Source organism: Bidens hawaiensis, unplaced genomic scaffold (assembly GCF_021521415.1).
Source record: "Bidens hawaiensis isolate Kalapana, Puna unplaced genomic scaffold, B.hawaiensis_p1.1 tig00007719_1, whole genome shotgun sequence".
Lineage (NCBI taxonomy): Eukaryota > Viridiplantae > Streptophyta > Magnoliopsida > Asterales > Asteraceae > Bidens > Bidens hawaiensis.
Window position 1 is genome coordinate 47,734 of NW_027491535.1, and position 71,259 is coordinate 118,992.

The following is a 71,259-nucleotide window of genomic DNA, read 5'->3' on the forward strand; positions in this document are numbered from 1 at the left end:
CATTTTGGTGTGAATGAAGTAGAAGTAGTGGGTTTGGGCTTATTTTATAGGGATTGGGGTTTACAACACATGTTGTATTGTAGCAACCCGTGATGGTGCATTTTATTTTAGCGTAAAGACAATGGATGGAGGGTATCAAGTGGGAAGCCTTATTTGCAAGAAACTGACACACAGCCCGTGAAAGATTTTGTGTTTGTGTTGGAAGGAGTTAAAACAATGGTCCCTTGACTATTCATTCTTTAATAACTTGCAAGCTTCGTTCTTTAACCATGTTGAATCAATTAATATTTAATATAGACTAAAAGTATCTATATTTAGCTAACCCGACCTAACAATCAATGGATAGGTTTGTTTTCTTTGAAAACTAAAAATTGCTGTTTGGTTTTTGTTATGCCTCACTCCAAAATCGAGTTGGACTATGAAACTGAACTACATAGAGCTGGTTTGAATGCTTGTTATTAGATTTATGACCCAAATTATCAATTTTCGACCAAAGTTTCATTGTTTTAGGCTAATTTTATTCGGTCTCATACATCCATAAACCAGTTGTGATACTGAAAACCAACCCATAAATGGAATGAAAAACTGAAATAAATGGCTTTAAACTCCGGTTTGAGCTTAAAACCAATGTATACACGCACACACCCTAATATACGTGTATTATGCTATTTAATAAAAGTGATTGTGTTACAAAACAACGCATTGGGTAAAACCAAGAATTTTTCTTCAAAATAGGAAATTAAAGAAGGGTGAAATGGTTTTTAGGAGAGAGAAATGGTTGTAATGGTTTATAGGAGATTCATCATTTGAAATTGCGGATCTCAGATTATATATAGGTCATGTCAGTTTGTGTCGGGTGAGATGGATAACTATTGGGTGTTCTGCCATTTGAAATGGCGGATGTGGTACTTTTATTGTGTGTTCTGCCATTCCAAATGGCGGATGTCACTTTTCTGATCCGCCACTTTGACTGACGATTCACGTTTCCCAAAATAGCTTGCCCCTATGTGTAAAAAAGACATTTGCCATTTGAAATGGCAAGTGTCGTCTTGACATCCGCCATTTCAAATGTCAAGTGTGAACAGTACATGTACTAACAGATTTGACCATTAATTGACAAGCACAATGCCCCATTTTTCTTTTTATATTTATTAATATATGTTTGTTACTTTTATTTTAGTTTTAAAAAGACATTATTTATAAATAATATAATTAATTATTAAAAAATAATTTGTATGTTAAAAGGACTAATCTGTTTTTACTTTAATATTTAATTGTTAATAATTAATTAGCATTATTAAAAAGCTAATAATTAGTATTATTAAGTAAAATTAGAAAACTAATAAATATAAAAATTGAGTTAATACCATAAAGCAATGGCTCGTACGGTTCGACTACAAAACAATTGAACATTTGAAACAGTCCTCTACTTACTCAAATCAAAAGTTCATATAATTTAATAAACCAAACATGTAACTCATGAATCTTTTTTTAAAATAGGAAATCAATAATACCAATTAATTTTAAAAATTAATAATACTATTAATTTTAATAATAGTGAGAGGTAGGAGGTTCAAAGCTCGCTATCACCAATTTATATGGGAGATATAAGGGATGACCATGGCTTGCCAGGGTTCGAGTCCTGATCTCACCCGGTTTTACTGGCTCTTCGCTGTCGTGCCGTTTGGTGGGCATGAGGGTCGGGTTTTATCCGGGGAATCCCTCAATAGGTGGACCGCTAGGGGCTCCGTCCGCCCGGACTCGTGGCCGGCTCGGGCTACCTTTAGCCATTGGGGGCCGCGTACAGAGTACCTGGCGTTACTTAGTTGGTCGTTTCAAAAAAAAACGAAACCAAACATTTGAAATAGTTCTCTAATTACTTTTATTTAAATTTATTAGCTTTTTAATGTTAATTAATAATACTAATTGTTAGTTTTTTAATAATACTAATTAATTATTAATAATTAAAAAAATAAAAGTAAAAAAAAATAAAAATAAAAACAGACTAGTCCTTTTAGTAATACAAATTATTTTTTTAATAATTAATATTTTTAAATTTTCCATGGCCAATCAACACTTTTTAATGAAGAATTATTTCCAATTTCAAATCAATTGATTTTTTGATTTATTTAGTCTTACTTAAATTTGTTTGTTTAATTCATTCAATAGCATCAAGAATTCGACTCCATTACTGTTGGTGCATCCGTTGACACATTTAGTGTAAAGGTATGTCACTTTTCATTTTAAGTTATTTTCCTTTATCATACAACAACAATAAATTATTAAATAACATTTGCTATTTGCCGCTTCCTTTTTAAAATAGTAGTTGACACATTTGTTACTAGAGGTACACAAACCAGTTTTCGGTTTAAACCCGAACAGTTCATTGAACGTCCGACTCTTTACACTTTAAAGGCCAATATTTTATAAAGAAGTTTTGACATATTGTACATATTATCATCTTTTTTTATAACCTTGAGAAACTGTCAACCAAGCATTACTAAGAATTTTTTACTTACCATATGCTACCAATAGATTTGGGTCTTCACGTACGCCAACCAACACTTACGTCAATTGATATTATCCGATTAGTGTTAGTATTGATACTGCCATTACGGCTGTAACTAATTATCATATATTGATTTCCAATTGATATTTTCTATTTTTCTTTACAATAAATTGATTTCCAAATTTTAACCGGGCATTACATGGAATGGTTAATGAGCTATAAATGGATATGATATGTGAGCTATAAATTAATTTTGAAGCTGACGAATAAAGACAGACGGGTTTTAAACCGGGTTAAACCTGTTTTTGACTAACCGGTTCCAGAATATCTTTCTTATTGTAGCATAAGCAATTGTTAATATTATTATTATAATTACAATCATATTTTCCTTTACAATAAATTATTTTTCAATGGGGCGTTACATGGAATGGTCAATGAGTTATAAATGGATATGATATGTGAGCTATAAGTTAGTTTTGAGCTACAAACGGGTTTTAAACCGGATGAAACTTGTTTTTTCTAACCGGTTCTAAAATATCGGGTTCAAACCGGTTTTAGCTAAAAAAAACTCCAAACCGGTCCTAACCCGATGGTTTATAATTACAAACCGGTTTTTGTAATATCGGGTTCAAACCGGTGTTCCTGTTATGCTCCTTAGAAATCTTAACCAGAAAGAAGGCTTATGTAACGGTACTCGACTACAAATTATATCTTTAGGTACTCGTGTTATTGAAGCTGGAACTAACATTGGACATAGAGTTTTGATCCATAGATCACCACTGACTCCAACAAACAACAAAATAGCATATAAGTTTCAAAGACGACAGTTTCCCCTTGCAGTATGTTTTGCGATGACCATAAACAAAAGCCAAGGTCAATCATTATCTAGGGTTGGTTTGCACTTGAAAGAACCTGTGTTCTCACATGGATAGCTATATGTCGCATTGTCAAGAATTACAAGTAGGCGTGGGCTAAAGGCCTTGTCAAGAATTACAAACATGTGTGGGCTAAAGATTCTGATTCTTGATAAACAATGTAATATGACCAATACAACCACTAATGTAGTGTGCAAGGAAATTTTTTCTTATTTGTAAAATAGTTGCGTAATGTTTGTTTTGTAATTCCTGTAATTTTAATGTAAGTTGTAATTGTATTAACAATATATGATAATTGTGTTGTGTGTTATTGATTGTATTTTGCTTAATGTTTAAATATTATAATTTTTATTAATTCCCCGTGTAATACACGGGTCTCAAACTAGTAATAATAATTAGCAACATATCATAAAATATAGGATATGATATTCGTACACCCTCTCAAAAGTCACACACACCCTACATACGATCGTATAGGGGTTATACGATCTTATGGAACACAACGTGAAAGAATGTGTGGATAACCGGAGCCTAAAATATTTGTATTTCGGTAATTCGTTCCCTTCTTTCTCTCTCTCTCTCTTATGAAGCTTTATATCTTAAAGTTTATAAGAGCTTAATTTAAATTGGTTAAAATATATCAACATTATCTATAAACCAATCTTTAGACTTCATGTGACAACTAGTTGGAAAATCTCTAGTGCCATCAATTGTTTTGAATACATACCGGCTACTAGTTATTGGGACTATAGGAGATTTCATTGAGTACTGAGGTTATCAAGTGAAACCGATTTAGTGAAATTGGTCTCAATCCAATCTAAATCACTTGTTTGAAGTCGGTTCAAAATATATTCATTGAAAGCATTTATTTATAAACCAGTTTGAGCCAGTCCGGTTTTGTCTTTTTTTGTTCGGTCAACACCGGTCTTAACTTATCCAACTTGAAACCGATTTTGTGCACCTCTATGGCTCTATTGTCGAGCATGCTAACCTAGGTCATGGAGTGTGACTACGTGGAATGAGCCGTGAGCTCACGTGCCACAATGCCATGCCAATTGCCATGTAAAAAGGCTATGGAGTTCTTCAATGCATGGGGTGTCCACAATTATTTTAATTAATTCTTTTATCCTTTTAATTAATTAAGTACATCAATTTATCTTTTTTTGTTGTTGTTAAAATAAAAAAACATCAACTATTTTTCAAGCATAACTTACAACTTTTTTAAAGAAATTCATTGCTGTTTATGCTTTTATTTTTTATATTTTAAAAACATTTTGATATAAATTTAATTAAAAACCACACCCATACGAGTTATGGGATGTGAAATTGTATGGAAATGACGTGACATGACGTTTATGCATCACTTTTCACACCCTTTATTCACATGACCACGCCTCATGGTCTTAGGGAGGTTTGACCAGGCCAGCTCTAAGGAAAGCAAATTCAAGCTAAGGATTTAAGCCCCCTACTTGGATAGGTCCTCTATTTTAGACCAAAGTTAGATAAAAAAACATATTAAATGATAAAAATAACTCCTAAATTATTTAAAAAAACAAACGTATTTGTGGCTAGTTATTTTGCTTTGTAACAATAAAATTTGAAAAAAAGCCTCAAATTCTCGTTTAGGTTTAAACCTTCAAAAAGATTGGACTGGCCCTGAGTTTGACCACATGATTTGATTGTCTGTATTGGCGTATTACATTAATTTGTGATGATCAGTTATGCTATATGTGATACACCTGAAATATAATACATCCCTCGAATTTGAAATACGAATATAGTGTTTAAAATATCTTTTTACCGACAGGAACACTCTTTTTTTGTGTATAGGCGCAGTTTTGATCTTTCAAAAATATATATAACAACAAAACATCAATGGAATTCAAAAATATTAAAAGCATCCTAAGAGAAGAATAATAAGATTAGAAAATAAAGTTTTAGTCGGTGTCATGATTGGAAGTAAACAATAAGGATGGGAAATACGTGGGGGATAAGGACTTGATTAACGCTGAAGAAACGTTGCATGATTGGAATTAGATTAAATTGGTCCATTTTGTCATCTTTATCTTTGCTCAATATTCTGATTCTTTTCTAAGTCCTCTATCGGTTGTTCAAAAATAAATAATTTAAGTTCTTTTTAACAGCATATATCATTTCATTCAAAATTGGAGTAGCAAAACTAGACTAATTTGCATCTAAAATTCCTTTAAGAGCATTCATAATTCATTCTTTAAACTATGTGAGGGGGTTCTCCACTTTCTAGAGATGTTAAAAGTGGTTGTAAAAAGAGTAAGAGAGAAAATATTACTGTTTATGGTTAAATTTGGAGAAACACATTGTTCAATAATTTTTAATGTGTTTTGAAAGTGGTTGTGATAAAAGTTATAAAAAAAGTATTATTTAATTCAGGGCCGGCTCCGAGAAAGCAACAAAACTTTTGGGCCGAAGGCAAAAAAAATTTTCGGCCTTAAGTAAAAGAAGTATTTTGTTGGGTTTAAATAGTCTAATTTTTATATGGACTTACTTGGTTATAATTGGGTTGTGTAAAAATTTTTTGTATAAAAAAAGGATTAAACATGTCTCAAGTGAGAGTAGAGCCCACAACTTCTTGATTGTGAATACTACTCATTTGCCACTAGACCAAGCAAGTGGTTATATAATTGTGTTTAAACATCAAATATACATATTGTTTTTAATAAAAATACATATAATTTTTTTCAAAAAAAGAATTTTCGGGCCTAGCGGGGTGTCGGGCCTGTGGCCGGTCGACCACCTAGCCACACCCATGGGCCGGCCCTGATTTAATTGAAAATGAGAGAGAAAAGATAGTGTTTTAGTGTAATTATAGAGATGGAGATGGAGAATGAATTGAGAATGCTCTAACATTCTTTATGTTTATGGCATTAGAGAGGACGGGGCACCCATATGTAGGGTGCAAACGAGCCGAGCTGAGCCAGAGCTCGACTAGGCTCGAGCTCGGCTCGTTTAACTTACACAGAGCTCAAGCTCGGCTTGTTTCGAGCTATATTTTCAAAGCTCGAGCTCGGCTCGTGAGTAGATTTCCAAGCTCGAGCTCGGCTCGGGCTCGGCTCGTTTACTATTTATCAATTATTTTTTATATAGTTATAATTATTTTTATATATTTTTTTCTATTATAATTTTATGTATAAAATAATATATATTATTAAGTTACTTTTATTTATTTTTTCATAAGATTATATATATTAATTAATAATTATTAAATATATATTTTAAAAAATTATATAAATGGCAAGCTCGTTTAGGCTTGCGAGTTGGCTCGAGCTCGATAAGTGAAGCTCGGGCTCGAATAAGCTCGGCTCGATCGAGCTTTTTAACGAGCCGATCTCAAGTAGCTCGGCTTATTTACACCCCTACCCATATGGGTAGGGTGTATGGCTTCCAAACCACATGGTAACACCACCCCATCCTATGTGGGTAAGGTGTATGGCTTCATTCCATATAACAAAATTTGTCACACAAAATTAATTCATTATTGACCATTGAAGAATTAAATGAATTAATAAAGTTCTAGGGTACTTGTGAATATGTGCTGCTAGTAATTTTATGATTTGTGGGTAATTAAGGATAGAAATGAGGTGGTAGCAGAGGATTGACCGATGCATGGGTAATACTTATGAGTGTCCCTTCCCACCTTAGTAAACCAAAAAGGCGAATTATCATTAAATATAAAGGTTTTAGAATTAAATATTCTCAATTTTTACCCTTTGGCTGGAAACACTCTCAAGTAAAGAAATGCCACATAAGCATGTCACATAAGTAAAAAAATGTCATGTCGGCAAAAAATAAAATAAAATAAAACTAACGGAGTTGGCAGTTGAGAATGCTAACTCCCGTTAGTTTGAGATGAAAGTTGTGAATGATGGATTGGTAGGTAGCATTTAGTAGTTGAGAATGTTCCCTGCTAAAGGGTGAAAGTTAGGAATTTTTAAATTCATTGTTTGCTTGTCCTTTATTTTAATATAAATTAAATTGATGTAGTGTTTGTTTTTTTTTTTGTAAATTATTAATATTTTAGTTTTTCATTTGCTTCGTATATTGTTGATTGGTTTTAGCGTAAAACACTACTTTAGATTATGTTTAACCCGAGTTAAAAAATATCATATCAAGGTATCATACGAGGTATCATACGGTTTTAAAAGCTACAACTTTTCCTTGTTGTAATGTCTACAAAGTACATTGATTTGCCAACGATTATGGTACGTAGTTGGCATGTCCAAGTAATGAAATGACGGGTAGGATAACTAGGGTTATCGTTGAAAGGGAGATATGATGATCAGTGATTTAAGGAGATATTAATAGATGTAAACTAGTTTAGGGTGTGCCAATTATTCATGTTTTGTCCTACACACACCCATAATAAAGGGTGCATTTAACAACATTGGTATTAAATAGAATCATTTAACGTACATTAAAATAAAATAAATGGAAAATGAAATAAACATAAGAGAACATCATCAATGATCAATTGCTATATATGCATAAATACCATGAAACCATCAACTAACTGGCAATGTCTTGATCGTCATTTCACATCCAATGTATGTCACATAAATAAAAGAGAAAAAATGTTTCAGTCAAATCATTATGGTAAATTATACGTCGCAAACAATATTTTTAAGGAAACTATGGTCGGTTAGTTCTTTTAATCATTTATGTATACATACGTAGTGCGAGTGTGTGTGTATATATTGATTTGATGCATCATCATCAACTAACTAATTAATAATTAAGAAATAAAATCGATATCAAATAAACATGATGATCTTAATTTTGTTGGGTTGTCAATATCATGATGTTATACTATTTGGAATAATTTCCTCAAACCATAGAAAACGTGAAGATTCATCAACAAAAGTACCGAAACAAAAGGCCGAATTATATATGTATTCTCTACACACCCACTCAAAAGCATGCCCTAATCCCTATGACACAAAGTATTTGCTTCCATTGTCGGTGCGACGGGACCTCCAATTTAGACCAAAGTTAGCCGAAAACATATTAAATGATGAAAACTAGATCAAAGTTAGACAAAAAAACATACTATGTGATGAAAATGACTCTTAAGCTATTTGAAAAAACAAAAATATCTGTGGTTAGCTATTTAGTTTTGTAACAATAAAATTTGAAAATGGTCTTGAATTCTCGTTTCATTTTAGCCTTTCAAAAGGGTTAGGCTGGCCCTGCCCATTGTGTGGCATGAGTTTTGTGATTGTGCAAACGTTTCTTTATCGATTTACAAAAGGTGGAACATATGAGGTATGTGGAGTGTGATGTTCTCTTTTGCGAGTGCTAAAGTTAGCTACATTGCACAACATATGAGCTATGTTTGAGACTCTTTACTTGTCCAATACCATGTTGGGATTGAAAAGATATTAAGTTGTTAATCGAAAACTTTTATGTATTTCTAAAATAAACAAAATTAAACATAATTAAAAACTAAGTAATCGATCAGTTAAAAAACAATGCTAAAGTGCTAGAACTGCTATTTTAAACTTTTAGGAATATTTTTTTCTTAAATCTCTGCATAATATCTTATACATCTAATAATTAGTCGTAGTATTATGTAATTTTAATGTTTTTAAATTTGTACCTTGTGAAAATATAAATTAAATAAAATGTGATTTTTGTAGGTTTGGAGGTGGTTGTAATTGATTTTGTCTATTTGCGCGTTAGTGAAGAAACAGCTACCATCATTAGGTATTGAAATTGTATCGGCTAACTTGTCATGAAAGCAACCCTTTTATCCCAAACTTTGCATGCTGCTAAATGCTAATAGCCCACCATGGCCCTAGCTGTCTTCACAACTTGGGAGTTGGAATTATAATTAGAGCACCTTTAATTATTTAACACCTGGTTTTAGAACAGAATTTATTACTAATGTGGAGCTAGCTCATTTGATAGAAGTTGTTACATTTAGTAAGAGGTTATGAGTTCTAACCCAAGTAAAGGTTGTATTAGGAGTATCGTAACTTACGGTAAAAAAAACAAATTTATTTAGATGCAATTTACATTGGCCTTCTTAAATCTTCAAACGCATTCATAAATTGCACTCTCCTTCCTTCCATTCACATAAATATGCTTGTGCACATTTTTTTTTAAAAATTGATTCTCTCCTCTCTGCATCATAATCTTTCTTCTTACCGGTTATGAATTTGCATTTTAGACTCTTAACAATTAACTAATTTGCATTTAATTGTAAACTTTTTTTTCATTTCATAAAAATAATAATCTTTCATCTCTCACTATCATAAATTAGTTGTTACATTTCATCGCTAATGTAATATGAGTATTTTCTTTTCCAAAAATTAAGCAGGTTGAATGTTTTGGTGTATTAGAAAGTGATACTTTTATTTATTAAAAGTAATAACGGATGTTTGTAAACCCGACGCATGGCAAGGTTCAGTTTAACTATGCGTAGTGGCGTCACGTCAGTAGCGGACAATTTTCATTTTAAGGGTGTCATAGGGTTGTAGCCCCCGTTTTATTTTTTATTATTATTTCCAACAAACACACACATACACACAGACGACATGGATTTGTCGCCCCCCCCCCCCTTTGTCGCCCCACATATCGCCGGAGGGGGGGGGGTTGCTGCTGCCGAGCATCGCCCAAACAACTACATTTTATTGCCCCATTACACCCTGTCTAATTAGCCTTAATTTTTGGCTTGACTTATTAGGTCAAGTTTGATACATTTTTTGACTTTTGACCAAAGTAGAAGGATTTTAATATTTAATAAACTTAATACATATACGTGGATTAATATATATATAAAAATTTTGGATTCCCTTCCTCAACATTACTAATCCTAAGTACAATAAGTTACCCAATTTGATTATCTAAAAATTTATTAGTTTTGTTTTGTAAACGTATGAATCAATATACCGTGTCGAAATCAGTAATTTTCACCAGTGAAGTTCAAAAACCGGGTTTATACACTTTTGTGTGAGATTCAACTCCAATAAAAAAATGTATGAACCTTTTAAAACCCTTATGTAATATATAATTTAACTTTAATATTAAAAATAAACACTTGAACTATTTGGGGGTGTGCCGTTTTCTTTAATATTTAGTACTAAAATGATTGGTGTGGTAGTGGATATTATCCAATATCCGTGGCATACCCGGAAAAGAGAGAAGAAAGTGAAAAGCATGATTTGTTGATGGGAAAATTTATTTATTAATTTTGTTGACAGGACCACCATCAACTTCACGACTTTTAATTTTATCTATTATTAATTTTCATCTTCCGATAAGAACATAATTGAGTCAGGCTACTTGATCATAATTCAAATATATGGTGGTATAAAAACACATTCTTTGACAATATCCAATTCTAAACAGAAATATTATAAGAATCGTATCAATACTTATAACATACATATTGTTTTAAATGTGGCATATGATTATCTATAATGCATTACACACAAGTGCTTAATCGGTTCTTATAGTTTCCTGTTCAGAATTGACTTTGTAGAATGCGCTATATGGCTATATGTATTTAAATAAAGTATCAAAATGTGAATTCTAAAAGGGAAAACATTGAGTTTTTGACTAACATTAAAAGCAAATAGTTATAATTATATACGGGTTATAAAAATGATATTTGCGCATGCGTTCTCCTATATGAGATCTTCGTAAGATACTAAAATGTGTGCAAAAAGAAGCTAAGATAAATGAAATATCGGTTCTCAAAGTTGCGTGTTTGAAATTTTCAAAGCTACGGAAGTGTAAATGAAATGAGTGAGAACTTGAAATTAAAATAGTATATAAGTTGAGCATTCTAGTTATAATTCTAACTAATAGTGAGCCAATCGATGACTTCTTCATATGAGAAGGCTGTAAAGCTCTAAAGCAAGCTCATGGCCCTTTTCACAAACCGAGTTGCATATATCAGCCAACATATTGCTCTGGTTGAGAAGATCTATGATAGGCTTCAAAGAGTCTTGAAGACCATCTTGTGGACATGGACACCAAGCGCAATGCATGTGACGCGGCTTATGTTCCTAGTTGTTTCTATTTTTGGAATTTTTGCGTTAATGATTTTCTAAGTTTATTTAGGTTATGTTGCTCGTGTTTGTCAAAAATTGATGGTTGTAATGGTGGTGGCATTGTACTTTGAAACGTTGATGTTATTGTACAAATAGATTATTTTGGTGATCCCCGTCCATTTCTAGGCGTTAATGATGATAGTGATAGTGATGATAAAAATAATTATGAAAAGTTAATAAAAAAAGTAAATAAATTGAAGAACAAATATATTAGAATCAAAGTGCTAAAAAAAGTAAAAGTTCTTACATGTAAATAAATGAGAACGATAATGAATAATGTGATGAAATATATGTATTTGGTGGTGGTGCAATGCCTGTGATAGTGTGATGCATGTAGGAGTCTAGGCCTAGGAGGGCCTTTAGACTTTAGTCCATCACCATCTCGTTGACAAACTAGCATAGTAGCATGTGCCATACGGCCCAAAGGTTCAAGTTCAACACTTCAACTAAACAAATTAAAAAAGAGAAGCTGTATTTGCATAAAAAAGAGAAGTTATTTAGAGGGCCGGTCCTAAGGATTTAAAATTTAAATACCCCGACCAAGCCAAATTAAAAAGACCTATAGGCCCTAAAAAGTTATTTGCTTTTAATTCTTTTTTTCGTTTGGGACAAATAGCTTAAATAGATTACGAATAAAAGAAAATTTTGGATCATGAGATCCATACCAATTTAAGAAAACAAATTAAAATACAAATATAAAAAAAATTTACCCTTCGAAAATTACGGTCCTTGGTCCGTTAACTGGCTCGCACTACCCTAGGGCCGACCATGGACTTATTTGACCTAGAGGCCAGAGGTGTACATTATGGTTTTTTCTTTCCAAACCTGTTCGAGTTCACACCGTTTTCAGTTTGAGTCAACAAAAGTTAGGCTTTATTTTTTGGAGGAACTGACTTTTTACAGGGAAAATGATCGGCTGGTTCTAGTTTGGGTTCCAAATCAGTTCGGGCTTCATTGTTCCAATTTAAGCAGTTTCAGTAAGATAGATTCCTAATCTGATTACAACCCAACGGTATATCTAGGTGTGCCAGGCCTCTATAAACAAAATGGACTTCAAGAACTTCGGTACTAGATTCAAGTTTCACGGGGAAGCGCAGCCAAAAAGGAAAGTGGATTTACAAGGTGCCATATAATAATAAAGACCAACGCATGCCAGAGAAATCGAGATTACGCAGGAGCAATTCAATTGCAATTAATAACGGCGTCTCACAGAGAGAAGGTAGAGAGGTGAAAGGGTGCCTATCTTTATTATTATAATGTAAAATATAGATATATACAAATAACATTTAACTATAAATATATGATATATAATTCAAGACATAGCAGTAATGCAACAATAACATGTACATTTCATTAATCCACCATTTCTAAATTTGAAAAGATCCTACCTTGCATGGACATAAAAGGCATATGATATGATTTTATGTTACAAGCTCTTCCCTTGGACCAACTAATCAACTTCCTTTTGTTGTAATATTCATCATCTTATTTAGACTACACATACACACAAAAATAAAGAAACAATTTAAACCCAAGTGAAAGTGATGTCATATCATACACATCTCATGTTTAAATCCATATATCTATTCCAAATTCCTATTTAGATATGGGTGTAAAAGCTGTGTGCTCTTCATACTTTTCATTAATGGATAACACGAGAAGTTAAATACAAAAAACTAACTAAAAATGATGTAAACATCGCTACCGTTCAGTTTTGTGTTCACTTTTAATCTTCTCAATTATAAAGTTTTTAATTAAATGACTAACTTTTAAAATCAAGATTCAAGACAAGTATGAACATAACTAATAGATAGTAATTAACGTATTTTAATTAACATATTTGACACATTTACTCATTTATAAAAGAAAAACACTGGACAAAAGTGTTTGGGCCAACCGACCCGACCTGTACCAAAAACGCATCTTGACCAGTACCAATATTGACCAGCAAAATGGATAAACTGGTAAGAAAGAGAGAGCAGAGGATGTACCTTAACTGTATTTGTAACATAGAAAAAGCAGTTGGCATTATAATGCAAGAAGGTTGGATGTGCTTTCAACCAAAGAGACAATCACCGTCAAATTGTTGGGCTAGCCTCCAGCATATCCAGTGTATCCGGCAGCCTGAGCAGCATCTGAGAATGGACTTCTTACAAATGCAGACTTCCCAACTTCTTGTGCTCTTGTTGCCAATATCCTAGCAATTTCCTAAATGTAAAGGAATATTGAAAACTATTGACGCTTAGTCTCATTAATTAATACGTTTTCAAATATTTGATGCTATTTCTTAAATGCTTACCTGAGGTTTCATCCCAGCTTGCAATGACTTGGAGACAATCATGTATCTCTATCATATATATAGTCAAAAAGTCCATCTGTAACAGATACAACTATGTCACCCGCCTCTACATGAAGAGCCTATCATGAATTTAAATTTATAATTCAACCCGGTACTTGCTATTGAAACTCTATTTGGATGAAAATCCTAGAAGTAAACCACAAGTTAGCGATTTTTTTGAAATTTGGACAATTATACTAAAGATGCCAAAACACTTATATTTGTAGACTCAAAGTGTGAATTCTTTATGTTCCAACAGTACACATAATTTCAAATACGCATGAAATTATTATTATTTATTATAACAGTGCACTTAATTTCAAATATGCATGAAATTAGTATTATTATTATTATTATAACCGAAAACCTGACCATTGAAGGTGGCAATCAACACAATGGAGGAACCTGACATGTTGGTTTTATTGTTTTTTTAACTTTATTGCTTCATGTTGGTCCAATGCTTACAGGATCAACAGTTCATTTTAAGTTGGTGAATGCAATACTAATGTACATTTGTTTCATCTATTTAGATGTCTTCGAGATCTAAATCAACAAACTTTTGCCCAAAAACGAAGAGCATTACACATGCACTTATTCAAATATCCAGCCAAGTTTTACATATCAAACAGCTCTAGTTATTCAAATCAAACAATAAGAAACCAGCAACTAAAATGTAAGTTTTCATAAAAGAATGTTATGCACTGCAACATATCATCTGAATATGACAATTTCTTTCATTATCTTGAAAACATTTATAAGAAAAGGGCAAACAAGCAAGGAGATTTGATGACCATGAAAAAGAAGGATGGCAAATTCAGCAGGTTGATACATGCATCGACATAAACCATTGAACTATCAAGAATAAGTCAATTTAATCTAATGACATGATTGCTACATGTGATTTCCTAAATCATTAGAAGTGAAATTAATATCAAGAAAACCATCCTAAATGTGGAGGTATATATAATTATACTTTTAAACAACATAAATCAGTCAACAAATTATCATAATCATGTACTATGCAACTTAAACAGACAAGAAAGCGAACACCTAAATTGGAAGTTCAGGAAACAGACCGAGATGTTTAATTAGGTATTGACTATTGAGTCATCTTTTCTTTCTACACTTGTTAGCTTTTGAAGGATAGTTCGCATATGGGAATCTTTTCCTGTGTCTGGGATCCCGAGTAGTATTTTCTCAAAAGTAGCATGATCAGGCATAAAACCTCGATTAATCATTTCTTCCAGAAAATTCTCTGCCTCTTGACACTCGTTTTTCTTCAACAGTTCTTGAACAATGACACTGTACATGATGCGATTTGGCAAACAACAATTCTCTTCTATCTTTCTTAGCATTTCTTTACCTTTAACCAGCAATCCTTCTTGGCAAAACATGCTTATCATCATTGTATATGTCCTAACAGTTGGTTTCAATCCTTTTAATAAAAGTTAATCAAACAGATCCATAGCCAAGTTAGTCTTCCCACATTTGCTACAACCATCAATCAATATATCATACAAGATTACATCTTTCGTCAATTCTTTGCTTTCCAGCGACCAGAAGAGAGTCAACGCATCAGCACACTGAGAGTTTTTGCACATTCCATGCAACAAGATACGATAGGTGCCTATATCGGGAGCCTGACCCTTTGCATGCATCTTGTAAAACAGTTCTCTAGCCTCTGTATGATTCCCGGATTTAAACAAACCTTGTAACATCGTATTGTAAGTAATAACATCCAGAATCAAACCCTTGTTTTGGATTTCTCGAAAAAGATTCATAGCCCTGTTGAATCTCTTCTTCTTACAGTATCCATTTATCAGGCTGCTATTTGTGATCATGTCGGGCACAATACTCCTCTCCATCATGCGACCAAGAACTTTCTCCGCTTCCTTTAATTCACCACAAAAACAATATCCATCGATTAGTGCATTATAAGTTATTACATCTGGATGCAGTCCTCTTCGTACCATTGCTTGTACAGCAAGCTCTGCGTCTTTTACAGATCCTTGCTTGCAAAAGGAGTTCACCAAGATAGTAAAGGTAACCACTCCTGGAGATACTCCTTCCTCCTCCATATCCATCAGCATTTTTGCAGCTTCCGTCTCTCGACCAAAGTTACATAAACCCTGAAGCAAAGAGTTGTAAGTGAATGCATCTGCACGTACACCCTTCTTGGTCATTTTGACAGATAGTTCTAACGCACGATCAACCATTTTGTCTTTGCAAAGGCTGTCAATGATCGTGTTGTAATGAGTTACACGTGGTTTACAAGAGCCCGACTCCATGAACCTCAGCAATTCAAGCGCTTTGCTAGTGTGACCTCCTTTACAGAGCCCATTAATAATGATTCCATACATAATCTGATTTGGCTCACAAAGTTTATGTCTAATAAGTTTCTTGAATGACCCAACAGCCTCAGACACCCGATCAGCGAGAGCAAGCCCATTTATGAGAGTATTATAGGTGGCCACAGCAGGTGGATGACCCTGCTTGAAGATGGTGGCCAAGAAGGCGAAACCGTAAGCAACCCGATTCAGGCGGCAAAGGCAGTTGATAGCGATGCTGATTGTATAGATATTAGCAGGAATGCCCATTAACTGCATTTGCTTAAAGAGTGTAAGTGCAGTGAAATATTGTTTCATACTTACAATAATAATAACAATCAGTTTATTAAATTGGATGATGGGAGGTGGAGGTTTTCTTTGAAGCATTTCGGCGAACAGTTGGTGGGCTTCATCAACTTTAGTCGCTCCAGAAGTGTTTTTAAGATGCTGAATTCTTTGAGTGAAATTGTGGGCTGAAGCTGAGGCGGTAGAGTAATAATGGGGTCTGATTCTTGTGCGCTTCATCCTGCAATCGGCCTTACTTGGTATCTTATGGGGTCTGAACTCAATTTTATTTGCTTGAGCAACAACTTTTTTTTAATTAAGGAATAATTTATTTCTTTTAACAACATATAAGCTCACGTGTAAGGTGGGGTCCAAGGTCGACTTCTCAACTGCAATGAGACTATACCTCTGATGTGCGGGAACCGGATGAAATTCGTAAACCCGCGTCAAATATTTCACCAATCTTTTAAAATATATTTGTTTAATGTACATTTCAATAAATTTGAGATTTGTTTTTCCATCTATATAGATATCTTATTTAAAAAAAGTACAATACATTTTATATTAATTCTCTCATAAAATAATTATTCTTTTTATTAAAGTAGTAACTATTACTTAAAAAATATATATATATTTTGCTTATTAAAAATTAGTTTTAAGTTATTTTGAAAAAAAAACAATAAGTTTTTTACATAACAAGGCTGGGATTTTTTATTTAAATGATTAGGAATTCAACAATGCCGGAAAATGAGATTCTATTTTAATCTTATTAAAATCCCCACACCAAATACTAAATATTGGAAATTTATTTACCTTTTTATTTTTTAATATGAACATATTACCAAATTTAAATTTAGCAAATTCTGATAAAAATAACATTTAGGAGTATGTTATTAGTCTTGGAATTCTTACTTTTCGACAATTTATATTAAAAAAAGAAATTAACAATGTGTTAGAAAGTCAAAACGATTACAACTAAATAGAAACAAGGTTGAGGGAGCACCACTTGGCCCGCTCCAAGTTACAAAGATGAGCTCCATATCATCTAAGATTTTGTGAATTGTGATTGGTTTGTTATTAGAAAACGTTATCATTTCTTGCATGCAATATACACCAACATGAGATCACAAAGGAAGCGACAACGGTGATCAGTAATCAGGTTGAACAAGATCATAAGAACAATAACCGTGAACAAAACCTGTGAATAAAAGCGAATGGGAAAAATACATAGATATATAACAATAGAGGGTACTTGATAGTTGATATATACATAAAGAAAACATAGGATAGGAAAGCCTATATCGGGGCCATAAAATTATAAAGTAAGACTAATTTACATATTACAATATATACACAAATAACATTTAAATCTAAATATGTAATACAAGACATAGTTACAAAGCAATAATGCAACAATAACATGTACATTTCATAAATCTACCATTTCTAAATTTGAAAAGATCCTACCTTGCATGGGCATAAAGGCATATGATATGATTTTATGTCACAAGCTCTTCCCTTGGACCAAATAATCAACTTCCTTTTGTTGTGGTATTCACCTCCATGTATTCATCATCTTATTTAGATTACGCAAACATACACACACAAGTGAAAGTGAGTGTAAAACTGTAAATTGGTAAGAAAGAGAGTTAGAGAGAGCGCAGCATGTACCTAACTGTAGTTGTAAAGTAGGCATCTGATGTAAGAAAGCCGTTAGCATTACAATGCAGGAAGGCTGGATTTGTTTTCAACCAAAGAAACAATAACCGCCACATTATCAGGCTTGCCGCCAGCATATCCGGTGTATCCGGCAGCCTGAGCAGCATCTGAGAATGGACTTCTTACAAAAGCAGACCTCCCAACTTCTTGTGCTCTTGTTGCCAATATGTTAGCAACTTCCTACATGTGAAAGGATTATAAACCTGATTATTTCGTGTCTAAAAGCATGTGCCTAATTTTTGTATATTGTGATAAAGGAAATAAATGTTGACCTGAGGTTTCATTCCAGCTTGCAATGATTTAGAGACAATCATGGTTATCTCTCTATCATATAGATTGTCAAAAAGTCCATCTGTAGCGGATATAACTATGTCACCAGCCTCTAGTTCAATCAAGTATTCCTGAGATCAGTTGTTAAAGTTGATGATTTATTATAGATTTTCAAAAAGAATCTTTGAATCTATTACTGATGAATATGTTAGTTAGCATACATACCTTCACAAGTTGCAGTGGGTCGTCAGAGTCGTCAACTTGCAATGCAAAATGGAACTCGTGAAGCAATGGAGATGACTTCTTATAAACAGCGCCATGTCTTATTATCAAAAATCCCGTGTCTCCAATATTGGCTACATGAAGAGCCTGTTGGAAATTCATTAATATAAATTTATGATTCAGCAAGACATGCGCTAATTGAAATATATTTGGATAAGGATCCTAGAAGTAAATAAACAACAAGTTAGATAATATTTTGGAATTTAAACAGCAAGAAGTATCCTAAAGCGTGAATACTTCATGTTTTAACACTACACATGATTAATATATAATACGCATGAAATTATTATTTGTTATTATTATGAACACAAACCTGGCCATTGAAGTTGGCAATCAACACATTGGAGGAACCTGACATATTGGTTTCTTTAACGCCTCTACAAAGAAGTTCAACAGGGTTGGTCAATGGACCATTGCTGGTATCCCACACAATCTCTTCACAAGTCCTCATGAGCTCTTGAGCATAAACTCCTGGACTGGCCTGCATTTCAAAAGAGAATAATAATAATAATAATAATAACAATAGTAATAACAATAACGGAGTTTGGTATTCATATTAAACCAATAATTAATCTTAATTTTAGTGTTATCCTTTTCACCTTCAAATGACCACTGGCTAACTCCATTAGCGACCCCTAGCCATTTGCTGCCAGCAACAAAATAGGCATCATCTCCACCTGTCAACGCCTGGAATTATTATTTCTATTACTAATCCAAACGTTTGTACCAATAGTCCATAAGTAACAACGGTATTTAGAATTTCAGTTAGATAAACAATATATTGGCATTCGTTATGCAATTTCATTCCTTTTAAGTAAAATGATAGACAGACAATTTGAATAAGTAAACTTCTCAGTCTAATGATTGCCTGAAAACAAGGTAATGAAATAATGCATCTTAGAAATATTACCTTAAATGGATGCTCCAACAAAGCTGCACCAGATGATAGGAAATCGTCTGTGACATAAATCTCCTCCCTGCTAAGTTATGCAAATTAAGAAAAGAACTAGCTGATCCAATATTCCACCCTTAAGCATATTTCTTTTCTTGTAAAAAATAAAATTTCAGCAAGTATGTAAAAGTAAAATGATGTGTTTGGTACCTTTCTACTTCAGCTTCAGATGCTAACAGTAAAGCAGTAACTTCTGATGCTTCAGCAAGTTCACTGCTACCTGCCACGCCCTCAGTTGCTTCTGCTTCCAGTAGTTGATCATGGGCTCTTTGTTTTAGCTAAAAATCACAATAAAAATGAAATAAGTTGTTAAGAACTGAAAATCGGGTGACTTCAATTCAATAAAAACAATACGATAGATAATAGGCCCTATTCTAGAGGGGCTACTCTCCAATCAAAACGATAATAGAAATAAATCAAGGCAAAGAAAAATATGCTACCCTAGGCCTATTTATTCTAAATAGTGCTGGCACGCCCACATTATTTTAGCCCTTAACTTTGACCCTCCACTAATTAAGCCCTGGTTGCGTTGGCCTGACCCGCTGGAGACTTATCAATACTTCCCTCCCGAAAAACGCTTGTCATCAAGTCGAAAAGAAGGCAATGGCGGTGTTATCCTGCTCGAAAATTTCCAGATGGGCTCAATGGTGAGATGCTGAAATGTTGCAGAATTTTGAGTTCCCAGTTGCAAGCATTGCAGCTTGTAGTCATGACCCACAATAGCTTGAACGGTATTTGAGAGTGGTCAACCACTGAAATCCTAGAACCACATCAGCCCCTCCTAGTGAGAATGGATAGAAATCTTGGCTGATTTGAAAAGCCCCAATTTTCAAAGCATCCTCCTTGCAAATTCGGTTACAGCTAATAATGTCCCCGTTGCAAATCCGTGCACCAAAAGGTGGCACTGTTTGTGTGAGCAGATTCACCTTTCGAACCAAAGAAACCGCAAGTCCGCAACAAAGGTGTGATTGACACACCGTCAATCAAAATCAACTATCTGGAAAATTTAAAGGGCCCGTGAAGTGTCATGGCGGGGGTATGTGACTTACCAAGATAGCATGGAGGCTAATCTCAGCCATGTCATTGTTTTGCTCCCCTGGATTGTTCCTTTCATTAACTAGCTGTTCCTCCAGTTCATCCTCCACTTCAAACATCTTGAAGGTGCCCATTTTACACCGGTGTCTAGGCCTGTACTTATCCCCGCAACGAAAGCACTCACCCTTCTGAAAACGTCCTTGTTTCTCTGCATCTGTAATGCGGGGAAGCGGCTTCTGTTGGCTTGTAAAAGAGGATGCAGCAGGGATAGTCACTTTGCTATCCAGAGACGCAGGTTAGGTGTTTCTGGCCAAGCAAACAGAACCTGTACCTATTCGCGTTCCCAGCTTCATATCGTACTCCATAGCCAAGCTCATAGCTTTGTAAACCGTACGGGGCTTATGAATAAGTACGTCGGCCTTTAAGTCATCGTTGAGCCCATTCAGAAGCACACCCAATAGACAGTGGTCTGGCAAGTTAGAGACCTTGGCCAATCGCTTTGCGAACACCTGATGGTACCCTTGTACAGTATCCATTTCACGAATGCCACAAGGGTATTCATCGAGGTTTTGGAACTTTTCCAGACCAAAGTTCTTCTGTAAAGCATGTACAAGTTCCTCCCAATAAGGCATCTCTTAATCTGTAGAGAACCAAGAATACAAATCAAGAGTGTCTCCTTCGAGGTGCATAGCAACTACATTAACCTTTATTTTCGTCTGAAACATTGTCGTATTAGAAGTACTTATCGGCCTTAAGGATCCAAACCCTTGGATCATCACCGGAAAGCGGGTAGGATGATCTATGTAGAAGGCAAGTACTGATAATTCTGCCGAGAAGACTCACCGTCATCATACTTCCCTGACCCGCTGCTAATTCCGCCGAGAAGGCCAGTACTGATAATTCGTTGTGAAACAAGGGCAGCAACGTCATCTTTTAGGGACTCAACCGGGTGGCTATTTCAGCTAATTGGGCAGCGATTGGGTCAGTCTGACCATCGTTCCCGGCAATGGAAACAATGTTAAGAACTGAAAGTCGAGTGACTTGAATTCAATATAAACACTACAATAAATAGGCCCTATTTGAGAGGGGCTACTCTCCAAATACAATGATAATAAAAATAATTCATGATAAAGACAGCCCTAGGCCTATTTATTCTAGATAACTGCTGGAAACTTCCCCCATTATTTCCTTAACTCTGACTCCTTGACTTTGGACTCTCCACTAATTAGCCATAGTTGACTGGTTATGTGGATAAAAGATGGGTTGACCAGCCCGACCCGCTGGATACTTATCTTAAGCAATTAGTTTCAAAATTACAAGCAAACAATTTTAGTTCATAGAGGTCTTTAGAGGCGAGGCATAGCATAAAACTTTTAATGTTATGATCAATAAAACTTTTAATGTTGTAATTTACCCCCTCGTCTTGAACAGGTTGAGATTCTAACTGATGGGAAGATTCCTCTGCATCCTCAATGTAACTGTCACCTGCATGCTCACAGATGGCCTGTAAAATCTCATCATCTAGATTCTGATCTGTAGCATCCAGAACTTTGATATCTGAAACATCCACGGTAGCCTTGAGTTCAGCAGGTGTTAAATGGGGCGGGCTTAACTCTTCTTTCTCAATTGGTTTTGAAAGCATCAAATCTGCATTTGAATTATCGTCCATGTTATCATTGCTCACTAGTTGCAACTCAGCTTCAACAGCCAGATCCTTAACATCCAAGGCTTCAGTATCTGAAACTTCTAAAGTTGGTACAACTCCTAATGAATCAGATGTTGGCACCTTATTAGTTAAAGTACCCTCACTATCATTCATATCTTGCAACCTTTCATCCATTTCAACATCCTTAGCATCCATGTCTTTAGTAGCTGAAACTTCTAAAGTTGGTTCAGCTGGATCAGATGTTGGCATCTCGCTAATGGAAGTACCATCACTAATTTTAATATCTTGCAAACTTTCATCCATGTCAACATCCTTAACATCCATTTTTTTAGTAGTTGAAGCTTCTAAAGTTGGCTCAGCTCCCAGCAGATCAAATGTTGGCTTCTCATCTATTAAAGTATCCTCACTAGTATTCATATTTTGCAAGCTTTCATCTATATCAACATCCTTAGCATCCATGTCTTTAGTGGTTGAAACTTCTGAAGTTGATTCAGCTCTTAATGGATCAGATGTTGGTCTCTTATCTATCAAAGTAACCTCACTAATGTTCATCTCTTGCGACCTTTCATCTGAAACAGCATCCTTAACGTCCATGTCTTCATTAACTGAAACTTCTAAAGAGGACTCAGCTCCTAATATATCAGATATTGGCATCCCCTCTATGAAAGTACCCTCACTAAGGTTCAAATCTTGCAACCTTTCATCCATATCAACATCCTTTATATCCACGCCTTTAGTGGTTGAAACTTCTAAAGTCGGTTCAGATCCTAATGTATCTGATGTTGGCATCTCATCTACAAAAGTGCCCTCACTAACACTCACATCTTGCAACCTTTCACTTGTATCAACATCTTCAACATCCGTGTCTTCGGTAGTTGAAACTTCTAAGGTTAGCTCAGATCCTAACAGATCAGATGTTGGCATCTCATCTGTTAATGTATCCTCACTAATGTTCAAATCTTGCAACCTTTCATCTGTATCAACATCCTTAACAACCATGTATTTAGCAGTAGAAACTTCTAGAGTTGAGTCAGCTCCTAACGGATCTGATGTTGACATCTCATCTGTGAAAATACCCTCACTAATGTTCATGTCTTGCAACTTTTCATCTGTAACAGCATCCTTAACACCCATGCCTTTAGTAGTTGAAAGTTCTAAACTTGAATCAGATCCTAATGTATAAGATGTTGGCATCTTATCCATGAATGTACCCTCACTAATGTTATTATCTTGCAACCTTTCATTTGTGTCAACATCTGAAACATCCATGGCTCCAGGAGGCAGCAAGTCTTCTGTATCACGCTCACTAGTATCTTTGCTTTCCGCCATTTGTGACTCATCCTTGGCGTATGGTCGTGTAATATCCATCACTTCATTATCTGAAACTTGAATAGCCTCAACTGATAGATCCTTAATTTCATTGTTGACTTGCAAAGTTCCATTATCCAGATTCTGACCCATACTATCCAGAAGGTCAATATCTAGAACTTGACCAGTAGGCTTGAGCTCAAGAGAGGTTGATTCAGGTTGGCTTACTTCCTCTTCTAAAACTGTTCCTACCTCTTCTATACAGGTAACAGGCATCACAAAAGCAATATCATTTCCCCCCCTGTTTTTGGTGCTCACTTGTTCCAACTCATCTAAAGTTGGTTGTTCAACTGCTAATTGATCAGATGATGGCATCTCATCTATTATAGTAGCCTCATTAATGTTCATCTCCTGCGATTCTTCTTCCTCATCCTCGTTTACAGCATTCATCAATTGAGCGTCTAATGGATTGGATGGTGGCAGCTCATCTATAAGAGTACCCTCATTGACAATCATATCATTTAACTCTTCCTCCACATCCTCATTTGCAGCATCTGTTGATTCAATATCTGAAATATGGATGGTTACAGGCGATGCAGAAGGCACTATATTTTCTGTATCACTTTTTCTAGTATCTTCCGTTTCCACCTTGTCCAAATCATCTATGACTTCAGTTTGTAAACCTTGTGTACTTTCAAGCTCAACAGAAGCATCTTCTGTGCCACTTTTTCTAGTATCTTCAATTCCCACCTTCTCCAAATCATCGATGACTTCTCACTGCCTTTTAAAAGTGTTCCTTCAGGATCTTCGCTCTTGTCTATGTTTGGACTGTCATCAAGAAGATCGATAGTTGGGTCTGAACTCTCTTCCTTATCGAGCTGAACACTAAATGCGGTTTCATCAAGTGTGCTCTCTGCAACTATAAGAGAATCGTTCATTTTAGCATCGAATTCTGATAAAAGAACTTTTTCAGAAATATCTGACAAAATCTCACTAGATTCTGCAAAATTATCTCTCAAATCCCTGATGCCAGTCTCACTTTCAACAATGCCAGTGTCAATATCTACATTCCTTATTCCATCAGCTACCTCAATAAGTCTCCCCTCAACTAGTCTATCCTGATCTCCATCTAATATCTTCACAACACTACTTTCTTGTTCAATTTGATTTTCTATTTCTTCCTCTGCATCAACATTTTCCACTACCTGAGAAGCATTCCCAAACCGGAATACTAAACTGCCATCACGATGTTCTGCCAAAGAAGAACAGTAAACGACATTTAGGGGGTGTTTGGCTAAGCTTTTGGAAAATTGCTTATTTGCTTTTTGAATAAGCAATTTCCAAAAGCTTCAGAATGGAGCTTTTCCAAATGGCTTTTGCCTTTCAAAAAGCAAATAAGCAATTTCTAAAAGCTTAGCCAAACACTATCTTAGAATCAATTAATCAACATCAAATAGATTTAAAATCTAAACTTAAACTAAAGATCTTTTTATTCATAAAAAAGGTAGATGTTTACATCGATACAGAAGGCAACCGGACAACAAGCTGCACCGCTAGCCCTTCTTGAATAGCAAAACAAAGTTGTTTAAAAATAACATTTATAGATCGTGGGGTCATGACCCATAGGACACGGCTAAGTAACTCTAGAGTCTCAGGCGCTAGGAAACCAAAAGTATCAAAAGCAAAGGGCATAAACTTTTGTTGTTACTACTTACTAGTGTTGTAAATTTGCTAGTCCCCACCCCACTGATTAATTTTGGGCTAGTCGGTCAATTAATCAGTCAATTGTCAAATCCGGCTAAAATAAGGATTAATCAAACTTAGTCGGTGTTTTATGACGAGGTTCCGACCAAAATCGGCTGTTTCTGGAGAGATTCCGGACAAAATCAGCAGTTTACGGCGAGATTCCAGCCAATTTCCGGCCAAAATGTGTAGGTGTATATATAAAACCGAAAATTACATATAAAATTGTGTGTGTAACATTTACAACCTTTTGTTAGTCATGACACAGATTCTCATGTTTATAGGTAATACTAGAGCTTTCAAAATTACAATTACGTCATCCAATAGATACATTAAGGCTACAAAATCTCATGATGTTCCTAATATTAATACAGCAACTATCATTTCAGTATCAGAATCCCTATGATAATACTATTAAAACTAAACGCATTAAATTCTGGAGTTAAAAATGTACCCGTAGTTGCAATGAGAAATATATCCGATGACGATTGAGCCACCGGTGACAGAAGAAGATTTGATGAATTACGTCTTGATCTCCTGGCGAGCCTGTGCTGGAACGGAAAAAATGGGCGGCGAGCGGTGGCGTAGGGCTTTAGGGGCGTACAGAAGGAGAAAGATGTGTAGTTAACTAAACTAGAGCATTGATATTGATTAGGCATTGTTATCACTTAATCAAAGAATTTCATATGTGAATTTAGGGTTTTGAGCATTTGGAAGAAGAAGAAGTTCGTTTACACTTGTGGATATTTGCCGCTTCAATAACTTGGGCCCGCTGTTATTAATAACAGATTAACAGCCAATCATGTATATTGTATGATCCCTATTTAATTTCCATTTCCTAATTTTCCTTTTAACAAAGATCGGTCCACTATTCAAAAAGGCTGAGGTTCGATCGAAAAAAATTCCTTCGAAATCAAATGGGTCGAGTCAAGCTGGCTTGGTTTGTAAACAAGTATGGTTCAGATGGTAAGCTTGCTCTAGCTGACTCATTAACTTGCTTATTTGACTCGTTTAAATTCACAATATAATATGATATAACTTAATCAAAGGTTTAATACAAATTTACAAAGTTGTTTTCAGGCAACCCGTAGTTGGGTGACACCTTTGTCACCTCGCCAACTTTTATTCAGCTATAAAAATATAGGGGTTTTAAGACGGATTGAACCCCTAAGGCACTAATTGGATAACGTGTGTGAGGGCAAAGGGGTGTGTGGCCTATAATTTTTCCAACCAATCAGACTTACACACTCACATTAATATTGAGAAAATATTAGGTAATTGTGTTAGTTAAACTATTACGTGATTTGATGAAAAACGTAGTGAAGTTTGTATGCATATGTGGCAATCACGTTTTTATCACTTTTTAGTTAAATCAGTGCAAGACTAAAGATAGAAACTTAGTTGAGAGAGAGAAGAGGGTTTGAATGGCCCTCTAGCTTTCAAACTTAATTGTTGCATACTACTTCTTTTGTATTTCCAAACTTCACATGTTTACCCTAAAAGAATAATACCACAAATTGATCAAGTTTTTTGCAACTTAAATTGATAGGGTAACTCATATAGTTAGTTATGTATGTCGTTTAGACGAAAGAATTTGAAGCAGTGATGTTTTTTCTTTTTTAGAAAATCAAAAAGTTTCTTACACAAACCAGGGCCGGCTCAACGTCGTCGGAGGCCTAAAATTAACTAAAATTTTGAGGTCTTTTTCTTTTCTTCATGCATATAAGGTTAGAGAGTATACAAGAATTGTAGAATTTTGATGATATGTAGTGATAATGGATATGAAACAATCCTCTTTAGCTTGTGACACATCAATGAGTTACTAATTTTAAAAGAACTCTACTTCAAAATCTCATAATACATAGCTCATATTTAAAATGGAGGCCCTATAAAAGTGAAGGCCTAAAGCCATGGCCTCATTTAGCTTACCCTAGAGACGGCCCTGACACAAACATTTATGCTGGCTAAATAAACAAACCTTAATCCATCTTTATAAAACAAAATACACCTACTATGATATATTTCCCATTTGGCAATCGACGTTTATATTTAGTGACATTACCTTAAAGCAAATTCAACGGCACTTGGGGCATTAACATGTTTATACTTTATATCCAACAAGGACAAACTTATTTAGACAAACAATCATGATCTGATTCAATTCATAAAAGTTATTAAGCTTTTCCTGATTCTTTAGTCATAAATTTGAGCTAAAAAAACTTGATGTTTATTTATTCATTAAAGTAATTACATATTGTTGCCATAATTTTCTCATCTACCCAACCAAGCAACGTAAAAACAAAGTTTCTAATTCCATGTTATCTAGGCATGTTTAGGTTCATACATAAACAGACTTCTGTTCAACTTTTAAAAAGATTATGACTATCTAAAATGTGAGTAGGATCATTTAAGTTCAAACGTTATTTAAAAGTACATGTTTTGTACAACATATTAGATAAAAAGTGGAAAAATGTATGTTTAGATAGTGTGAAGAAATGGCCTTTAAAGTGTTTTAGAGGTGCCACGGATATTCATACAACATTTGCTTATTCTTTTATTTTTTTTTTAGTTTTGACTTTTTTCGACTTTTGTGTTTAAAAAAACATTTTTTTCCATCTATTTGACATAGCATCAAAATTTAACACTTTTTTAGAAAGTATTTTCAAACATTTCGAGTTAGGTTTTTAGATAGAAAACTTTAATCACTCACACTAAGTGCTATTTCATTGTTTCAATACTTACAAGCGTATTGCCGTATTGGAACACTTCTCTTTATAGGACTTCTATTTTTTGTTTTACAAAGTTGTTCAACTTTTGAGTTTTGACATAGTTTTGCTGACCACTTTTGGATGGTCAATACACGGCTCGGGATTAGTATTGACTACCATGGTGTTACTAATATTTCTTGATCTGTCTGTTTCTATTTTTACATATATTAGATCTAGAATACATAACAAGTCTCAAAAACATCTAATACTAATGATGACCTCTCTTAATATAAATGTGTTTAAAAAGTAGGAGATCACTTAGAAACAACTTGAAGTATAAAATATGATTGGAAGAATGCTTGCCATAGCCATGTTTTGCATTTTGGTTTAATTTCATTGATTTTTTTTTATTTACTTTTGATTTGAGTACCAAAGCTCCTTTTCTTAGGGTTTTTGTGTGTGTGTGTGTGTGTGTGTGGGGGGGGGGGGGGGGTTGGGTGAGTTAGACTTACAAAGTGTCAAATACTCAAATTGTTATTTCAAAATGCATATGTCTAGTTTTCAAGACTTCAGTCATGTCAAAATATATCTTTGTGTTGAAGATACTTTCAACTTTTTTGTTTTATACTTTCATGTTTCTAAAAAATATTATCTTTTATAAAATCCAACAAATTTTTGTATAGCATAGCATCTAAATGTTTTTAATTTTGTTTTACAATATATGTGTGTGTGTATTTACTGATAAATCTAGCATATGCAAAGTTTATTTCTTTAAACCTAGCGTTTTATTTTCTTTCGAAACATTCCATTTTCTTTTGAAATGCTGTTATGTTTAGAGTTTTTGAGATCATGTCATATTTAAGACGGACATACCCGTAGTAGTGTGTTAAAATAATGGTAAAAAAATAATATTATTAGCAAAATTATTTTGAAAAATATTTAGAAGATTGATACCACTTTTATATTCCTTCACATCTAATGCTCTTTTTTTATTTTACAAACTACAAAAAAAAAAAATACAAGCACCCTTTTTTATGAAGTAAATGGGTTAGATATTGTCATCGAGATTTTGTTGAAAAATTAGTTGCAATTAAAAAAAAATAAGAATAAAAAAAGTAGAGGCTGTGTGGCTAACCATTCACGACCACAAAGATTAAAAAGTGGGAACCACAAGTGGTCCCAATGGATGGAACCATGATCAATGTTTTAGAGACGCCATTGGCCAGAATCCAGATTTCACTCATCCAAATATCCTACATGGCACCATCCACAAATCTCTTTTGATTTCATTTCACTCCATATAACATCACCCTCTTCTTCCATACACATATTCAACACCACACCATCAAAACCTTCATTACAAATGGCAGCTGCTACATCCACTGCAGTCCTAAACGGGCTCGGATCACCCTTCTTGACCGGTGGCAAGAGGGCCCACACGCTCTCTGCACCGGTTAATGTTGGTGGTGCTGTTTCCGCCCCGAGGCGGCTTGTTGTTGTTGCTGCAGCCGCTCCCAAGAAATCTTGGATCCCCGCGGTTAAAGGCGGTGGCAATTTCCTCGACCCAGAGTGGCTCGATGGCTCGTAAGTCTAAGAATAATATATTTTGAAAGTTTGTTACTATGAATAATAATTTTTTATTTAGTTAAAAGACTCTTAATTTTAACCTCTAACCAATTTAGCACAGGCTCCCAGGTGACTTCGGGTTCGACCCATTGGGCCTAGGAAAGGACCCGGCTTTCCTAAAATGGTACAGAGAAGCTGAGCTTATTCACGGGAGGTGGGCCATGGCTGCGGTCCTCGGCATCTTCGTGGGCCAGGCATGGAGCGGAATCCCATGGTTCGAAGCCGGGGCTGACCCCGGTGCCATTGCCCCGTTCTCCTTCGGGAGTCTTTTGGGAACCCAACTTTTACTCATGGGTTGGGTCGAGAGTAAGCGATGGGTTGACTTTTTCAACCCCGAGTCACAATCCGTCGAGTGGGCAACCCCGTGGTCCAGAACTGCTGAGAACTTTGCTAACTACACGGGTGAGCAAGGGTACCCGGGTGGCAAGTTTTTTGACCCGTTAAGCTTTGCGGGTACAATCCAAAACGGAGTTTACATCCCGGATACCGAGAAGCTTGAGAGATTGAAATTGGCTGAGATTAAGCATGCAAGACTTGCTATGGTTGCTATGTTAATTTTCTACTTTGAGGCAGGGCAAGGGAAAACACCACTAGGGGCTCTTGGTTTGTAAGGGGTTGTATAATGTATTATTAAGATTCAATGTGATCACCACCTAATGTAAATTTATTTAGAGAAATCCCACAAAAGTATGATGCTGGATTACTTGAGTTGATTTGGATTGTATTTTTAAAACATGTTTGATTAGTAATTTAGTATCATTAAGATGTTTAGATTGTCATTGTTGTAGTCTCAAATTATAATTAACGTGTTTGTTAACACGCAAGTGTTAGTTGTCAAGCCTAGAGGTGTCAACTAGACAAGCTGCACATGAGCTACCCAATATCATCTTGCTAAAAGCTTGAATGGAGTCAAGGTTAAACGGGCTCAAGTTGTTGCCTAAAATAAGCGTGTTTAACAAACAAGTCCAGTCTTTACTTATCAAGCTCGAGTTGGCTAGCGAACCTAAATGAGTCTATTATGAATATTATTTTTAGTTTGTTACTTGATATATTGAATGCATAAACCGTAGTAATTTTTGTAAATAAAATTATGCTAAGATTACTATTGTCTTTACTCAACTAGCGTAATACGCAGGTTTCTAGCTACTTAGTTTATAATTATATATATATAAATTATGATTACAATATATATTAAATAATTAAAATGTGTTCCAAGTTAATTAATAAATTTTAAACCAGCCAAGCTCGAGCCTGGTCGAGTTCAGTCTCGGTCTAACTCATTTACACCCTAGTCAAGCCAACTAATTTAGACTCGTACTAAAACATGACCCATTTCAACAAACATGTTTTGACCAGACACATTACCAAAGTACCAGACCCGCCCGTCTATCCTCCTATAGAAATTGAAAAAAAAACATTACAAATCTAAAAATCAATGCATAAAAAGATAGCACTCTCATTAAAGCCAAATGGTTCTGTTTGGAGGATTACAATTAATCTTAAACTCAACATAGGAAGATAAAATCGGAAAAAGATGCTTCACTCACTACTACCCATAGCCATCAAGAACTCACCTTCACATGCAACCTCACCTCCAACATATGCTTTTCCCTCCATTTTTGCAATCCCAAACCGTTTTTGAAGTTTGGTTAATGTCATTCTCATTACCAAGGTGTCTCCCGCCACCACCGGCTTTCGAAACCTCACCTTGTCAATTCCCGCAAAGAAGAAATTCGCACTTGACCCACCCACTTCCGGCTGCAGCATTATCAAACCACCAACTTGTGCCATTGCCTGAAATATCAATGTAAAATTATTTACCAAAAAGATGAAAGTTTAAAAATATATATATCAAAACAGATGGGAGGAAAGTCGCTTTATTTACAAAACAGCCACTAGTGTCTAGAAGGGTGTTTGGATGTGCATATTGAAATGAGAATGCTATCCTTTAATCAGCTTTGGGCTGCAGATAGTGTTTGGATGTGCTTTTGCTGTTTAAAGTTATAATAACCAGATAATTACTTTGTTTGGAGTTTTGGGAAAAAGTTCAAATTATCTAAGGAATTAATACATAAACTGACCTAAAAAAACAATCTTGTAGAAAATGAAGAGACAATTTGTGATATGGAATCTCAATATATAGGTATTTTACTTTATCTTTTGATAATAATATTAACTGCAGGCTTGCAGCTGATATAAAACTCACTATCTGCTATTTATGTATTAATTCCTTAGAATGCGTAAGCAAAATGTTTAATTTCTCCTTGCAGCATATAAAAATCAGTCTTTTAACGTTATCATCTACAAACACAAACAGAGGAGAGCAAAGATACAAACTTTAGATTTAAATCCATTTCGTACTACTTTTATTAAGACCGCTCCACTAAAGCATCTAACTTTTATCTTTTGAGCCAGTAGTCATTTTAAATGTTGATGCAATGCCACAAATTTCAAGATAACAAACTAGAAACACACTGGAGAAGAGCAAATAATTTATGCATAATTACATGTAAACATAACATAAGGATGAAAGAAGATTAAGTTGTTATTTACCTCAACCATGAGAACACCAGGCATAATTGGCCTCTCAGGAAAATGACCCGGAAAGAAATTATCATTAATAGTCACATTCTTGATCCCGACAGCAGAAACTCCTGGATTATGCTCAATCACCCTATCCACCAACAGAAACGGAAACCTACAAAACCCCAACTCAAATCTCAATACAGATTCATAATTGCATAAATGAGTTCGCTAAACCTTTGAACCGGCAGTTTTTTTCTAAAACCGGATTTCGTACAAGGGCCCAGTATTTAGGGCGATTTACTAACCTTTGAACTGCCGGTTTTATGTAAAATACCGGTTTAAGCCATTCAACCGGTTTTAGCCCACGAGATTTTTATACAGTTTGCGGCCCGCATTTTAAAAAAAAAAATCTTTTACCCTAGCGATTATAACAGAAGATGGTCCCGTTTGCACCTTCATTTTTAGTCTATTCCGGTGCGAGTAAAAAACCGGATTTTAAAACAAACACATAAACACACCAAACCCTAACTAAAACAACAACAATCATCACAGTTTACAAACCTATGCGGCAAAATATCACGAATCTGATTGATATCCAGCACTGTGGGAAACGCAGGAAACCCTAAACAGCAATGGCGATTATTAAAAGATGGGATTTGAAGATTAAGTTAAAAAGTGAAAGATCTAAAGTGGGTTACTTTACTTACTGAGTTCAATTGGGGTTTCGTCTTTTGAGCTTTCAGTTGAAGAACAGTTGACGGTGAAATTGGTCTTCAATTGAGTTGATAAGAACGGAGATCTGGTGGTGGTTGGAAGTGAGCATCGGCTGAAGGATAGGTTTTGGGTTTCCGGCCGCCGGTGGGAGATAGTGATTTGAGAAAGGAGAGAGTTGGAGAATGCGTTGGAAGCCATGGCTGCCGGAGCGTGTGAAGATTGTTTGTTGTGTTTCAGTTTTGGTGTTTTGTTTGCAAGTGAGAGTGGGTTAAATAGTTGGTCGTTACTTCTAAAATACTTTTAATTTCTTTTTTTTTTCGATAGAATTAGTTACACAAATTTTTTTATAATTACAAGTTTATATATTTATTCATTTATTATTATTATTATTATTTTGTTGTTTGTTTGACTTTTAACACAGATAGTTCTTGATATGGTTTCTTTTGCGACAATCCGAAACTTGGTTAAGACGAATAGTTCGGCTTTTACTCAATTTTTACCCGAAACTTCATTTAAGCCAAGATTTGTTCCAACACTTCCAAAATCTTGAATAATATGAGTAATATAAAGTAAAGCATAACTAAAACGATAGGTTGAACTTGTGGTGGTTTGAAGATTAACTAACTCGTTAAGACGAGTGTTCGGTTTTATCGGTTTTTGTCTGAAACTTGGGTTCAAGCCAATATTTGTTATGCACTTCCATGTCAGCCATATATGTAAGGCCTTGGACCCGGGAGCCCTGCACTGGATGTTGGATTTACTCATAAACTCAGTTTGTTACAGCGAAAGCATATACAATTTGCAACGGATACTAAAACTTTTACATTTAACTTCATTCTACAACTAATCTTCAGTATAGATAGTCTCGTACGCACCTCAAGCTCACCACATCATCAACAATATCTGCATGCATAATAAAAGTCAGTTACACGCTGAGCGAGTTCTAGCGTTTATGTCTTTTCATTAAATACGATTTATGAATAAGTCACATCTTTTGAACATTCATACATAATTTATAATTACTTATTCATTCTTTACTTGTTTCTATGTAGGTTTATCAATCAACCCATAACTATTATTGCTCTTAATCGAGCCATTTGTTCTTGCTCATAACTGAGACGTTTATTCTTGCTCATAACTGAGCTATCTATTCTTATCCATAAAAGGAACATCTACTCACAACCATAAAAGGAACAACGTGTACTATCCATACAAGGAACACTATATACTATCCATAGAATGAACAACGTGCACTGTCCATACAGGGAACACTATATACTATCCATATCAGGAACATCATATGCTATCCACACAAGGAACACTATATACTATCCAAGAAGGAACATCGTATATTATTCATAAAAGGAACACTATATATTATTTATAAAAGGAACAACGTGTATTATTCATACAAGAAACACTATATACTATTGTCACACCCCGACTCAGTGCCTGGGTGCGACGTCCCGGGTTGGTATCCGGTTTTGAAAATATATCAGAGTTGCGAGTTATTAGCGAAAGTCTTTAAAATATATTATTCATTTATAAAATGTCGGGTTAGAGTACCCGTTTTGATATTGTAAAATATCAGCGGAAGTCTTTTTGGATAAAATATTATCATATTGAAATCTCGGGAGTTGAATACCCGTTTGATAATTTAAATACATATCTTTTGAAAATATCATTCTTTATAATATTCTGAATAAAATATCTGAGCCATCAGATCACCTCTAATGACTATGTCTCCAATCTTCTATCAGTCTTGCCTGTCAGTTCTATTCTTTACAGTTCCCTGAAATGTGGGGGAAAAATACGTCAGCACACAGCTGGTGAATGACGCTGACTCAATAATACCAGTGTGTAAACAATAACAATACCTTTGTGACAATACTCATTAGGCACCCAACTCAATTGAGTTACAATTACCCTAAGTACATGTACAATTAATCATATACACAATATCATTTATCTGATCAGTCCCGTAGACTACCAGAGGCGTGTTTGATGATATGCATGGCCTCGGGGAAATCCGAGTCACCATGTATGTATGGATCCAGACACATGTATACTATTAATTTGAGTATGTCCGCTTCTCATTATTGTAACACAAAGTTTTAAGAATTCGTAAATCCCATGCAAACAATTCAGACTCTAAAAGAGTTATAAAAGGTTGGGGCGTAGTCACCTTATATGATTGTAAATCAGTTTCTGACACTGATTCCTGTATATTGATCAGTTTTTGTTACTGACCCCTGTCTGTAAATCAGTTTCTGTTACTGATTCCTGATTCTGTTTTCAGCTTTCTGATTGATTGATTGATTGTTATCTCGGACCTATAGTACGAGAATAACATTTGTATAAATATCTAGATCTACGATCTAGCTTCAGACCTTGTAGTCTGTTTTGTATAGCTGTAACCTTGACTATTCGTTTGTTTGTACAAAACATGTGGACCTTTAGTCCCTTTGTTTATTTATTAATTATATATCATGTTTCTTCTTCAGAAAGAAACATTTATACCAGGTTTCTTCTTTAAGAAGAAACATTACTTTAACTATAACATGTGTGAGTGAATAGTATCTTTCTTAATTATTAAGAAATACTATTTAACTATAACCTTTGCATGTAACTGATTACGTTTCTTAATCGTGAAGAAACAATAATTTAACTATAACTCTTGCTTATGAAAAGTTATATTATGCTTATCAGTAATCAAGATTCGGGCTATACCTCCAACTATGGTCTAAGCTATTATAATAATAATATAATAATATATAAACAGAACCCCTACCTCACACGGGTATTTGGAGTTATATGTATATGATTGATCGATTGGCACTTCTACTCTATTCGCGTTCTACAGCTGAACCCTTCAGAGCTTCGGTGTTTGGCACGTTCCACGAGGTCGGCACGCAAACCTAGGCTAACTATGTGTGTGAAAGTGTGTTGGTGGTGTGGTTTGAGAATGTCGTGAGCCTCCCCTTTTATAGCCAAAATTGGGTACCATCGCGTAGTGTGATGGTCCCTTGTCTTAAGCCATCGCGTAGCGCGATGTCAGGAAATGACGTGTGGCATGCTGACTCAGCCCTAGCATCAGCCACGTGTCCCCTGGTCGCGACACGTGTTGCTGCGTCATCACAGGCCATCGCGTGGCGCGATGGTCTTGAGTTTGGGCTCATCGCGTAACGCGATGGGTTCCAGAATCCATATTTTTATTTTTAGTACCTCGTCTTTGATAACTTGCCACTTCTTGATCATACTTCCATTTTCCAAAAATATGCAAAGTGCGCCATCAAAACGCCACATTACGCCCATCGTCCGAGTCCGAGTCTGTGTCCGAGTCTGTGTGCGTGCGCGTCGGGTGCTTCGCGCCCTCCGCTAGGACTATGGAGAGTGGTTAGCCACATTAAAACATTTATATGTAAACTTGCTTCCTTATAAAGAGCTTCCATTTCTTTGATTGTTTCCATGTGAGATAAAAATTCCATTCCTTATTTATACCCATGGGGAATGCTTCCCTTTTCTTCCATTTTTCCATGTGGGATGGGATTTTCTTATTTCCTTAACATAAGAATGCTTTGTTTTTCTTATCTCATTCTTCCCATTACTTGTCTTTGAGATTATTTTTAATCCTTCAACTTTCAAAGTTGGCAACTTTAACCCAAAATAAATATGGTGTAACATCCGTATTTTGAGAATTAATAAATAACAGAAAGTTTTATTATTATCGGTGTGTCGTAGTTTGGTTGTGTGCGTGTTTGTATTTGGATAAGATTGGAATGGAGGTGGATGGTGGGGCCCATGGCTCCCTATATAAGGCCATCCCCCATCATTTCTCCATTTCTTTACACACTAGAAAACACACACTTTCTTTCTAGCATTTCGGATTCGGGTCCAAGCAAAAGTAAGGAAGATTTTTGTGTTCAAGTGCCTTCGAATAGCAAGAACACGTCCAGATCCTTGTATTGTCCGGATCTGAACTCGAACCCGAAGCAAGGTAGGTTTCGGTTTAAATGGTTAAGTTTTATGGTTAGAATCGGCATGCAAACAAATATAATGGTAGATCGGGTTGTGAAATGTAAGAAAAATATAAACTTGGTAAGTTATAACCTCTTGGGTGCACTGTAAGGTAAAAAGGTGGCGTTTGGGCTATGAGATATGGGTTCAGGATCAGGTAGATGGGGTCAGAATGTGTCGAAAGTTGAGAAAGAGTAAAAAATCAGGTCCTGAGGAGGAGCCACGAAGTAAAATGGCTTTAAAATGGTAAAAACGAAGAAAGGAAGGCATTTCGATTCGCTCAGCCATGCGAAGCGAAACGGGCCATGCGAAGCGAAACGCTCCCATGCAAAGCGAAACCTTCTCATGCGAAGCGAAACGAAACCTCCCATTCGAAATTGTTTAAGTTGTGACCCGATTCATTTTCTGACGCGTTTTTGCTAAAGGACCTATTAATTTTCATTTTCTGATTCATTTTCATTTTCCCAGCCAGGGGCTCTGCCCCTTGGACCCTGCTAGGGGCCGCCGCCCCTAGACCCCACTACCAGGGGGCGCTGCCCCCGGACCCCCATTAGTTGAGAGTTTCATTAACTTAGATGTAGGAAGTAGTAGTAATGGATAATTGATACGCGTAATGTATTGTACAGTTAGCCGTGCACAACTAAGGATGGGCATTACCATTAACGGCGAGAGAAACCGACTCCAGGTGAGTTCTAGCCCCATTTTCCTTGTTATGTTTTCGGGGCTGTGTGCATACTCCTATGTGGCAGTTAAAATGCTTATCTTAAGTGATAGGTATATGATACGTGTATGATCGTGCATTGAATGTTATTACCATATGATGGTTATGTGAATGAATGTGTATGTAAATATTATATGCATAAGACAAGTAAAGAATGCGCTTATGATAGGGACCAAACCCTCATAATATCTGAGATGATAGGGACCAGACCCTTTTAATATCTGAGATGATAGGGACCAGACCCTCATAGTATCTGAGATGATTGGGACCAGACCCTCATAATATCTGAGATGATAGGGACCAGACCCTCATAATATCTGAGATGATAGAGACCGGACCCTTATGATATATGAGATGATAGGGACCGGACCCTGATGATATCTGAGATGATAGGGACCAGACCCTCATAATATCTGAGATGATAGGGACCAGACCCTTATAATATCTGAGATGATAGGGACCAGACCCTCATAATATCTGAGATGATAGGGACCATACCCTTATAATATCTGCGATGTTAGGGACTAGACCCTTATAATATCTGCGATGTTTAAGATAGAATAGCTTATGGTATACCATAGGGTTTTATGAAAAAAAGTATGTAAGTACGTATGCATGTATATAAAGTATGTGTGAAAGAAGTAATAGCAAAGTAAGGTATGAATACGTATCTCCGGACGTGTATGAGTAAGGATAGGAATGTATTGTATGTTAAATTGATTAACTAAAACTCACTCAGCGTAGCTGGCTTTTAGTATGCACGCAGGCAGATAGGTAGAGGCAGCTGGCTTGAGGAGGGACACATGGCACGAGCTAAAGAGACTGGCATCTATGAAGAAGTGTCATGACTATTTTATGTTATGTTATGTTATGAAAAGACAATTTGTATGTTAAGACAAAAATGAATGTTTGTAATGTGATGTTTGAAGTTTTAAATTATTCCGCGAAAGTTTAAATTAACTCTGATTTTAGAACTGTGTTTATGAGTAAATCCAACACCAAAGTAGGGTTACCGGAAACGGGGCCTTACAAGTTGGTATCAGAGCATAAGTTCGAGAGAAATAAGCATCCTACATGCTTCGACTCGAACAGAGAATGGGACTTAAGGAAGAAAAGAAAGAAGATGTCTGTCCAAAAATGCCATGTGTCTCCCAAGCAAGCTTAGAAAGCGATCAGCTTGTGTAAGTTGATCCTGTGTATAGTAAAGAGTGAGTAAGAAAGCTAACTTAATACCTAGATATAGAAATGCTTGTTATATGTGGCAATGTGAAATGTACGATTGTCTAATTGTTATAAGTGGAACCTAGCACAAGTGGACTCATAAAGGGAAGTGTAAAGGACATGGAGAATAACGTGATCAGCTAATCACAACTGGCCACTGTTATTACCTGTTAGCCTTACTATCCTCGTACTAAATATTTCCTGTAGTGACGACGTTTATGTTTTCCTATAGAATACGAATTGCTGGTACTAAGAAGACTGCTGGACAAGGGAGTCGCACGAGTCGACGTGGTAGACCACGTGTTACCCAAGTAGCCCCTGAGCAACCGATTATCGAGTCTAATGAAGACAGAAGCGTGACTGTGCGAGACGAAGGGAATTGGCTTGACCTGGCGATTCAAGCTGCTATTACTCAAGCAGTAGCTGTTGCACTGCAGCATCTCCAACAGGAAAAGCCAATTGGGAGTCGTGCGGGAACTGTTGAGGAGATTGGAGAGGGTAGTAAAAAGGACGAAGAGGCTGAGAAAGAGGGATCAAGTGAAGGTGGGTCTGTGAAGGCCAATGATGGTAGGAAAGGTCGAGGTGGGTGCAGCTACAGGTTGTTTAAGGGTTGTGACCCGCCAAAGTTTTCTGGTACAGGGGATGCAATCGCTACTCTCCAATGGATAACTGCAATGGACAAGGTTATCCGAATTAGCGAGTGTAGCCCCGACCAAGCAGTGGGTTTTGCTACCCAGTCGTTTGGGGATGAAGCTATGTTTTGGTGGGAGACAGTAGAGCAAAGGAAGACTGCTGCTGAGATCAAGGCCATGAAGTGGGAAGATTTGAAGGAAATGGCCATGAAGAAGTTCTGTGCTGATGCTGAAGTCAAAAGGGCGGAGATGACGTTCCTGAATTTGAGGGCGGGGAGGACGACACTCCGCGAGTACACTACCGAGTTTAACCGTATGTCCAGGCTGGTGCCTGATATGGTGAACACTGAGGCTAAGATAATCAAGTGCTACTTGAGGGGTCTACCACAAACTGTCCGCACCTTTGTTCGGGCTAGTAAACTTGCTACTTTTGATTCTGCTGTCGAACTTGCAGAAATGGTTTACGACAACCTAGCTGTGGATGACGTGGTGGTGGAAGAGCAGAAGGAGAAGAAGTGGGTTGCTCCTGCCAAACGACCTGGTACTCAAATGTGGAACCCCAAAGATAAGAAGCAAAAGGTGTGGGAGAAAAAGCCATGCAGGACTTGTGGAAAAATGCACGATGGTGAGTGCAAATGGGGTAAAGGTAGTGATGTGTGCTACAGGTGTGGGAAGACCCACGGAGGGGAATGCAAGCAAGGGTCGAATGCCTGTTACAAATGCAGAAAAAAATGGGGCATTACGCTAATGAATGCAACGCGAAACCCGCCTGTTACAATGTGGAAAGACGAGTCATATGGCAAGGGAGTGCACAGAAGGTGAAGCTAGGGGAAGCGGTAAGAAGGATGCTGAGCGGGCTAGGCCAAGGACCAGAGCCTTCATGTTGACACAAGAACAAGCCAAACAAATCCCAGATGTCGTGACAGGTACATTTCTAGTAAACGGTATTTCAGCTTCCGTATTGTTTGACTCAGGTGCGACCAGGAGTTTCGTAGCTACCCGGTTTTGTAAGACAGCTAAGATGAAATGTTGTCGTGTGCCTGAAACTTTTATGGTAGAAACCGCTAACGAGACCTCAGTTAAAATTATGAGATTGGTTAAGAATTGTAAGATAGAAGTGGAAGGACACGAATTCCCTGCTACCCTGTATGTTTTAACCTTAGGAGGATTCGATGTAGTATTGGGGATGGATTGGCTGTCTGAGTTTGAAGCTTAGATAGTGTGCAGGAGTAGATTGGTAAGACTGAAGTCTTCGGATGGTGGTTCAGTAATGGTTTATGGTGATAGAGAAAGTACAGGGCTTAACGTCATTTCGATGATAAAAGCCGAAGGTTTGTTAAGGCGAGGGTGCAGTGCCTACCTGGCATATGTTATCAAAGCTATGGCCGAGACGAGGGAAGTGAAAGACGTTCCTGTAGTGTGTGACTGCCCGGAAGTATTTCCCGAGGACCTTCCGGGTTTACCACCGGAGTGAGAAGTGGAATTCCAGATAGAATTGATACCGGGAGCACAGCCCGTCGCGAAAGCATCTTACCTTTTGGCACCGTCTGATATGAAGGAATTGATGTCCCAACTGCAAGAACTCCTCGACAAGGGTTTCATAAGGCCGAGTGTTTCCCCGTGGGGCGCACCGGTGTTATTCGTTAAGAAGAAGGATGGGAGTATGAGAATGTGCATTGACTACAGGGAGTTGAATAAGCGTACCGTGAAGAATAGATATCCGTTGCCCCGGATTGATGATTTGTTTGATCAGTTGCAAGGTGCTAGTTGGTTCTCGCGAATAGACCACAGATCGGGTTACCATTAACTAGAAGGTGAAAGAGGCAGACATCCCTAAGACAACATTTCGGACGCGGTACGGACACTACGAGTTCCTTGTGATGTCGTTTGGTCTAACCAATGCTCCCGCGGCATTTATGGACATGATGAACAGGGTATGTCGGCCGATGTTAGACAAGACGGTTATCGTTTTCATTGACGATATATTAATTTATTCAAAGACCGAGTCTGACCATGCTAAGCACCTGAGGGAAGTATTGGAAGTTTTGAAGAAGGAGAAATTGTATGCAAAGTTCTCAAAGTGCGCATTTTGGTTGCGAGAGGTGCAGTTTCTAGGTCATATAATCAATTCAGAGGGGATTACTGTGGACCCAGCCAAGATCGAAGCGATAAAGAATTGGAAGACTCCGCGAAACCCGACCGAGATACGCAGTTTCCTAGGGTTAGCTGGCTATTATAGGAGATTCATTCTGGGCTTCTCTAAGATAGCCGCACCGTTGACAGGTATGACCCGAAGGACTGTGGTGTTCGATTGGGGTGGGTGGCAAAAAGAGGCGTTTGAAGAACTAAAGAAGAGTCTCACGCAAGCTCTAATCCTCGTTCTGCCCGAAGGAGAAGAAGATTTGGTAGTTTGCACTGATACTTCATATCAGGGGTTAGGTTGCATGTTAATGCAACGAGGGAAGGTCATAGCTTACGCGTCTAGGCAATTGAAAGTTCACGAATGTACGTACCCGACGCATGACCTAGAGCTAGCCGCTGTAGTACATGCTTTTAAGATCTGGAGACACTACTTGTATGGTACCAAGTGTACTATATACACGGACCACAAGAGTTTGAAATACTTCTTTGAGCAGAAAGAGCTGAACATGAGGCAGAGAAGGTGGTTAGAACTGATAAAGGATTATGATTGTGATATCAAGTATTACCCGGGAAAGGCTAATGTGGTTGCTGACGCCTTGAGCCAGAAGAATGCAGAAGTGATCGCGATAGTAAAGTTTTATAAGCTGATAATCAACTCAGATTTCTTTGAAGAGATCAGCAAGGTTCAGTCAGAAGTGTTGGTGGATGAAGGGTTGATGAAGAAAGAAAGGATTTTTGGCCAGCAAATCGAGTTGATAGATAATACTCATGGTGTAAAGACCCGGTTTGACCGAATGTGGATCCCACGACATGGGAAACTTAGAGGTCGAATTCTAGACGAGGCCCATAAGTCTCGGTACTCGATTCATCCAGGATCTACCAAGATGTATCAAGACTTGAAGAAGGACTACTGGTGGTCGGGTATGAAGAATGAAGTAGTAGATTATGTAGGTAAGTGTTTAACTTGCCTACAGGTTAAGGCCGAACACCAGAAACCATATGGAAAGATGCAGCCGTTGGAGATACCAGAATGGAAGTGGGAACACATCACCATGGATTTCATAACTAAGCTACCGCGTACAGCTAGAAGTCATGATACCATATGGGTGATTGTGGATCGTTTGACTAAGAGTGCTCACTTTTTGCCTATACGAGAGGCTATCTCGTCAGAAACGTTGGCAAACGTGTTCGTCAAAGAAGTGGTTACAAAGCATGGGGTGCCGTTATCGATTGTGTCAGACAGGGATACCTGCTTTACTTCAAGATTCTGGAAGAAGTTCCACGAAGCCATGGGAACAAGACTAAACATCAGCACGGCATATCACCCTCAAACAAATGGGCAGTCTGAAAGGACTAGCCAAACCCTTGAGGATATGCTACGTGCTTGTGTGTTAGACTTTGGAGGAAGTTGGGATGATCATCTACACTTGGTAGAATTCTCTTACAACAACAGTTATCATTCAAGTATCGGCATGCCTCCTTTCGAAATGCTGTATGGAAGATGTTGTAGAACTCCTGTATGTTGGGGAGAGATTGGATAAAAGGAGATTGGAAGTTTGGAAGTGGTGCAAGAAACCTCTTCGAAGTTTGATCAGATTAAGGCCAGGATGAAAGCTGCTCAAGACCGCCAGAAGTCATATGCGAATAAGCGGAGACGGCCCATTGAGTTTGATGTTGGGGACCACGTGATGCTTGAAGTCTCACCTTGGAAGGGGATTATTCGTTTTAGAAAAAGGGGAAAGTTGAGTCCAAGGTACATAGGACCGTTCAAGATCGTGGCCCGTGTGGGTGAAGTGGCTTGCAAGCTTGATCTACCCGATGAGCTAGAAGGAATCCACTCTACCTTTCATGTTTCTCACTTGAGAAAATGTATAGCTGACGACACATCCAATGTGCCACTGCTGGACATCGAGGTGGACGAGCAATTGAATTATGTCGAGCAGCCCATTGAGATAGTCGACCGCAAGGAAAAGCAGCTTCGTCGTAAGGTTATTCCCTTGGTGAAAGTGATATGGAAGCATCGTAAGGGATCGGATGCTACATGGGAAGTTGAAGAAGAGATGCGCAAGTTTTACCCGCAATTGTTTAATGATAATAGTTAGGTTTCGGGGACGAAACCTCTTTTAAGGAGGGTAGACTTGTAACATCCGTATTTTGAGAATTAATAAAGAACGGAAAGTTTTATTATTATCGGCGTGTCGTAGTTTGGTTGTGTGCGTGTTTGTATTTGGATAAGATTGGAATGGAGGTGGATGGTGGGGCCCATGGCTCCCTATATAAGGCCATCCCCCATCCTTTCTCCATTTATTTACACACACACACACACTTCTTTCTAGCATTTCGGATTCGGGTCCAAGCAAAAGTAAGGAAGATTTTTGTGTTCAAGTGCCTTCGAATAGCAAGAACACGTCCAGATCCTTGTATTGTCCGGATCTGAACTCGAACCCGAAGCAAGGTAGGTTTCGGTTTAAATGGTTAAGTTTTATGGTTAGAATCGGCATGCAAACAAATATAATGGTAGATCGGGTTGTGAAATGTAAGAAAAATATAAACTTGGTAAGTTATAACCTCTTGGGTGCACTGTAAGGTAAAAAGTTGGCGTTTGGGCTATGAGAGATGGGTTTAGGATCAGGTGCATGGGGTCAGAATGTGTCGAAAGTTGAGAAAGAGTAAAAAATCAGGTCCTGAGGAGGAGCCACGAAGTAAAATGGCTTTAAAATGGTAAAAACGAAGAAAGGAAGGCATTTCGCTTCGCTCAGCCATGCGAAGCGAAACGGGCCATGCGAAGCGAAACGCTCCCATGCGAAGCGAAACCTTCTCATGCGAAGCGAAACGAAACCTCCCATGCGAAATTGTTTAAGTTGTGACCCGATTCATTTTCTGATGCGTTTTTGCCAAAGGATCTATTAATTTTCATTTTCTGATTCATTTTCATTTTCCCAGCCAGGGGCTCTGCCCCTTGGACCCTGCTAGGGGCCGCCGCCCCTAGACCCCACTACTAGGGGCGCTGCCCCCGGACTCCCATTAGTTGAGAGTTTCATTAACTTAGATGTAGGAAGTAGTAGTAATGGATAATTGATACGCGTAATGTATTGTACAGTTAGCCGTGCACAACTAAGGAAGGGCATTACCATTAACGGCGAGAGAAACCGACCCAGGTGAGTTCTAGCCCCATTTTCCTTGTTATGTTTTCGGGGCTGTGTGCATACCTCTATGTGGCAGTTAAAATGCTTATCTTAAGTTATAGGTATATGATACGTGTATGATCGTGCATTGAATGTTATTACCATATGATGGTTATGTGAATGACTATGTATGTAAATATTATATGCATAAGACAAGTAAAGAATGCGCTTATGATAGGGACCAGACTCTCATAATATCTGAGATGATAGAGACCAGACCCTTTTAATATCTGAGATGATAGGGACCAGACCCTCTTAATATCTGAGATGATAGGGACCAGACCCTTATAATATCTGAGATGATAGGGACCAGACCCTTATAATATCTGAGATGATAGGGACCAGACCCTTATAATATCTACGATGTTAGGGACCAGACCCTTATAATATCTGAGATGTTTAAGATAGAATAGCTTATGGTATACCATAAGGTTTTATGGAAAAAAGCATGTAAGTACGTATGCATGTATACAAAGTATGTGTGAAAGAAGTAATAGCAAAGTAAGGTATGAATACGTATCTCCGGACGCGTATGAGTAAGGATAGGAATGTATTGTATGTTAAATTGATTAACTAGAACTCACTCAGCGTAGCTGACTTTTAGTATGCACGCAGGCAGATAGGTAGAGGCAGCTGGCTTGAGGAGGGACACATGGCACGAGCTAAAGAGACTGGCATCTATGAAGAAGTGTCATGACTATTTTATGTTATGTTATGTTATGTTATGAAAAGACAATTTGTATGTTAAGACAAAAATGAATGTTTGTAATGTGATGTTTGAAGTTTTAAATTATTCCGCGAAAGTTTAAATTAACTCTGATTTTAGAACTGTGTTTATGAGTAAATTCAACACCAAAGTAGGGTTACCGGGAACGGGGCCTTACATATAGGCTTTTCCTAAATGTTACAACTGTCCATAGCTGGACAAAACAATACAACAACGTATATCTATGCATTCATTAACTACTATATCACACAATCATTCCACATACATGTTCGTATTTATTAACTATCATACCTAGTATCCCTAGCTAGACCATCTATTCGTTGTATCCATACCTGGACCACCTAACCATCGTATCCATAAATGGACCATGTTAGCATTTGTATCCATAACTGGACCGCCTTACCATTGTATCCATAGCTCGTCATTGCTGGAAACAACCGCTATAGTTGCCGAAAAAGCTGAATAGTCGCTGGAAAAACTAATTTCCCCAATGTTACGGTTTCACTGATAAAAACCGGGCTTCTCGACCAATGATCGAAGATCTAACCGCTGGGAATATTCGTTTATATTCTATGAACACTCTGTTAAAATTTGAGATCGATCCGACGGTTAGATATCTAAAATCAACGGATCTTTATCGGTTGCTTACCTAAAAACAGGATTTGGGGTTAGAATGGAGGAGTGTGTGTGCGTTTTCTTGAGTTATAGTTGAAAGATGGATGAAAAGAGATCTAAGGTTTATGAAGGGGGTTTTATATACTCTTTGGTTCATGGAATAAGCCCATTTTTTCTCTATATCCATATTTAATTATTTATTACAAGTCCATAATTTATTAAAGCTCACTTTCAACTTTAATAAACCTATACTAAGTCTGTCTTTTACTCTTATTCAATTAAATAAGAATTCATATTATATAATGAATCTTTTATTTATTATTTATCGAACTAAGGATGCTACAACATAATAACTAAAATATAAAGAAAAACTTAGATCTAAAGTGTTACTTGGAATAATTGTCCAATTGTGTGTTATATGTCTCATATTAATTGCTAAATGTTTATTGCTTTTGTTGACTGGCCTCATCCTCATCCTTAATAAGTATGATCATAAGTTCCTCCTTGTAATTTGGTTGTTTTTACCTATTAGAAAGGATTGTCATTTATTTATGATTTATATATCGTAATTGCCATTATTATTTAGGGTTTCACATAAAAGTTGTGGATTTTTGTCCAAAGAGAAGAGAAGAGAAGAGAAAATTTTCTTTTCATTTCCTTTCGTTTCATAGATAAACTCGAGAACACAACGTAAGTAAGATTAAAATTCATAACCTTTTTGATTGATAATCATACACTTTTGTCATTTAAGTCATGGTGAAGATACCTATGTATTTATAAGCACGTTTTGTCAATTGGCAATTTATTTAATTTACTACATTAATTAAAACAGAAAATTAATTATTCTATAGGCGCCGAACACCCTATATTAGCATCTTTAAAATTACCGTCGACACCTATCAATCCACCATTTATTATTGTTATATTTAAATTGTTAATTGTTTTTTTTTAATTTTAAATATAAACTTATTTTCTTTTTTAACCATCAATATATGATTTTATATAACAATAATATTGTCACATGTGTATATTTTATCTATATTTGATATTGCAGTAAATCACTAAATTATATGACGAATCCGTATAAAAAAGTTTTACTTTTCATCACAGGTATCTATCATTAAGGATATCGTCTCCACAATTTAGAAGACCGATCATATATATTTTGTTCCTAAGATGGATGCATGCTACAAAATTATGTAAGTGTGGGTTCACCCACTCTAATCTTCTCCAGGTTTTAATCTCATTCTACATGTTTTTGACCCGTTTAAAGACTCGTATACACATGTAACTCCATAAGTACGAAACATAAAACATATTATGTTAATTGGTGTATGCATATGACTTTAGTTTATAGCAATCTCACCATGCATGCTCTGGTGAGTCCTTAGTGATATGTACAAAACAACTATACACACTTTCGTTCTATATGCAAATAACTTAGCAGGTATACACACAAATAACAATACATAAGTGAATCTATTATCTATACGTAATATGATATCACATACAATATTAGTTTAGTTTTTTATCTTCATAACATCTATAACTTTATTTGTGTACTAGAATATTTCAAAGATCAAAAAAGCACGGTCAAAACCGAAAACTCAAAACATTACTAGTATGCAACTGGTTTTGGATTACTTTTGCCGGGTACATAGCCATAAACCTTAATAGCAGAACCAGAGAACTTGAATCAACAATGGCGAATCGACGGTGTATTAAAACCCTAACTCAACAGCTTTACAAATCAAAGCTTCATCCTAATCCACCGTCATCATCAACATCACTTCAACACCTCAGAACCCTAACCCAGTTCCCAAATTTACCCAAATCTCACCACACGTTTCCAAACCCTAATTTCATTTCTCCACTAACAGATTTCACCACGTATCGTCATTATTCCTCCGATCAACACGATAATAGTGACGTAAGCGAAGACGATGACAGTGAATATGATGACGATGATGATTTGGAGAGTAATGTAGCGAATTGTGCTGTAAAGAAAGAGTATTCACAGGAAGAAAAGGAAACCGAGGCGGCTGCTATCGGGTACAAGGTGATTGGGCAGCTGCAGCGGTCGGACCAGGTTTTTAAGGCATATGAACCTGTCTTTGCTGTTATTCAGGTTATTATATTTAGTTCTTAGTTTTGACTATTTTGGTTGTATATTATTGTATTTATGCTTAAAAGTGTGTTATTTTTTAAATTTATACAGTTGTTGAATTATGAATGCATATGTTTATGTTGTAGATTGGAGCACATCAATTCAAGGTTAGTAATGGGGATTGCATATACACTGAAAAGTTGAAGTTTTGCCAAGTGAATGACAAGGTTAGTTAACCTCAATTTACTATTTTATAAGCAGTTATATGTGCATATGTCTTGTATTGGAAACAAATGTAAGTTTGTTCTTTAAAGTTTAAACAAGAGGGTTAGAATATGAATGTTGTTACCATATCAACAACTATGGTTTCGGTATCATAGTGTTTAGGTTGTGCGAAATGATTTTCCCACTTGTAGAAATGTCTAAGTTAAGCATAGTATTACAAAAGCGAATAATAATATTTCACTATAGAAATAGATGATCATATATATGGCAAGTAGATGTATGCACACATGCTCTGTATTGAAAAACATGTAAGTTTGTTCTTTAAAGTTTAGACACGAGGCAATTAGAATATGAATGTTGTTATTTAAGAACAAACAATACATATATATAGACTGCTATGATTTTGGCATCATAGTTTTTACTTCTTAGGTTGTGTGAAATGATTTGCCAGCTTCAAGAAATGTTTAAAGTCAAGCATCAATATTACACATTTGAACTATTACAGTTTCATTAGTCGAGATATAGACCTTGAAATCATGAAGGGAAAAGTTTCTGAGGAGGCGAGGATATGCGCATATGACAATTTTATAGAATGCTTATAGCATCAAGTTATCACTAGTTAGTTGACATTTTGGTGTTAGTTGCTAATTGCTTGGTGTTTCATTTCTAATTGAAATTTTTAAAAGCTGTCTATCATTATGCCTTCATGAAAACTTCTATAGTATCATATGATCTCATGATCCCAATTTCTTGATAAAAAACTCTTTTGTACCTAATAAGCTTTGGTTATGGTGGTTTAATGAAGATATATTAGTTATTTGCAAAATGGGATCGCAAAATTACAAGCATGAGATGGCCCAAAATGGGATCTTATCTTTGTAATGGGATGATCAGAGTATCAGACATACGCAGGGGGCATAAAACTATTATACAAATTGTTAAACAAACGTACAATATTGTTAGATTGGCAGAGGCGGTCCAGAAAACAATTCTTCAAAAAACAAGTATAAAAGATACGCATGCATGGATATAATCATCAAGGAATTGAAGGGGCGAAATGAGCGGACAGCGGTGAAAGCAACTTGCTAGAATCTATGTATTCGCTTATTATTAAGAAAATTGGAAAGAGCAGAGGCCACGAGATCCAAGCAGATTCAAGAGGTTTATTGGTTTGGTAGTTGCTGTTTTGAAATCCACAAATACTTATTTTTACTCCCAAACCAAGTCCCATTTTAAATCACTCATTGGTTTTGGTGGTTTTGAAACGGGACTCACAGTGAGATTAGAAATGAATATTGGTGGATTTCTTGACAACTACAAAATAATACACTTTTGTTTTTGCTATTAACACTGATGTGGTGGATGCTGCTTGTTTCGATTTTCTTGAGTAGAAACAATTGCCTAGTTTTCTGTTAGTTGTTTTTGCCGATGTCTGCTCCTTTCGCTCTTTTACTTCCTTCACTGTTATTCTCTCTGCATACCATCTTTCTTTTTTACTCATATTTTTAAGGAATTATTTTTTAATCTGGCTCAGTGGATTTAATAATGTTGTGGTTTTTTATAGTTTCTATGTTCTATTTAATGCCCTTTTGTTTGTCAGATCATCCCATTACAAATCCCCTTTTGGTTCACCTTTTGCATGCAATTTTGCAATCCAGCTTTGCAGGTATCTAAATTTCTTAATGAAACCGCCATAACCAAAGTTTAGCAGACCCAAGAGAGTTTTTTGATCAAGAAGAAAGAGCTGGGTTCATGAGATCACCTTAAAGTATTAGATGATCTCTTGATCATATAAAATCATCACTAACAAGTTTATTTGAGGTTCTGGCATAGTAGTCAAAGGCGCCCCTTGGCTCGGCTAGGTTATTTTTATTAATTTCTTGTCATAAGGATTTCATATATAAACTACAATCAGTTGATTTATGAGTCTATGAAATCTTTTGATTGCAGCTAATTTTAAATAAGGTTCTCATGCTTGGTTCCAAGGCTCAAACGATGATTGGTCGACCCGTATTGCCAGAGGCAGCTGTTCATGCAGTTGTTGAAGAGCATGTAAGAATAATTTGAACATATACTTTCTTCGTCTATAATAATCATAAAAAGTTGAAGCTTTATTATAATCAGATTACTTCATATTTATACGAGCATTGATAAGCACTAAGTAAGAATCACGGGAAAACAAAGGATATTGATGCATACTTCATAGTTATTAAAAGCCCTCGCTTCTTGCGCCTAGGCCCATTTTTCAGGCGAGGCTCAATAAATGCGCTTCTAGTTCCTAGGCGAGCGCTTCGGCATCGTCTATGCCAAGAACATGAGAAGATAAACGCCGAGCAAAAGAAACACATGGAGTGCTATTAAAACTTAGATCTAGGAGAGGTCAAAGGCATTATATTGATACATTTTGTTATTCAAGTTTTGGAATTACATTTGGATCTTGAATATATTAGAACTTTTGATAATAATTAGATGATTTAAAAAAGAATAGTATTATTTTTCAAATACAAAATATATTTTTTATTTTTATTTTAGTGTGCTTTTTTTCCTTAGGCCCTCGCTTTTTTTGCGCCTTGCGCCCAGGCCCCAGGCGAGGCCTATGCGCCTTAATTGCGCCTAGCTCATTTGATAACCACAGAATACTTTGAGATCTTAGGTTCTCATGTATATTATTTTATTATGAAAATCACTTTTGTTTTATTTTGCTGTTATATGCAGGCATTGGATGCAAAAGTAATCATATTTAAGAAAAAGAGAAGAAAAAATTATCGAAGAACAAAAGGTCATAGACAGGTAAAGCTGAATCAATTTTCAACCCGACCATTATGGTAAATATAGAAATTAAAAAAAAATAATATATTATGTTTTCAGGAATTGACAAAGCTGAGGATAACCGATATACAAGGAATTGAAAAGCCAGAAATGCCAATCCCATCCCCTGCAAAGAAAGTAGAAAAGGCAGCAGTAACAGCATAAGTTGGACTTTAATGCAGGTGATAATATCTCATTATACTTTATTTCTTTATGTTTTATTTATCTTCCTTTTTTCATTATTTAACTAACTGTGATTATGAATTTGTTGCAGGTCCAGGTGGCTCAACTATAGCGGTCCCCAAGTTTCAGTGAAAGGGAAGAACCATCTGCTTCTGTTCTTCACTTCAGTATAATATTGAGCTTCAATAATTGATGACATGGCTGACTCAGATTACTTAAGAAGTTGATGAATACTAGCAGTCATAATTTTTTGCTTCAAACTGAGACTTGGTGGTAATTAGTTTTAGTTTTATTTGAGCTTTAACATAAAACAGTATATGTTAAAAGATTCATGATAAAGCAAGTTAAAAGTATCAGAGGTGGCCTTTGGCGGCTTTACTTGTTGGTCGTTCAAAAAAAAGTATTAGAGGAATGGTGGCTGGGCTTAGGGTTTAAGACTTTACTTGACAGACAGGAATGGTGAGCGGGTTTAAGACTTTAAGTAATAGGTCAAATGCGGTTGGGTCAAGACTCTCTAGACTGTAGGCTGGGCAGGTTCGGGTTGACCAAAAGCAAGTTTGATCCAGTGACCCGTTTAATATATATCATGTCGGAAAACCTATTCCGAAACCGGACATGCTTACTCCATGGAACCCAAACACGGCATGTGCAAATCGTTTATTTTAACAGGCAGGTGGGTGGGTTAAGTGAGTGAATGTAAATTTGTAACCGGGGTCTAAACTCGTTGGCAGGGTTGAACTGTTAACTTGTTTTATTTTATTACCAAACTTTAATTTCAAAATTTAATGAATTGGTGGATCGATAAACAACAAGAAGTTGATTCATGAGGTTGTTGGCAGGTTGAATTTTCATTTAATTTAGCTTCTTTTGAACATGTAATCAGTCATGTTTTCATTAAAACCTATTGATTTAGCGATGTTCAATGCATTTTATTCTGTAAGTAGGCTTGTAAGGCCTCCAAAGAAAACTCCATTGCTGCGTTCCTAACAGAGAGATTTATTTATAACAGAGATATAACTCGAATGTTTATTGATAAACGGGACACTTTTTCACTCATCGACCGAGCATGAGCAGCTCTTACAATTGCAAAACCGACTTCTAGAATTCTGTACTTGATCCCTGGACTCTGCCCTAGTTCCATCAAGAAATTGCAGTTCTGAAGCCTACTGTTGATGCAAATCAAAATGATATCCAATCAAACTACTTTCGACTGGAACTGTATGCAGCATTTGAATGTCTCATCCTTTAGTGACGCTGGGAGTTTGAGTTGAAGAACATGTTGCAGGAGCTTCATCGACTAATGGCGCTTAGATTTATGTTAACTATAAGTTGAAACTAATCTTTATCCATGTTGGTGGAGGGGGTGAGAACATTTGGCTTTACAAGCTTTTCAATCATCTTTGGATTTTATCACTGGTAACGTGTACGTATTGCATATCCGTATAGAATTATCTTAGTCAAATACCCAACAACGTTGATGATCATACACTTATCGCACACCAAAAATCAAAATTCGATGATTAAAAGTTAAAAAAAAATCTTGATTTCGTAATAATTTAGAAAAACTTGAATTTTTGTTGACATCCTTGTACCTTTCAACTTTTTTAGTTGCAAGAAAACTTGGAAGATGTTTCCCACAAGGGAAACAAAATCTTGTACTCTATGTTAGAATGAGTTGTACCGATTCTTTTCGCAACTTTTAAATTTAAAAATAAAAAATATTACAAACTGATAACCTTTTCAGTAATGCAAAGTCGCTTCAATTTATGATTAACCTAAAGCAAGGATCCTGCAGTTTGAACTTGTATACGGTCCATTACAACAGTCTTTGCCTTTTCCACTCAAAGTACAATAAATAAAATTGCAAATTATGAAACAATGTGAATTCTATGGTGAATGGTAAACAAATTTATTTATTTTTATCTAGCAATGTTTAAACCAACTTTAATATCCGAATGAGTCTTCCTGATATGGGATGCGAATGATGAACAAATAACATGTGCAAAATTTTTTCCATTACCCAAATTAAAGAAACCTTGAACTTTAGAAAAGTGAGTATTATTTTAAACCATGTAATTTCTACACTGATTATATCTGTAGCGTCCATATGGGCTATAATCTTTTCGGGTTCGGGGTTTGATAAGAAAATAAGCAGTATACAGGTCACCCAACTTGAAGGTTTCGGGAAAAATCGAGATTTTTTTTTGGTGTGTGTGTGTGTGAATGATGGAAGGAGGTTGCTTTGATGAACTTGGTTTTCTTGAAACAAGTATGATTAGTGTCATGATTTTAAGTATTATATTATTATTTCACATAGCAATAATACTCATTTCTGGCACATCAAAACAAGTATGTGCATGCTTATAAAGCTAATTTAAGAAACTACGTACCCATAACTCTCTCTATTGGTAAACGATCGTGTTAGGATCCAAACATGATTTTTCTTGTTTTTTTTTAATCGCCAACGGTATATGCTGAAGTGGAATAAAGAGATAATTATTACTTCTATAATTCAATTTGCATTATGTTATTGTATTTATTACTACTATTCATATCGTGATATCGAGTAGGTAGTTGTTAAATTTGACTCATGGCTATATGACAAAGAGCCTTACAATCATGATTCCAATCCATAATCTTAAATATGGTCCATTCGATCTTAATTATAATATTCTTCAACATTATGGTCTGTATTTTTACGTCCGACAAAAAGGTAACTAATTAAGCATGCATAGAGACTATTGATTTGTTTCATCCATCCATGTTAACAAGTGAAGAAACACTAACCGGACCCCGGGCAGATTACTGGTAACCTGGGGGTTAGATAGATGTTTCCCACGAGGGGTTAGACCCAGAGAAGATGGTTCTTCTGATAACCTGCAAAACAGACACCGTGAGCTTGTCACTGAGAAGGGGGGGTTCCTCCTTGTGACCACCCTCCGGCGTGAGAATCAGACTAGATTGCTCTTTAAATATAAATGTATATTAAGAGATTGCTAGAGCAGATATCAGGTATAATATGATGATACAAGATAAGATATGATCCGATCAGATGGTCATACCATTTGTGGTATTTATAGCCGAAGGTAGGTTTCCAAGGAGGTGTGGCCGGCTGCAACAGTGTTCCTGTTCCACCAACAGTGGCCTACGCACGTGCCCTGCTGGTAGTTGGTGGGTAGGCAGCGGCTGATAGTGACCAGGCCTGCTGTGTACTATTCCTTTTCCACCAACTGCCGGCTACGCACGTGGTATGGCAGTAGTTGGTGAGTAGGCAGCGGCTAATAGTGACACAGTACAGGAGCATGCTGCTCGCCATACTGTTGTCAATAAGCTGTCGTATCTTTAGTCAGATCTTTTTCCCATACCTCGTCAGGTACAGTACAGAAGATCTTCCCGTATCGTACGGACTGATTTTTCTTGTTTTTTTTTAATCGCCAACGGTATATGCTGAAGTGGAATAAAGAGATAATTATTACTTCTATAATTCAATTTGCATTATGTTATTGTATTTATTACTACTATTCATATCGTGATATCGAGTAGGTAGTTGTTAAATTTGACTCATGGCTATATGACAAAGAGCCTTACAATCATGATTCCAATTAAATATGGTCCATTCGATCTTAATTATAATATTCTTCAACATTATGGTCTGTATTTTTACGTCCGACAAAAAGGTAACTAATTAAGCATGCATAGAGACTATTGATTTGTTTCATCCATCCATGTTACCAAGAAAAATATTAGGTAAAACTTACATCTTATTTAAGTTTGGGACAAAATGAGTACAGTTTGAATCCATTCAGTCTTATTTATTCTTTCCCTTTTAGAAAAGATGATTATGCAAACAACTTAAGCTTCCTATATGAAACAAAATAAACATATTTCTTGTTCATTAATACTAGCAAAAAACTTATTTATATGAACGGCAAGCGGGGTTTAGGTTTGTACTTAATTGGTTGCCGTACAAACCCTTCGGATTTCGCCTTGGCTCCCAGTTTTCAACTCGATATTACCCATCTTTACCATGGATCTTCCAAACTCGACATTAAATCTCAATCCAAGCAGTCCGCTAAGTCCCAGGAACCGTTGCACGATTGGCCGTGTGGTTGGATCACTCCATAGCTTTGAATCGGACTCAAGAACCCCCCTTCCATTCCTCAAGTTTGTAAAGTAGGAGGTGTCAAAGCGGTTAACGCTGCCCGTGTCTAAGCCCACACGCACCGTCCCATCCCCGCCGTTCGGGCAAAGTGCTCGAAGCTGGGGAAGGAATGCGGGGTTGATATCCGGGTCGGGTTGGTTGGTGCCGTTGAAGTTGTATAGCCTGTAACTGAATGTTGCACAGCCTGCTGTTCCTATTGTGTGTCCACCTGGCAAACAAATCATCAGTTAATATATATAATTTAGTTGTTATCAATGATATATTTTAATTAGCTAGCTAGGAGTACTTACCAACAAGTGTAACAAGATCTTGAGTGTTTAGTCCTTTGTCCGCAAACTTACTGATTTGGACGCTAATAGGATCATTAAAGGCGGGTAAATTTGCGGTATCAGATGCTTGTGAAACCAATCCATCTCTACGTCCTAATGGCACTTGCCAACTAGTTGCACCAACCTGCAACATATATAGTTAAAACCAATTAATTACAACTTGGTAACACACAATCACCATAAATATCATAGCTTGCTAAAAAGTTAAAAACTAATTACCGCGACCACGGCATCACGGGCAGCAAGCGCAGAAATATCAGCACAAGACACCACTCCAGGACAAGTGGTTTCGAGCTGCGATTTTGCAGCATCGATAACCTCAAATCCTCTCAAGGAGAGGTTGGGTATTGCGGTCTTTTCACTTGATGGACCGTCAAGTAGTACAGACCCATCGCAGCCATGGACAAAGCAGTCATGGAAGAATATTCTTAATAGACCAGCTGCCAGTGTGGGATCGGCTCGGACGGCAGACTGAACCGCAGTTCGGACTATCGACTCGACACTTGGACATGTGGTCCCGTAAAAGCCAACCCGTGTGCCTTGGCCTTGTGCAACGGTGGTCAGGGTGGCTAAGAGGAGACACATCAAGATAGCCATGATGCTAAAGAATGAGACCTTCATTGCTACCAAAAGTAGAGTATTTCTCTTCTTTCTAGTTTGAAAGAAGTGTGCATGAAATTAATTAAGAATTTTGGTGTAGTGAATGTATACGAGATGATGGGTATTTATAGTAAGTGAGACATGTTAATTAATTAAGGTATAAAAGGTGTAGATGGAAGAAGGAGAAAGCTACATTTTAAAACTTCTTGACAAGTGGGATTCAACTTATGGCAAAATTCTTCATACGATATTGGTTGGTAGGGATGATCACGTGAAGTGACAATGAGATATGACAAGTAATGAGTTAAACACCCTATTTTCAAAAAGAAGTTTTAGTTGGTTCAAATCTTGTTTCTACTATAGAAAACTCTATGACATCTATCCAATTAACGTTGCGATTTACATGATCATGATGATTAGTAGAAAATTGACAGAACCGATAAGTCTTCTGATAGCGATTATCATATTGTTAAGAAAAGTCATATATGTTACTAGTGGATAAAAGTGACATATAAAATCGGTTTCAGTTTTTGCTTTTTTTTTTTTTTTACTTTATATTCTGTAAATAATTAATATAATACTAATTAATGAGAACAGTAAGAGAATAATAACAATAAAAAATTGTATTGACTAAAAATTTATAAACAGTTGCAATGTTTTTATCGGTTATACATTATATCAAATCATAAGGGGGTGTCTGTTTGTGAAGGGAACTCCCCCAAACAAGGTTTAATTTGATTAAAATGGTCTATATACTAATTATATTTTCGAGGAAACTAGGCTTGAGGCTGAACACAAAGTTGATAGAAAAACATTCGAGGACGCACTGCAAGCTCAACATGAAGGGATGGAAAAAAAAAATAAACCTTGAAGGTCTTGTGAAAAACTATCCTCCTTGTAATTAGTAATCATTGTTACATTTAATTTTAGATACCATTGTAGATTTTTAGTTTACAATATTAAACTTTGGTTGTAACATATGATTTCTTTAGTTCATGCTATTGTATTTGTGGTTTGGCTTCGCTTTATAATAATAATAATAATAATAATAATTAAGAGTATGTACTGTACCAAATGTGATGCAAAACTCCAACATCAACTTTGTGTCGAAAAAGGCGTAGCAAATGATTTTGTAACTTGGTTTTTGCTACTCAACATACGCGTAGTAGTTGTAGTTGCGATGGAATGTTTGTTAATTAGCTATACGTGTGCGATGCAAAAGTACGTAACAGATCACCTAGTTTTCTAGCTAGCAGGGTTGTTTTATATATACGAATCACCGAACTATTGTCAAATTACCAGGTTATATTCAATCTTTTTTATTAGAGTAAAGTGTCATTTTTGTCATTGTGGTTTGGTAAATAATGCGAATTTAGTTCAAAAAGTTTATTTTTTGCATATGGATCAACGTTTTTCAATTCTTGCCAATTACATCCAAATCACTAACCCTGTTAAACTTAATCGTTAAGTCAGGGATAGGTATATGTCTTTTCACTCTTTCTAGAACAACAACAACAACAACAATAATAATAACAATAATAATGTAAACAAGCATGTAACAATAATAATGTAAACAAGCATGTAAAAGGATAGTAACACCCCTGAGTTAACGTTGAATTTAGACCTGGTTAACAATTTGGACGGAATTGGCAACGGTTGGGAAATATCGAGGGTTTAATTGTGAAAAAAATGGACGAAATTCGCAAATTGACCAAACTTCAGGGACGATTTTGGAACTGTACTCATATAATAAAGAAAGAGTGAAAAGACATGTCAACCCCCTGACTTAACTATTCAATTTAACGGGGTTATTGATTTGGATGCAATTGGCTAGAATTGGAAAACGTGGATGATCCATATGTAAAAAAATAAACTTTTTGGACTAAATTCGCATTAATTGCAAAACCACAAATACGAAAATGACACTTTAATCTTTTTATTATTAGCTAGCTGGGTGTTTAACAAGTTTCCTTTATTTTCTATGTTTTCTATTAAGCCGCCATTGAAATTCTGTTTGTCTGTTACCAACTCAGCATACACGTAAAAAAGTGTCTTTATGCGGCTAGCAAAAAGAGTTACGTATGCAACACATGTGTTGGTGACTCATAACTTATGAACAAGTGGCCTTTTACCTCTCGATATTGGAGTTGGTGAGTTTTGTTGACGTATAACTTGAACTTCTAAAGGTTACTAGATTCTTTGAGCATCTAACTTACATGCACAACTTGAGATGACGGATACACATACACGATCTATGTTTACAAGCTAGCTAGTGTACGTTGTTCAATGTTCCAATATTATGTTCGGTATCGAATTATAACTTAGAACACACATACATATATATGCAATCAAAATGCTTTTCCGTCTACAAACATCTACACAAAAGGTTTTAAGCATAACATATAACACGCACACACTTGCAGAGGTAGGTTCAAAAAGGAACTTAAAAAAAGTGGTCAAACAGGGAACTAAATTTAGACCATCCGGTTAATCTTTTGACGCACCTTTTTTGTTTTTGGAAAATTGGTTTTTATTGGTCCCAACTATTTCATTTTTGTTGGCGCTGGTCCCAACTTTCATTTTGGCTGGCAACGGTCCCAACTTTAATATTTGTTTCTTCCACCAGTCCGCGACTGACGGAGCCCTAACTCCGTTATGTTTTTGCTTACGTGTCAATTTGAGTTGTCAAAAAATATCTTACGTGGCAGCCATCATGGATTATTGATTTATACTTAATATAACCTCAAACTTTAGGGTCTAAACTGAAATTATAAATTTGAAATATATTAAATTAATAGAAAATAACCCAAACCCCCCTGTAGCTTGTATTCCCGATGAGCCGCCGCCGGCAACGGCGTGAGGCTCCGACCACCGAAAAACACCCCATTTCAGCCGTTCTTGACCCGTTAATTTAGAATAACGTAGTTAGACGGCAATAAACAACAATAATTAACATTCTAATTATATTTTAACGCCTTAACCGTCGAACTAATTCCCGTAACCTTCACCGGAAAATCGGCCACAAGCAATTAACACTGATTAATGAATTTCATCGCAATTACTAGTATAAATAGGACCCACACACCAAGCTAAACTTGCTCATCCTCTCAAATCTCATTGATATATCCTCTTTAACCCCGTAATCCTTCCTCCAAGCTCGGAGCTTCGGCCAACTTCATTCACCCCTTTCCCGGCATCATTCGAGGTAATTAAAATATGGTTTTGAATCATTTTAATCCACTAATCAAAAACCCTAACTTAATTTTAACAAACATAGATTGGATTAATCAATTGAATTTCTAGGGTTTGCAGAATTATGAATGAACATGTATTATTATATACAATAATCCACGGTGGCTGCCACGTAAGATGTTTTTTGACAACCAAGATTGACACGTAAGCAAAAATATAACGGAGTTAGTGCTCCGTCAGTCGTGGACTGGTGAAAGAAACGAATATTAAAGTTGGGACCGTTGCCAGCCAAAATGAAAGTTGGGACCAGCGCTGACAAAAATGAAATAATTGGGACCAATAAAAACCAATTTTCCTTTGTTTTTTGATCCTCTACAACTCACATGAGTGATGACCTTGTCAAATAAAAAAACTAACCACCCAAAAAAATAAAATAAAATAAAATAAAATTTAACTCATATCTAAAACCTCAAATTTCTTTAGGGTCCATACGCCCTTAATTTTATGTCTTTTTCATTACCTTAATGTAACTCAATTTTCTTCGGCCGCCTTGAATGCAAATTGATTCTTGTATCTTTGTATGTTAGATTTTTATTTATTTATTTTTCAGATCACAACTCTTTCAGCATTTAGCCTCTCAAAATGCTGTTGGAATTGCTATCATCAGATGACCAACGTCGATCGACTTCTTCGTATGAGAACCGTAACATATAAACCATCTCAACTCTGAAATTTGAAGTCATTGGATCGTTCAGTTGGGTTTTCTGCTTCCTTGTACTCAAAACAAGAGAACACTTCATAATCATTTATGCCTTAATTTGAATTATTAAGCTAGACAACTGTCATGCGTTAATTATTGCGAAGTTTTTTCTTTTCTCCTTTTCTTTCTTTCACTAAAACTCACCCAATTCTATATGTATGATTGTGTGGTTAATATATAAAATGCCAACAACTTACAGTCGTTTGTGGAATTTTCAAATACGTCATATCATTGAGGTTCTTCAAAATGTAACGTGGGATGTCAAATAATTAAGCTGCCAAACTTATACCAGCTTATTTTTGGCCGAATAGAATAAAATGGTTTAACTAAAGAACCTCTCTATATATTGTATTTGTGTGGACCGAAACTTACCATTCATTAACGTTGAAACTTGAAAAGAATCTTTTTATAATATGCTAACACCAAAAGGAATGAACTTGAATTAGTTAAGGAAGTTGTTGAAAAGTTCTTAATTCCGTTGAAATCCAAGTTACTAAGTAATTATTATAATTAATCACTGTTAATATTGGGTCAAGTTAAAATGAAAAGGGAGACAAAAATGAGAAGTGTAAGAAATATCTATGGTCACATAAAAAATCCTTAAAAAGATTCAAAAAATTAATAAAAAAATCATAACTCGATATAAATAAAAAACGAAAAAAAATTAAAAACCAAAATGTTTCCCCCGTTATTCCCGTCCCCCCCTCCCCCCCCCAAAAAAAAAAAACAAAGAAAAGACACAATGACAAAAATAAACAAACAACACAATGATAATAAAAAAAAAGACACAATATATAGATCGCAAAATATAATACAATGCCGAATAAAATATAACACAATGTTGAGTAATATAACACAATATAAAGAAAAAAAAGACACAATCAATGACGAAAATAAACACAAAACACAATGATAAATAAAAAGACACAATGATCTTTTTCACTCAACATTGTGTATTTTACGATTTTTTTAGAACGAGGAAGACGGTGGAATTATTTCTGTGTTTTTACATTTTTCGTTTTTGTATTAAAATTTGAGTTATGATTTTTTTATTAATTTATCATTATTTTTTATGGGCTTTTTATGGCTACAAATCTTTCTCATCATTCTCATTTTTGTCCATATTTGTAGAATAACTTGATCCGTTAATATTTACCATCAATATAATAATAATAATAATGCATTACTAAACAGATCACATTTAAACATTAAATCCTACGAAAATCCATCCATATTTACAAACGGCTTAGAATGTCCGTTGCTGTGAAAGATTTTTTGATTGTTGCTCTAAATTTGCCACCAACGAGACTCTTTGGTATTAACGTTGCGTGAGACACATCGATGATGGAGTGTTTAGGCCATAACATTTTCAAATGTGACAAATCTTACAAATACAATACATTTATTTTCAAGCTCTCTACCTAATGTAGGGTTTTATCACTTTATCTTAAAAGAGAGGTGTTTAGATTCCGAGACCACCTATCACATTGGTTACCAACGAGCTTTGTTATGTGTTATTTGATTGGTTTTGTTAGGTTGTTACGTTTTGAACTTCCGCCAAAATATCCAATTTGTTAAGCCGGTGGTATAATGACTGAAGGACACCATTTTCTTCATGTAGAACCTAACTTCTTTCTTCACTGTTTAATTGCAACTTTACAATCCAGCCTCAAGTTTATTTGCAAAGCATTTATGTGGAGGCCTTAATACGTTTGTCCGAACCACAACTTCCTTAACCACACCCTCTAGACCTTTATTTCGCAACCATGGATTAAAAAAAAAAAGAAACATCCAAAAGGGCCGGTCCAAATTTTAAGTCCATAATTAGTTAATAGAATTTTTATGTCATCAAAAATTAATTATAGTAAACTGATAAGAATTTATTTAAAACACACTCAAAACTGGGGGTGATAAGTACTTATGTTATGGGTTGACGTGTTCGAGTTAAGTAGTAGATATTTATCAAATGGCTCTAGGCTAATGGTCTGCGTATATAGTAATCTCTCTCCCTGCTGTGAGATTAAGGGCTCAAGTCCCATTATGAATAATAGTTAAGATTTAAGAGCATGATTAGATAGGTGTGTATGTTTGTTGTTATTGATATCTAAGGGAGGTGGGGACTGGGGGTACTCATTTCAAATAAGAAAACTACCTAAGACCTCATACCAATCCTACATTATCATCTAAGTTTTACCTTGAACTACGTTAAACTACCTTAAATGCATACATGGTGACGACACTCCTTTCAATCACCATAAAACATTTTAATTTTTAATTAAAAATTACTAATAAATTAAAATTAAAAACAAATAAATAAAAACTTTCATTAAAAATAAAAATTACATAATTTAAACTAAAAAAATATACAAACATACGAACATTAAAAAAACGAATCTAATAGTCAAAAGGCCATTTATTTTCTCGCTATCTCATGTTTTCGGTTAAAAATTAGTGAAAATTACTGTTTGTTTTCCTATGGTTTTAGGGCGGAGACATAATGAGTCCCCAAAATTTTTTTTGAACTGGTTGAGTCCTCGTGGTTTTAGAAACAAACACTTTGAGTCCCTGTGGTTTCAGAAACGAGCAATTTGAGTCCCTGTGGTTTCAGTAAAATAAAAGTTTACCTTGAAAGTTAAGTAACGAAAGGGACTCAAATGGTTTATTTTTGAAACCACAGGGACTCAACCAGTTCAAAAAATTTTTTAGGAACTCATTGTGCCTCCGTCTTAAAACCACAGAAACACAGACGGTAATTTTCTCTAAAAACTATTTTCAATTTTATACCGGTCAAACCTTTGTGCGGCCCTCATACATCTTCCACTGCAATTGGTGTTAGGATAAGAATCAAATTCTCTGAATGTGACAAGCAAGTGGCTTCTAATGATACAAAGACCTAAATTTAAATAAGAGCATCCCGGGCCCGTCTCCTGTGCGTATTTTTATAATTACACTAAAATACACTGTATTTTTCTCTCTTATTCAATTAAATAATATTTGTATGCCTTTGCTTCTCTCTTCTCTATTCAGAACCAATTTATACAAACATTAAAAAATAAATGAGGGTAAACAAGTTTTTCCCAAATTTACAAAAAAAATCACTCATTTTTCTCTCTTAATTCACTCACCACCACTTTTAACCATATCATATAATTTACAAAAGTTTAGAGGATGGATTGGAAATGCTCCAAGATCATCGTTGATCAGGCAAAGGATATATGGTCGGTCAAATTTACAAAGAGCATCTCCAATGGGAATGATGTGGATACCGTTTGGATTACAAACGAAACCTGTAGACCGATGTCCACCACTGGTGATGGCCGCATGGGGGGGGGGGGGGGAGCAAACTATTTGTATCCACAAACTGCCTAAGGATACTTGGTCAGTCAAATGTCACTAAGAGCATCTCCTAAATTTGACCACTGTTTGGAGTACAAACGAAACCCATAAATTGATGTCCACCATTGGAGGTGGCCGCATGCAAGGGTGAAGCTTAGTGAGGGCCAGGGGTGACCTCGACCTCCCTTTTTTTGCATAGTAGTGTACATTTACTTGTTTTCGGCTGAAAATTTGAGCCCGGCCCTAGAACTTTTTATTTTAAGTCCTTCTGATAAAATTGTTCAAACTTCGCCACCGCTCGCATAAATAAGAGAAAGAGAGCATACTCTTTGTATACAAACTGCCACAAACTTATTATGAGGGAAAAAGAGGAGAGAGGAGAGAGAAGATAGAGAGGAAGAGAAAAGATAAGAGGGTTATTGATATTGAGCTGTTATGTGGAGCTGTTTGGACTAAGGAAAAATGGTTACAACCACTATCGATGATCTAAAGCCTAATTGACTAGATAGGCGAGATTACGTGGAAAAAAGTAGAAAAGAAAGTTTTGGAGACTTTTATTTTATTTTAAATAACTACTTGTTAAAAGTATTAACTTATTTTTGTCAAAACAAAAACAACTCATACTTTAACTAGATTTGTAAATTATACCTTTTTAATCGACTTTAATAGTTAATATCTACTTTGAACTTTTGATAGATTAGTGACTTTCAAAATGTTTATTTTAGTATAATTTTCTCATATTAAATCGACAAAATATGTTATTAAAGAACTAATTAAAATATCTTAAATATGCTGAATAATTAAATCAAATAAATGAAACTATATATACACAAATATTTTATGCACTTAACTAGCCACCATACTCTAGCTAATTAACTAACATTGATGTTGATATTGCTATATGATGCAACTTTTTTTAAACGGATAACGAATCTTTCAAATAGGCTACTGGCTAAATTCATCACATCGAGATACACTCATACATGAATTTATTCAGGCACATGAGAGACTTTGCATTGAAAATTAACTTACTTTTTCAAAGGCGTCTATCGCAGTGGCATCATTGTTTCTCCAAATGGTGATCATAACACTTGTTGTACTACCCAAGTTCGAATCACGCTTATAGTTGTGTTGCTCATATTTTAGAGTGCGCACACGAGGCGAGATTCGAACATTAGACACTCCCAAAATGAAACCTTAAGAATAGCCTTTTGACCACCTCACCTAAGTGATGATGGCAACATAATTTGCTACTAAAGTTCGATGAGAATTTTTCTATTGACATTGCAAGCTAGGTAAATTTAGATACGAGTAGCTTAACTTACACTATAAACCTACATAAGGCTTCGCTTTAATGTTAAGAAACCTTAAAATGTTAAAATAATACATAATAGTGTAATCAGGGGTAGAGACAGAGACAAATGAGGGTGGGTTTATGACTACGGTCTAATCTGTCACACCCCGTTAAGCGATTTGCGGAAGCGTAAAACGGTAATGTAACAGACACAACTGGTATCAAATACATTGTTCATAAAGAAACATCATTAACTAATTTACAATATATTACGTTGTTCTAACATCTTTTACAAACTAGGTGATACAATCAAAACTAGTTCGTTAACTACTTCACTTCATACTTGTATCGGTTTACACGGCCTCGATCACAATTCAAACACGTAGCACATAATTCTACTTCACTTTTCTGAATACCTGAAAAGCATGTTAAAACATGTCAACTACGAATAGTTGGTAAGTTTCATAAGTTTTAACTAAATCAGTTCCGCGTACCACACAGTCATAGTTTGTATGTACGCGTGTATGTACAAATATATTTATGTTTATATATATGTACATCTGTATGTTTGGATGTACATATGTATGTGTGTAAGTTTAAGATATAAGTTTGAAAACTACGATAAAATCGTGACTGTTTGCTCATATTACGTGCTTCCAATTTTCCATGTAAAATCAACCACTGTGGCCCCCCTTCCGCCCACAACGGTTCCACGTACAATCAACCACCGTGGCCCCCTTTCTGTCCACAATGGTTCCACATAAAATCAATCATTACACAGAGTATCCATATATATCTAGTAGTTCCTACGCTATAGTATTTCCTAAGCCTAACCACATAGTGTGTGTATATATAGATATAGATATATACACATATATTCATGTATAGTATTCCCACGTATCCTCAATTACTGTGGCCCTCCTTCCGCCCACAATATATACAATCACATTATTTTCTTGGCATTCATGCCATAATCAAATTAGTTTGTTTAGTTGCAGCAGAACTTGGCTCATAGGCCATACTCAACTTTAATTTAGTAAGTTGCAGCAGAACTTGGTTCATAGGCCATACTCAACTTTGTTTATTAAGTTGCAGCAGAACTTGGCTAATAGGCCATACTCAACTTTAGTTTAGTAAGTTGTAGCAGAACTTGGCTCATAGGCCATACTCAACTTTAGTTTGTTACTATTGTGGCCCCACTCCGGCCCACAATAGCCCCATAGTCATCACAGACCACGTTATCTCCATGGCCATTACAGACCACGTTGTTTCCCAAATTAGTTATGTTTAACATTACATAACGTGTTTGTATAAACATGCTGTCACGTGTAATTTCATTATGTTTTGCAATTCGTATTATCTCCACTTAATATATCAATCAATGATAATAATCATCTTTCATCAGCACGTAGTCAATCATTATGTTTGTAGGGACTTTTCATACATAAATGTTCAGATAATTTATATCCTGAACCGTTTTCAGATAGATAACGTGTATAAACATGCTTCCACCCTAAAAATTCGTAAAGTAGTTTAAAGAGTGGGGTCATGAAGCTCATTGTTTTGTAGGCACTCAGTGCGAGGTCAGCTCGGGGTTCGTTGCCCTTGCTATCACTTAGTCCCTATACTCGATATTATAATAATATTAATATTTTAATATTATTATAACCTCAATACTAAACTAGGCTGTATACCTAATCTGGGTATAGCTGGAATGCCCAGAAAGTGTCAATAGGCTTAGGTTGTGATGTTGGTCAATGTCTAATACTTAAAATCGAACTTGGCTCAGTTTCCCCGTTTTCCCAGCTGGGCCAAGTTGTTCGTTTATGCGTTCAGAAAACAGTTATGGGGAAATAAGCTTGGGTAAATGTGTTGGTCGATAAAATAATTAAGTTATAAAGAAAGATCATGCATTGGGGTCCCGAATTAGCTACGGGGCCCGTTTCCGTTTATTCAATTTGAATTGAGAAGAAACGCGCACAATCTATCCAGATTGTCTAGGTTTCTCATAAAGAGTTCGTTTTAACTTAATTAATCCAAAAACATGAATTTTGATCACTTTTGGTGTTTTGATATTCCCGCAGGTTCGCTAATCACGAACTTGCCGGTTTTTATATAAATTGAATTTGTTTAATCTTCAAATTAGGATAATTAATTAACCGTTAATCATTAATTTATGAAAATTTAGTCATTTATCAAATAAAATAGGTATATTTTTATAAAAAATATTTATGGAATTATTTATTGATTTATTAATTTATAAAAATTCATTTTATCAACTATATTTAACCTGAAAATCGTCCGTTTATCCCACACAATTTTCAAAAATTCCACAAAAATTCAATCTATCCCAAAAGCATCTGTACCAATTCCAGAATTTAACAAGCTTGTTCAATATTCCTTTCGGCCAAAATTCGGCTATAAAAATTCATACGAACGCGTTTGCACAAAACACACTTAGACTTTTCCAAATCCCCCCAAATTTCATATGTGATCAAAATATACCAAATCTGAGTTCCCAACCAAATTTCATAATTTTTCAAACATTTTAACTATTTTTCCCAAATAAACATCCCAATTCGGTAATAAATTCGCCAAATATTCTCGGATGGTCGAAAAATTACCAAATTTGAACAGGGACTCAATGATATGGTCCCTGATGTCCCTGCAAAATTTCAAGACCTAAAAATATGCACATCACAACCATAACCTAAACAGACCGTAATCAAGCATTTCGGCATTACCTTAGCGGTTTTCGCCCGTTTTCGCTCCCTTAATCCAATTTCCGGGTTCTCGTGCTTCTATATAAGCTAATTACAGGTCCTATATAACAAACCAAGCATGTATCATCAAGGGACCAGCCATGAAAGTTAGGGTTTCGGTTAGGGTTCTAAACCGAACTTTTGAACCGTAAAAACTTCGTTTAAACCCTCTAATCCGTGTTTATGGCCAAAAAAGAGTATGATTCTGATTTCTAACCATGTTTAGGATCAACACATATTTTTGGACCATTTTTAGGGTTATTGCATGGTTAGGAATGATTTTTAGTAATCAAACTATGCTTATATGTGTTTATACATGATTAATCCAGTTAGAAATTGATTAAAATGATCAAGTTACCTAAGCCTTTGTTGAGTTTTTGCAGGAGCAGCAAGAAAACTTCCAGAAATGGCAAGAAGATGATATGAAAATATCTTATAATAACATAATATAAAAAAGAAAACCAAGGGTAAAAAGTCTTTTTTTGGCAGGCTGGGCTTGTTGGCCCCATTTGGGCCCAAATTTGGCCCATCAGTCTCATTTTGCATGCCCGAACGTGAAATCCCGAGTCCAAGTTTATTTGGGGTTCGGTTTTTGGCGACAAAAATATATCGGGCGCGACAAACAGTGCGAAAACGAGTGTTTTTCGGCTAGTTTATTGTAAATTTAGAAAAACATACTATTTGTTGGTAAAAATCAAAAATATTTTCATGGATCGCTTAAAACATCCCTAACAAGTGTTTGGTAGATTTTTTCGGCTTAACTGATGATACAATGCTTGTTTCGGAACTATCTTTCGCGTTTAAGCTCATAGCAGGTAGTTAAACGAGCATGTTTTCGTTTAACTAGTTTGCTATCATGCTAAGGCCTTAATATCAATATGTTGGCTTGTAATAGAAATATATCACTTATCGATGCCCCCCCGGGATATCCGGGTCATAACCAGACCCGTTCGGTTATTCGTTTGTTCGTTAAGCAATAAGCGGTTAAACGCTTATTCGAGTTTGTAAGTACTAAGGTGTATCCGATTTTGTCACGAATGTCACATACTCCATATTTTTAGTATTGTTAATTGACAGATGTTAGTGTTTAAGTCCAAGTGTGAAGGGTCCACCCTTCTTTCGCTGGATTTTATGTTAACCCGATATGGCGAAGCTTTCTTGAACTTTGAAATTTGGGAAAAATTAGCGGCGTTAAGTTTTTTTAACAGAAGTCCAATGAAACAATTAGTGTGAAAGTTGGGACAGATGACAACTATTTTCTGAGGTGGGATTATTATCGGTCAACTGAAAAAAGATGGAATTATTAAAATCCAATTTGCCATTTATTTTTGATGTTTTTGTTTCTTCAGTAATAAACAACGTTGAAGACATCCTTATAAGACTATGTTTTGTCGTTAAAGCCTCATCCAGGATTATCCTGTAATATTGTGTCATGCAGCGCTGACTGTACAATGGTTGAAGCCCTTGAGCCTGTTATGGTTCAGATGAGCGGGGCTCTAACGAATTTTCTATTGTTTTGTCTTTAAAAATTAAAACAAGAATATAAGTTAAAGATATTTTTTTATAATAAAAATCATTAAACATTTTTAAAAAATAAGATAAACATAAAAAAGAACAAATTTAAAAAAAATACAAATTTATTCGCTTGCTCCGACTCTTCCGCTTTCTCTTTGTCTTAATTTGTTATTTAATTTCCTTAGAAGAATCACCCGTTCTTTTTCAAATACTCTCGGCAACCCGACTAAAGTCCTTGGTAAAGAATTCCAAGTCCCTTAACATTTGTTTTGAAAGTTTCGCCCCCACGTACCGCCACCGCTATACTACTTGATATTTTATGGAAGTCATCTTTAAATTCTGGTTCAACATCGGTAGTTGTTGTTTTTCCCCGGTCACTTCCGAGTGGTAGACATAGGACATGTGGTGTGTCTTCTTGCCCGAGCACATTTAGGTCGATCCGAGCTAATGGAGGAGACGTATGCACCGGGCGAATTAGCTTTTTTTACGCTTTTGCCCCGTGTCCTCGAGGTCGGGTGTAACGAACTCATTCCGTTTCATGCATGACCGAAGTATTTGCCACAAGTATTCCCTGTCCAACGTTTTTACCAATATCCTGTACTTATTCAACACCTCGGCTTCTCATTCTTCGACGGTGAATTAGTAAACTTGAATATCATCACTCTCACTCGGTCGCATTCGACGACTATTTCTGTTGTGTACATTAGTAAACATTCTGACAAATTTGTGAATTTCGGGCTACTGTCCCGATATCATATTGGGTTTACGATCTCTATTTCCCACCATCTGATAGAACAACTCCCGCATTTTAGTTCAAAATATGTTTAATCTTTGGTAGTCTGCTTAAAAAAATGAAAAATAGAAAGTTGTTTTAAAAATTTGAAACGAAACCAAAAAATAGTGAAGTAAAATCGATCTTGAGATATTTCAACCCAAGCTTGACACAATTTCGTTTTCTCATCTTTCATTCATGGAGTTGCTTTTCGTTTCATAACGGCCGGCTCCACCGCTCCGCTCCCTTGAACAGCCGCCTCGACTGGTTTTCTTGTGCGATTGTTTGGCCTTAGGAGGCTCTTGTGTCTCCAGAATAATAAAGCCGGGAAACGGTAGTGGCAATTGGCTAAAGTTATACGATCAAGTTCCGTGCTATGCACGTCGTCTTCTTGACCGATAAATGGGCGGTAACAATTTTGCCATTGATCCATTTTTAGATTGTAAATGAAGTGGGTTTTGTAGAGAGATAAGTGGTGAATTTTTAAAAAAAATGTAGAGAGAAAAGGAGATTGTTGGTAATTTTTTAAGGTGAAAATTGGTTTAAATATTTTGTTTTTATTTTTATTTTAACAAGGTCGAACGGTCAAGGGGGAAATCGATACCCAATGTCAAGTTTCCGGGCGCTAGCCGGCTCGCAGATGGGCATTCGTACCCCCCCCCCCCAACCCACCCCATCGCGGTGGTGTGTTGTGGTGTATGTGACTGGTGAGGATGCGACTGAGGGCTCGCTCCCCACAACAGTGAGTTTAAGGTATGCTCACCTTTCTTCATATTCAAATTTTAAATCGTATCTTGATTTTGCAAAACATTTTATAAGATTTGAGTTTCTATAAAAACTTGACAGTTTTGTTTTATATAAAGACTTTGGAAAGCACCATGGTTTAATAAAAAATGCCACCTTTATTACTCTTGTAATTATATTATTAGAGGTAGGTTCTTTTGCTCTCTAGTTTGATAACACATTTTTGTTGTGAAT

The 71,259-nt window shown here is 36.0% G+C and overlaps 8 protein-coding genes across 8 annotated transcripts in view; 2 read left to right on the plus strand and 6 right to left on the minus strand.

Moving 5' to 3' along the window:
• LOC143635796 (beta-xylosidase/alpha-L-arabinofuranosidase 2-like) overlaps positions 1-123 on the minus strand; it is a 5,320-nt gene extending 5,197 nt beyond the window's left edge. The window contains exon 1 of the mRNA XM_077103537.1: positions 1-123. This exon is cut by the window's left edge and continues 414 nt beyond it. Coding sequence (XP_076959652.1) covers positions 1-3 — 3 coding nt within the window. The 5' untranslated portion in view covers positions 4-123.
• Positions 124-15,173: 15,050 nt separating this feature from the next.
• Positions 15,174-16,700, minus strand: LOC143635784 (uncharacterized). The gene has a single exon (XM_077103527.1). The coding sequence runs from the start codon at positions 16,665-16,667 to the stop codon at positions 15,264-15,266; it is 1,404 nt and encodes a 467-aa protein (XP_076959642.1). The 5' UTR covers positions 16,668-16,700; the 3' UTR covers positions 15,174-15,263.
• Positions 16,701-18,102: 1,402 nt separating this feature from the next.
• Positions 18,103-19,283, minus strand: LOC143635795 (putative protein phosphatase 2C BIPP2C1). The gene is made up of 4 exons (XM_077103536.1): positions 19,012-19,283; positions 18,642-18,785; positions 18,419-18,547; positions 18,103-18,326 (listed from the first exon to the last, which is right to left on the minus strand). The coding sequence occupies exons 1-4, from the start codon at positions 19,183-19,185 to the stop codon at positions 18,147-18,149; spliced, it is 627 nt and encodes a 208-aa protein (XP_076959651.1). The 5' UTR covers positions 19,186-19,283; the 3' UTR covers positions 18,103-18,146.
• Positions 19,278-24,597, minus strand: LOC143635800 (uncharacterized). The gene is made up of 5 exons (XM_077103542.1): positions 24,489-24,597; positions 22,100-24,429; positions 19,801-19,928; positions 19,609-19,675; positions 19,278-19,375 (listed from the first exon to the last, which is right to left on the minus strand). The coding sequence occupies exons 1-5, from the start codon at positions 24,595-24,597 to the stop codon at positions 19,334-19,336; spliced, it is 2,676 nt and encodes an 891-aa protein (XP_076959657.1). The 3' UTR covers positions 19,278-19,333.
• A 4,843-nt stretch (positions 24,598-29,440) lies between these two features.
• Positions 29,441-30,439, plus strand: LOC143635785 (chlorophyll a-b binding protein CP24, chloroplastic-like). The gene is made up of 2 exons (XM_077103528.1): positions 29,441-29,694; positions 29,798-30,439. The coding sequence occupies exons 1-2, from the start codon at positions 29,474-29,476 to the stop codon at positions 30,345-30,347; spliced, it is 771 nt and encodes a 256-aa protein (XP_076959643.1). The 5' UTR covers positions 29,441-29,473; the 3' UTR covers positions 30,348-30,439.
• Positions 30,440-31,051: 612 nt separating this feature from the next.
• LOC143635786 (uncharacterized) lies at positions 31,052-33,242 on the minus strand. The gene is made up of 4 exons (XM_077103529.1): positions 32,970-33,242; positions 32,824-32,884; positions 32,290-32,434; positions 31,052-31,530 (listed from the first exon to the last, which is right to left on the minus strand). The coding sequence occupies exons 1-4, from the start codon at positions 33,172-33,174 to the stop codon at positions 31,276-31,278; spliced, it is 666 nt and encodes a 221-aa protein (XP_076959644.1). The 5' UTR covers positions 33,175-33,242; the 3' UTR covers positions 31,052-31,275.
• Positions 33,243-47,938: 14,696 nt separating this feature from the next.
• On the plus strand, positions 47,939-51,931 carry LOC143635787 (large ribosomal subunit protein bL21m-like). Its single transcript, XM_077103530.1, has 5 exons — positions 47,939-48,364; positions 48,490-48,570; positions 50,519-50,620; positions 51,284-51,358; positions 51,437-51,931. Exons 1-5 carry the CDS (start codon positions 47,939-47,941, stop codon positions 51,539-51,541), a joined length of 789 nt encoding a protein of 262 aa, XP_076959645.1. The 3' UTR covers positions 51,542-51,931.
• Positions 51,932-55,462: 3,531 nt separating this feature from the next.
• Positions 55,463-56,686, minus strand: LOC143635788 (peroxidase N1-like). Its single transcript, XM_077103531.1, has 3 exons — positions 56,270-56,686; positions 56,012-56,174; positions 55,463-55,929 (listed from the first exon to the last, which is right to left on the minus strand). Exons 1-3 carry the CDS (start codon positions 56,669-56,671, stop codon positions 55,511-55,513), a joined length of 984 nt encoding a protein of 327 aa, XP_076959646.1. The 5' UTR covers positions 56,672-56,686; the 3' UTR covers positions 55,463-55,510.
• Positions 56,687-71,259: the final 14,573 nt, after the last annotated feature.

Bases quoted from the DNA above. Each gene is read 5' to 3' on its own strand.
- LOC143635784 (XM_077103527.1), bottom strand. From the start codon at position 16,667: ATGAAGCGCACAAGAATCAGACCCCATTATTACTCTACCGCCTCAGCT.
- LOC143635795 (XM_077103536.1), bottom strand. From the start codon at position 19,185: ATGCAGGCCAGTCCAGGAGTTTATGCTCAAGAGCTCATGAGGACTTGT. The intron at 18,548-18,641 runs GTATGTATGCTA...AACTGATCTCAG, and splicing joins ACCCACTGCAACTTGTGAAG to GAATACTTGATTGAACTAGA. The intron at 18,327-18,418 runs GTCAACATTTAT...TTTCACATGTAG, and splicing joins AAGCTGGAATGAAACCTCAG to GAAGTTGCTAACATATTGGC.
- LOC143635800 (XM_077103542.1), bottom strand. From the start codon at position 24,597: ATGAACGATTCTCTTATAGTTGCAGAGAGCACACTTGATGAAACCGCA. The intron at 19,929-22,099 runs GTAAATTACAAC...TGTGATTTTTAG, and splicing joins AACCTGTTCAAGACGAGGGG to CTAAAACAAAGAGCCCATGA. The intron at 19,376-19,608 runs GTAATATTTCTA...AGGCGTTGACAG, and splicing joins TGTTGGAGCATCCATTTAAG to GTGGAGATGATGCCTATTTT.
- LOC143635785 (XM_077103528.1), top strand. From the start codon at position 29,474: ATGGCAGCTGCTACATCCACTGCAGTCCTAAACGGGCTCGGATCACCC. The intron at 29,695-29,797 runs GTAAGTCTAAGA...AATTTAGCACAG, and splicing joins CCAGAGTGGCTCGATGGCTC to GCTCCCAGGTGACTTCGGGT.
- LOC143635786 (XM_077103529.1), bottom strand. From the start codon at position 33,174: ATGGCTTCCAACGCATTCTCCAACTCTCTCCTTTCTCAAATCACTATC. The intron at 32,885-32,969 runs GTAAGTAAAGTA...ATTGCTGTTTAG, and splicing joins CGAAACCCCAATTGAACTCA to GGTTTCCTGCGTTTCCCACA. The intron at 31,531-32,289 runs GTAAATAACAAC...TTGATATTTCAG, and splicing joins CTGGTGTTCTCATGGTTGAG to GCAATGGCACAAGTTGGTGG.
- LOC143635787 (XM_077103530.1), top strand. From the start codon at position 47,939: ATGGCGAATCGACGGTGTATTAAAACCCTAACTCAACAGCTTTACAAA. The intron at 48,365-48,489 runs GTTATTATATTT...TTTATGTTGTAG, and splicing joins CTGTCTTTGCTGTTATTCAG to ATTGGAGCACATCAATTCAA. The intron at 51,359-51,436 runs GTAAAGCTGAAT...TTATGTTTTCAG, and splicing joins GAACAAAAGGTCATAGACAG to GAATTGACAAAGCTGAGGAT.
- LOC143635788 (XM_077103531.1), bottom strand. From the start codon at position 56,671: ATGAAGGTCTCATTCTTTAGCATCATGGCTATCTTGATGTGTCTCCTC. The intron at 56,175-56,269 runs GTAATTAGTTTT...TATATGTTGCAG, and splicing joins CCCGTGATGCCGTGGTCGCG to GTTGGTGCAACTAGTTGGCA. The intron at 55,930-56,011 runs GTAAGTACTCCT...TTTGTTTGCCAG, and splicing joins AGATCTTGTTACACTTGTTG to GTGGACACACAATAGGAACA.